This window comes from Nomascus leucogenys, chromosome 14 (assembly GCF_006542625.1).
Source record: "Nomascus leucogenys isolate Asia chromosome 14, Asia_NLE_v1, whole genome shotgun sequence".
NCBI lineage: Eukaryota > Metazoa > Chordata > Mammalia > Primates > Hylobatidae > Nomascus > Nomascus leucogenys.
Genome location: NC_044394.1, coordinates 53,899,503 through 53,959,846, shown reverse-complemented (window position 1 = coordinate 53,959,846; position 60,344 = coordinate 53,899,503). Strand labels below are relative to the sequence as shown.

General features: G+C 38.3%; 1 protein-coding gene across 1 annotated transcript; it reads left to right on the top strand.

Moving 5' to 3' along the window:
* The first annotated feature begins 28,444 nt into the window (after positions 1-28,444).
* Positions 28,445-38,946, top strand: KCNJ2 (potassium inwardly rectifying channel subfamily J member 2). The gene is made up of 2 exons (XM_003276086.3): positions 28,445-28,624; positions 33,725-38,946. The coding sequence occupies exon 2, from the start codon at positions 33,948-33,950 to the stop codon at positions 35,229-35,231; it is 1,284 nt and encodes a 427-aa protein (XP_003276134.1). The 5' UTR covers positions 28,445-28,624; positions 33,725-33,947; the 3' UTR covers positions 35,232-38,946.
* Positions 38,947-60,344: the final 21,398 nt, after the last annotated feature.

Here is a 60,344-nt window from a genome sequence, read left to right as displayed (position 1 = left end):
AATTATTATTATTATTATTATTTTTGAGATGGAGTCTCCCTCTGTCACCCAGTCTGGAGTGCAGTGGCACGATCTTGGCTCACTGCAACCTCCACCTCCCAGGTTCAAGCAATTCTACCCCCACAGCCTCCAAAGTAGCTGGGATTACAAGCGCGCACCACCACACTCAGCTAATTTTTTTGTATTTTTGGTAGAGATGGAGTTTTGCCATGTTGGCCAGGGTGGTCTCGAACTCCTGACCTCAGGTGATCCACCTGCCTCGGCCTCCCAAAGTGCTGGGATTACAGGCGTGAGCCACCACGCCCAGCCTAGTTCTACTACTTTCGTACTGTGTGACTTTGGGCAATTTACTTAACCTCTCTGGGCCCAAGTTTTCTCAACTGTGAAGTAAAGAAAATAACAGCACCCACCTTACGATTGTTAAAAGGGTTAGTGAGAAAATATTTATAAGGTCCTTAGAAGAATGCCTAGCACTTAGTGAATGCTAATACAGTGTAGGCAATTAATACTGCCACCAGCAAACTCATCTTTTTTGGTGTTTCATAATTTACATTCCTTAACTTTTAACATTGACCTAATCAAAAAAAAAAACAAAAACAAAAAATTAAAAAGGAGAAATCATGCAATGATTTAATAGAAGAAATATAAATTATTCCCAATCCAAGTGTAAATTGTTTCTGTACTATCTGACCAAAATTACTTTGGATGATTTATATCATACATCCTTTCCATCGTGGGAGGCACGAGCATTCAGTAAAATACAGTTTTGAGAATAAAATACTACTCTACTCAGATACACCTAAGGCTTAGTGAATAGCAACAAACAGAGGAAAAATCAAACTGCATATAATACAGGATAATCCTCCCGCATTATCTACTTACTGGGCATTAAATTAAAGCCATTTCCAAAAGTACTTAACTGCTTCATATCGTAATAACGTGTTATTTTCAAACTGTTCAACATGTTCCTGTTAAATTGGAGGGGTCCTGAGAGGAGTAGGCTTATCATCCCAAAATAACATATCACTACTCAACTAAGCTGCTGCTCATTGAACTTGAAGAACCTCACCGGCCTATGATGTGCTGGTGGACCCCACAGAACTAAAAACTGCTCACAAGACAGAACCACACCTCGTGATGGGAAAGAAGAGGTGTGTTGAGCACATTTGAGATGGGAGAAGAACAATTCATCTTTTTCTCTAATGTATGACATACTTTTGTAGGAAGATCATGGCTAAATCAGGCAGAAGTGGATTCAAATTCCTTTTTTAAAGGCGTGCCCCTTGGCAGCTGTATGAACTTGGGTAATTTTCTAATTGTCATTGAGCCTTAGTTTCTTCATGAGTGTAAATGGAGCTAATCATATGTACCTGTAGGCTCTCTCAGTCCATGTTGTGCTGCTTATAACAAAATACGACCAACCAATTAACTTGTAATGAACAGAAATTTTTTGGCTCACGGTTCTGGAGGCTGGGAAGTCTAAGATTGAGGGACGGCCTCCTAGCTGTGTCATCCCATGGTAGAAGGTGGAAAGACAAGAAAGGGCAAGAGAGAGAGGGGAAAGGTGACAAAGTCTCCCTTTTACAACGAATCCACTCCTATGATAAAGGCGTTAGTCCACTCATGAAGGCAGAGCCTCCATGGCCTCATCACCTCTTAAAGGTTTCACCTCTTAATACTGTTACAATGGCAACTCAATTTCTACATGAGTTTTTTTTTTTTTTTTTGAAACGGAGTCTCACTCTGTCGCCCAGGCTGGAGTGCAGTGGCCCGCTCTCGGCTTACTGCAAGCTCCGCCTCCCGGGTTCACGCCATTCTCCTGCCTCAGCCTCTCCGAGTAGCTGGGACTACAGGCGCCCGCCACCACGCCCGGCTAATTTTTTTGTGTTTTTAGTAGAGACGGGGTTTCACCGTGGTCTCAATCTCCTGACCTCGTGATCCGCCCCCCTCGGCCTCCCAAAGTGCTGGGATTACAAGCGTGAGCCACCACGCCTGGCCTCTACATGAGTTTTAGGAGGAACAAACATTCAAACTATAGTATGGGCTAATTGCAAAGAGTATGTTAGGATATCTTTACACACAAACACATATGTATGAACATACCTATATATGTGTGTATGTATGCTTATATACATGTATATATATGTGTGTATAGACAGACACACATCTAACTATCTGGCAGATAGGAGTTATTCAGTAAATGAATATTCTCTGTTTTCTTCCATATATATTAGTAATAGCAAGGTATTTCAGTGGAATTTGAAAGCAAAAGCACTATTAGCAGTAGGATAGTAATGCTCTACTGATGATCACAATTTTAAAAAATATCTTATGTTTTCATCTTGATATGGTGGTTGACGTATGAGATCATAGTCTCCTCCTGCTCCCAAGGGAAATTGATTTCCATCTCAGGGCTGCCATTAATGAGCATGGGTTTGGGGGGAGTTAACCTCCTTGGCCCACTATTTCTGAACATTGATGACATGGGTGTTCTTTAAATTACTTTATGGTTCTTTACAGCCACAAACTGTGCTGAGTTTTCCTCGCTCTACTTCCAGCCCTGATTTTTTTGTTGTTAGCTTACAATGCTTTTATTTCATTGGCATATTGCTGTGGTCTAAATATTTCTGTCCCCTCCAAATTCCCATGTTGAAATCCTAAGCCCCCAAGGCCATGGTATCCAGAGGTGTGGCCTTTGGAAGGTGATTAGCTCATGGGGGTGGAGGTGTCATGAGCAAAATTAGTGCCCTTTCAGAAGAGGTCTGAGAGAGGCCACTCACCCCTTCTACCCTGTGGAAACACAGTGAGAGGGTGCTGCTGCCTCTGACCCAGAAAGTAGACTCTCACCAGACAATGAATCTGCCTTGATCTTGGACTGTCAAGTATCCAGAACTCTAAGAATTAAATTTCTGTTGTTGATAAGCCATCCAGTTTATGGCATTCTGTTATAGCAGTCTGAACAGAGTTAGGTACATACGTATTTCAGTGCAGTATTTTCTATTCTCATAATTACTGTACCATCTGAATTCAGCTGGAAAGTTCCAATTTTACAATACTTCGTGCTACTTTAAAAATCTTTCTTTAATGTACAACTCACTGTGATGTACATTTTATACATCCCATGATAATAATTTGGCAATTCAGTTAAAGTCATATTTGTTGAATTTAGTTTTCAGTTCTGCTATTACTGCCCTTTTCTAAAATTGGGTCTATTTTAAACAGGAAAATTGAAGCCATTTAAAAACACCACAAAATTTGATTTCAAAAAAGATGAAATATTGCTTTTACAGTTGTAATGGCAGGAAGCAAGTAGCGTCATGAAAAATGTAATAACTGTAGTAGAACACTAAAATTCCAGTGGGGACACCTTACGCTCATGACATAAACTAATAAGAGGCATCACCATACGTGTTATTTTGTAAAATGCCAGAATTCTTAATCTAGGGAATTTGGGGGAAAATGCTCATTTATATAACGCTGCTAACCGTTCATGTTATTATAAAGGAGTGCATCAGGCCTGCACGCAGTGGCTCACACCTGTAATCCCAGCACTCTGGGAGGCCTAGGTGGGCAGATCACAAGGTCAGGAGATCGAGACCATCCTGGCTAACACCGTGAAACCCCGTTTCTACTAAAAATACAAAAAAGTTAGCCGGGCATGGTGGCAGGCGCCTGTAGCCCCAGCTACTGGGGAGGCTGAGGCAGGAGAGTGGGGTGAACCCAGGAGGTAGAGCTTGCAGTGAGCCGAAATCGCGCCACTGCACTCCAGCCTGGGCGACAGTGAGAGTCTCTGTCTCAAAATAGATAAATAAATAAAAAATAAAAAGGAGTACATCTTCAGGTGGATGATTTGTTTGATGAATGGCAAACTGTACCTGGCTAGCCTGTATTTCATTTTAACTTGGGGAAAAGGTAGTTTATCTTGTACACCTTTCCAATGAGTGTAGCTCACCATCATTGCAACACCTAGATTCCCAGGCAACAGTGGTCTCCCAGTCTCCTGAACATGCTGAGAGATGGCCTGTTCTCAACACAAAGCCATCATGAAATAAATGCAAGGCACACTGGGCTATTCTGGGTTCTCTTCCCAATATTGTGCCTGGCATGAAATGCAGAAAAACAGCAACTTTCAGTGGACAAATCTGAACCTGTAGTGTAAGCCGAAGTTTCTGGAATGGTATTTTTATTCTTATATTATAAATAAATGTTAGCATGGTCATGAAATAACTAAGACTGAATGGAGAGCAGCATTAGATCCATTGAACAATATAAAGTTGTGTTTATCCTTCTTCAAAAGTGTAACTTATTATTTAAGTTATTACTCTTTGTTTTAAACCTTTGAATAATAAATAAAATGATAGCTCTGTGGACCTGCTTGTCCTGGTGGGGCTGGAGATTGGAGGAAAAAAAATATTAATGATGTTGCAGGCAGAAAGAAGACAAAAAATAAACAGAAGCACTTCGCCTTTTCCCCAAATGTTGGGGTGATATTTAACTATGAAATGTCATAATTGTAGTGATAACAATATTAATAATAACAATTACGTAAATGCCTCTGGTAATTGCAATTCTATTAGGAGGCTAAGTATTTTTGGTCACTATTGTGCCACCTTGTGGTCACAAGAGAACACATGTTTTTTCCATGAAGTAAATCCATTAAGTTTTAATTTATCCCCGACTGCTATGGAATGATATTTGGAAAAATAACTTGGAATGCTCGGTGTCAAGAATACCGATAAACAAAATATAATGGACACCATTCAAGTCAGAAAATAGCAGGCACTGAAAAGCAACAAATAACATTGTTCTAAGTATAGATTCCATGTGCTAGATTTCCCCCAGCTACCTCAACATGGATTACATATTTAGAAGATAAAATTGTAGTTTCTTTAGACTGCCATTCTCAATCTACAAATATAGACATGAAACTCTGGATGACAGCCGTTGAGCATCTAATAAATAATTCAACACTCTATTTATTGCAAGGGAAGGCAGACAAAATTTAGGTATCGATTACCAATATTGTGTTAAAATAATCATGCTAATGCATATACAGGTATAGTTTAATAAACATGATTTTAATGGCATGAGTGAATATTTGCTTTATAAATATGTATATTATAATCTCATAATTTGTATGCATTTCAAAGAATTGTGATATTTGTTTAAAGGATTTTTCTGTTTCTAAATCCTGCTTATGTCAGTATCCAGATGTGATCAACAGAGAGAGGTAGGATTAGCCACCTTCCCATAAAGTACTGTCTGCTAGGAACTAAATAATATATTTTGTAACAAATGCAGACATTTAATGGCCACCATCTTATACCATCAGTGCTTACCTGATTAAGGCTGTGGTTTTTCTTTTTAATTAAAGATAAAAATATTAGAAACAACAAAGTCTCAATAATTCTGTCATTATAAGTAGTGTCTGTGGGTGTATGTTGGGGTGTGTGTGTGTAGAATGGGGGTGGAAGAAGGGGAGAGAGAGAGAGAGAGAAAGAAGTAGTTTATAAGATAATTTAATGTATTCTCACAGATATACTGCCATGCTGGTATTGGTTTTAAGTATCTCCATCCATCTCTCTGTCTCTTTGTCTCTGTTTCTTTGTTTCTTGACCTTATATGTATCGATTTCTCTCTTTTCTCTGATTTTTTTCTACTTCTTATTCTTACTCTCTACGTATTAGTCTCTCTTTCTCTGTTTCTTTCTGTGTCTGTTTCACTCTCTCATTTAATTTAGATTGAAATCTAGGTGGTCAGGTAATCTAGATTTGATTCCTAGCCCCATGGATTACTAATGGCGTGGCCTTAGGAAAACTCCTCAAGCATCTAAGCCTCAGTTTCTTGTTAAATAGGGGTTAAAGTACTTACCTCGTAAAATTGTTCTGACAAATGAAACATGACATATTGTAAAAGCCCTTAAGACAAAATCTAGGACAGAGTAAATGGCCAATATATGGGGTTTATTTTTATTTTTGTTGTCTGTGAAATGTATACATTTTTAGTATTCCAATCTGTACCATCATAAGATGCTCTAATACTGCCTTATTTATAGGTATAATAAGTGACAGATGTAGCTCACAGAATTTTAAAAATGAATCTCCCATGTACCTCTTCTAACCAGTTTATCAATGAAATGCTCAGAAGAAGGTGTCTTACTTACAGTCACATAATTGTTAAGTAGCAGATCTGATACAAGATTCATATCTTCTCTATCCTTACACGCAGTTCATTGCAAAGAACAATAATTCTCAATGTAAATCATGCCTTTTTTAGTAGTCTGTCTTTCTTTTCTCTTTCTCTTCTTTCTTTCCTTCCTTCTTTATTCCTTTCTTTCTTTTTTCTTTCTTTGTCTTCCTTCCTTCCTTTTATATTTCTTTCTCTCTTTCTTTCTTAAATTAATGCAGTCAGTGAGATAACAACTTTCAACAAGTACTCGATTTTTATAAAATTCATTAATTCATGCCTTCATATATACCATGTGTCAGATCATTTATAGACATTTTGAAGGTAATAATGAACTAAATAGAAAAAAAGATATTTCCCTCATGAAACTTAAAATACAGTGGGAGAGCGGCTGGGCGTGGTGGCTCACACCTATAATCCCAGCACTTTGGGAAGCGAAGGCGGGTAGATCACCTGAGGTCAGGAGTTCGAGACCAGCCTGGCCAACATGGCAAAACCCCACCTCTACTAAAAAGTACAAAAAAATTAGCTTGGCATGGTGGTGCACACCTGTAATCCCAGCTACTCGGGAGGCTGAAACAGGAGAATCGCTTGAACCTGGGAGGTGGAGGTTGCAATGAGCTGAGATTGTGCCACTGCACTCCAGCCAGGGCAACAGAGTGAGACTTTGCCTCAAATATATATATATATAAAATATATATAATATAAAATATACATATATATTATATATAATATAAAATATGCATATATTATATATAATATAAAATATACATATATTATATATATAATATAAAATATACATATATTATATATAATATAAAATATACATATATAGTATATATAATATAAAATATACATATATAGTATATATAATATAAAATATACATATATATTTCTATATACATAGCGGGAGAGACAGAAATTAAAGAAACAAATATATTTACTCATGTTAAGCCTAATGATATTTCATTATAAATGGACCACATATACAATGGTAGTCCCATAAGATTATAAAACCATATTTTTAATGTGTTTTTTTCTGTATTGAGATGCACAAATACTTACCATTGTGTTGCAAACTCCTACAGTATTCAGTACAGTAACATGCTGTATAGGTTTGTAGCCTAGAAGCAACAGGCCATATCACAGAGTATGTAGTATGCTATATCATCTATTAATAGCTTGGAGCAAGTACACTCTATGAGGTTCTCACAATGACAAAAATCACCTAATGATGCATTTCTGAGAACATATCACCATTGCTCAGCAATGCTTGACTGCAATTTAATGTCAGGTACCATTAAGGGGAGTGAAATAAAAAAAAGGAACATACCGGTGCAAAGATAAGTTGCCATTTTAGGTAGGGTAGTCAATGGAGGCCTCTCAGTAATGTTTACCCAGATAACCAGAATAGAGAAAGCAAGCCATGTGGATTCCTGAAGAAACAGAATTCTAAACCAGTGCAAAGGCCCTGAAGAAGAATTTGAGAATCCTGGGGGGGGCAGTAAAAATTAAGATTCAGTTTTGGCCAGGTTATGTGTCAGGTACCCATTTTATATTCAAATGGGGACAAAGAGTAGAAGGCTGTATATGTGAATTTAGAGTTGTGAAAGAAAGATCCATAAGATGCACATTCGGAAACCATCTGTATAGGTAGGTAGGTGATAGATAGATAGATAGATAATAACACAGGCTTGAATGACACCTCCTAGGAATCAAATGGAGATAGGGAATTAGGTTGTGAGGTAGAGCTAGAATCACTATAACACTGTGAGGCTGAGGCATGTCTTAGTTCATTTAGTGCTGCTATAAAGAAATACCTGAGGCTAGGCAATTTACAAGGAAAAGAGGTTCATTTGGCTCATGGTTTTGCAGGCTGTAGAAGAAGCATAGTGCCGCCATCTGCATTTGGTGAGGACCTCAGATTGTTTCCACTCATAGCAGAAGGTGGAAGAGACTTGGCATATGCAGAGATCTCATGGTGTGAGAGAAAGCAAGAGAGCAAGAAGGAGGTGCCAGGCTCTTTTTAACAACCAGCTCTCATAGGAACTTAGTGAGAACGCACTCCCCATAGGGCCAATTCCTTATGAATAGGTAAATAGAAGGGCATTATTTGATTCATGAGGAATCTGCCCCCATCACCCAAATACCAGGCATTAGGCCGTGCCACTAACATTGGTGATCAAGTGTCAACGTAAGATTTGGAGGGGACAATATTCAAATGATCACAAGACATAAGGGAAAAGGCAGAGAAGAATGGTTACTTAAAAGCCAAATAAAGAATATGATCCAAGGAAGAGAGAGGTGATGGATTGTCAGTGACAGAACCAAGCATCAAATACTTTGGAAAGAATGTCTGGGGTAAGTGCTTAACTGAAGAGGGTTCAATAGAGAATGAAAGGTGAGAAAGTAGAGAAAACATTTGAAAAGCCTTGATGCTAAGGAGGGAAGACAAATGAAGTAATAGCTGGAGGGAGACACAGGGTCATTAGAAGCTTTCTTTTTTCTTTCTTTCTTTGTATTTTGCTTTCTTTTGTTAGTGGGAGGTAGTTCAGTATGTTTATGAACAGATGGGAACGATCCCTCTCTAAGGAAAAAATAGATAATGTAGGAGAGAAAGGATAATTAAAGATGCAGAGTCCTTGAATACATGAGAAGGGATCTCGTCTACAAGTAGAGGGAGTGGTGAGAGCTCATCTGAGCTACAGACACAGAAAGGGAAAAGCATGCACAGGTAGAGACGCAGAGGTGGATTTCATGTTGGGTGAGAGAGAACAGAACTGAAGGTTGAAGTTGTTCTCTCTGCTTCCATTTTTTTTCAGTGTAATGAGAAGCAAGGTAATCAGATGAGAGTGAAGGATATCGTTAGAGGTTTGAATGCAGGCAGGAAAGGTTCAAATACTTACGTCAGAGACTAAGAGATTAAATAGACTATGGCAACTAAATAGGATTGTCAGGCAATATAATAGGATTGTATTTTTAATTTTTTTAAAAAATTGAAACAGGACATCACTCTGTCACCCAGGGTAGAGTGCAGTGGCGTAATCTTGGCTCACTGCAGCCTCGACCTCCCAGGCTCAAGTGACCTCCCACCTCAGCCTCCCAGGTAGCTGGGACTACAGGTGTGCGCCACCACGCCCAGCTAATTTTTATATTTTTTTTAGTGACAGTGTTTCGCCATGTTGCCCAGACTGGTCTCTAACTCCTGAGCTCAAGCGATCCACCCACCTCAGCCTCCCAAAGTGCTAGGACTGCAGGCATGCATCACTATGCCTAGCTAATTTTTGTATTTTTTGCAGAGACAGGGTCCACTACGTTGCCCAGACTGGTGTTGATCTTCTGGGCTCGAGTGATCTGCCTGTCTCGGCCTCCCAAAGTGCTGGGACTACAGGAGTGAGCCACCGGCCAAGATTGTACTTTTAAAGTAACACAAGACTGAGCATGGCTGTATGTTTTTCTTCATCTATAACATTTATTATAAACTTTAGTTTCCAAGTACTGATCCGTTGAAAAAAATCCAGCTTTCCAATATAACATGTTTCATTTTTGTGAATGACACATGCACTCACAATTCAATAAAAGAGATGACTAATTTTATCTGTCATTGACACGTTAATTGTGAGGATCTGGAAATACGTGACTAGATCACCATTACAGCTCAAGAAGAACCTCTTGCTACTTAAGTATAACAAAGAGCAGGATCCACTGTCTCTGCAACATGCCGGCTCTTCATCCTTTTTTCTATTTGGTCACATATTACAACAACTGTTGAAGGGAAATAGGTAAAGTGGTTGGGACTCTATCAAAAACACTTATCCTAGCCCATGGGTCTGTGTACTGCTTCCCAACCTTTCTGGGATATCACATTAAGACATAATAGAAGGTACTAAGTGCTGAATACATGAGCTAGAGAACCAAGAGCTGTTTAAACTAAAATTGTCCTAGAACAGCAGCCACCTGGCTATGTGGGTTGATGCTGGAGCTAAATAGCAATCAATTGAGAAATGAAGATTTCAGTCAAATATTTGTTCATCTTCATAATAATTTTACTTACTTTTTTCCATCCATGGATTTGCTTTGCTTTTTCTTACACACTCATGTACAATGTCAAAACTGGTTCTTTCCCTTAAAGCCAGCCCCCCACTTTTGGCAGTGAGAGTAGAAGCAATTTTTCTTTTTTTTTTTTAAATAGAGACAAGGTCTCCCTACGTTGTCAAATTCACAAGGCCAAGCGATCCTCCCACCTTGGCCTCCTAAAGTGCTGGGATTACAGGCTTCCCAAAGTGCTGGGATTACAGCTACCATGCCAGGCCTCCTCAATGGATTTAGTGCTGCCTTCGTTTGGGATATATTCTTGGATATCCCTTTAGAACAAAAATTTGATTTTAAAATTTACTTTTCATGCTTTCAAAATTCACTATTATGGGACATGTAGTTAAGTAATACTGAAATCTAATAGGGCTATTTGCAATCAATCAAAACATAAATAATAAAGATGTTCATTTTTCTCTAAAAGTAAGAATGAGAGAAAGGGATGGAATGGATTCCAGTCTGACAATAGCTTTTTAGTGAACAAATGAGGCATTCATAAAGGGGAGTGTGGGTGTATGTTAGAGCATGCATTGTAGCTACTGTCCCAATGAACAGTGTTCAATATATTTTTAAAGTATTGAAAAAAAGGCATTTATAATGAAACAAATCTCTACCTTAATATACTTTTTATGACTGCCATAAACTCAATTGCTATATGTGAATGAGGGATGTTTGATACAATATGTGAATGAAGGATATTTAGTTTTCAGTAAAGCTGATGTTTATCAGGTGGCTACAGTAAATCATTGATTTTGATTTTTGTTAGCTATCATAGCGTATAAGCAAGACAGAGGCTCACAAAAACTTGTTGGTATGCCTGTTTACAAATACTTACAGAGGAAACAGTCTTGAAAATACACAATGCACTATCTTCTTATTTCCTGGTTATTTGCAATGACAGCTGCCAGTCTACTAAGTTTTTCCAGGAGCCTGTATGAAGGAAATCCATATCTATGTTAAGAACATTGTATTGAAAAGATAGAAACGCGGTTTTTAAATTCATATGCAGTTACTGGCCATGAAGAAAGTAAGTAGTTGTCTTGAGTTTGGCATACTCTACTGAAAACTATGATGATACTGACAATAGTAACAGCATCTTTGGGTGGCTCCTAAGAGATATCAGATTAAAGTCACTGTGTAAAAAACAAACAGAAGAAATAATGATGTCATGTTGAATGTTATAGGATAGGGATCCCCAACCCCCCAGTACAGGTCGATGGCCTGTGGCCTGTTACAAACTGGGCCACAAAGCAGAATGTGAGTGGCAGGTGAGCGAGCATTACCGCCTGAGCTCCACCTCCTGTCAGATCGGGGCAGCATTCGATTCTCGTAGGAGTGTAAACCCCATCGTGAACTGTGCAGGTGAGGGATCTAGGTTACATGCTCCTTATGATAATTTAGGGATAAGTGTAATGTGCTTGAATCATCCCGAAACCATCACCCACAACCACCCCTCTCCTGTCTGTGGAAAAATGGTCTTCCAAGAAACCAGTCCCTGGTGCCAAAATGTTGGGGACCATTGTTATATGACTAGAAACACCAGGTCAGGGAAAATTAAGTTAATAACTTATATTTAACTGTGCTTGTATCATAATCATTCACATTGTATAACTCCCAGGGGATTATATTCATGCAGAAGTGCTTAAAATTGATTCTAGCAATTATATTTCTAGTAGATCAAATTATTAAGATGGCCAAATGACATAAGGTAAAACTTCTGCCATTTTAGTTATACCGAAAAGATCACAGAGAAAAGTAACAAGGGAACCTTAAGGAAAGTCTTGTTCAACTGCCTCTTTTGTTTGGAGAATAAAATCAGGATAAGAGAAATGAATTAACTTGTCCATGGAGTTTTTATAAGTATTTAATCTCAATAATCACTAAATCCCTTTTTATTTTATATTTTATTTTATTTTATTATTTTGAGATGGGATCTCGTTGTGTTGCCAAGGCTGGACTGCAGTGGGGCATGATCACTGTTCACTGCAGCCTTGATCTCCCAGGCTCAAGCAATCCTCCTGCCTCAGCCTCTTAAGCAGCTAATACTGCAGGAACATGCCATCAAACCCTGCTACATTTTAAAAATTATTTTTAGTAGAGATGAGATCTCACTGCGTGGTTCAGGTTGTTCTCAAACTCCTGGGCTCAAGTGATCCACCTGTCTCAGCTTCCCAAAGTGCTGTGAATACAGGTATGAGCTACCATGATGCCTGGCCACTAAATCTTTTTTTAAATAAAAATCTTTAGTCCTAAAATATAAAGGATTCAGAAGAATCCCATTTTGTTTGAGGTAATTAGCATAACTGTTTCTGTGTCATTGGAATAGATTCTGAAAATCAAGATTTCACCAAAATTTATGGGTTGGTTTTATTTATGTTTAATGTTTGATAAATTTTCTTCCTAGAATTTCTCATGAAATGCAATCATTTATTATTTTTTAATCCCATTCATCTTCATATCTGATTTTCCCCCTCTGTTGCGTTTTACTTTAATTGATTCCTCAAAGCTGTTCTGAAATTTTTACCCACATCTGCCACCAGATTCGATTGGCTAATTGTCCTCTATGGAAGCACACCCATTATGCAACTGTTACGAAAACTTTTACAAAAAATCAATGTCAGGTCAACAAACACATCAGCCATGATCTCACTGAAAACTAATATTTTCAGGAAGCTTTTCACTTATTTTCAGGGGCTGTCTGTGGGTTTAGCATTTCATATTATTAACAGTGCAATGACAAACCTAGGGCAGGAGAGTTAATAATGGGATGTGCTTTTTCCTCTTGCTTTTAAAGAAAATATTCAAATGAGCAGAAGTTTTAAAAGCCCTGTTCAATACTGAGCTTTCTATACTAAAATAAACTGACGACTTGACTCTGACAGAATTAGATTCAATTAGGCTTAAAGGTAGGTCTAAAGGGGCTCAGGGAGAAATAAACAAACTTCTACTAATTTTTAGAAATATCTAGTAAGAACAAGTCATTTATGACTTTGTAGTTAAGTTCCTAGAGAAAGTTTACCAAGAATTGCTTTCTATGAGGCATGGTGGTAAAAGCTGCAAAATGAATTATGGTGAAAATATGCATTCTACTTTTTATTTTTCCTTATTAAATCCAGCAAGGGAATTTTGCCGAGCCTCTCCCACTAGTGAATTTATGTCAGTTTAGAACTATTTCTGCTTTCACTCATTTAATAGCTAAAGATCAAAATATTATATGAATGATTTAGTTATTTCTAGACAGACAACAGGTTTTCTTCTCCTAATGAGTAGAGAAATATGACTTCGGCATGTCCTGAAAGAGCATTTACCCAGTATTCTTTGTAGCCACCTAAACAAATTAAAGATCAAAACTGCATCATGGTCTTAATAAGAAAAACAAACATAAGAGGTAATGAAAATGGAATCATATCTCTTTTGTATTTGTAAAGTAATAGAGTGTATCAGGTTTTGTGCCTTATTATGAAATAACAAATTTTTAGAGAAAATAGAAAACTAACATAAGAAAATAAAAACAAATTGTAATCACATCAACTAGGTCACTTGTTAAATTATATATACACGTGTGTATGCCTGTGTGTATGTGTGTGTGTGTGTGTGTATGTGTGTGTGTGTGTGTGTAATACTGCGGTGAAGATATGGGAGCCTGACCTTCACAAAATGCTGTGGGGCCCCCATCCGGCCATGGAATACCCATCTCTAAATGTTTTTTCATGAGAGAAAAATATGTCTATTTGGTTAATATATTGTTATTTTGAATTCTTCTATTGTAGACAACTCCAACTAATCTATATACACACATACACATGATCTATTTTGCTTATTACTTTGCATAATTTTTTTATTTAAAAAATAGTGCATTACGGTATTATTTATCTTGATTACTGGTGGTTTTTTTTTTTTTTGGTGCCTCTTAAATTTTACACCTGAGGAGAGTAGTGCCTTACTTACCTCATCCTAATTCTGGCCCTGAGGTCAAACATAGGAAAATATAAAAATATAGACATTGATATAAACAGATATATTTTTAATCAAAGAAATAAAATCAAACAATAGTACAATATGCATTCAAAATTAAGTGAAGTTCTTAAACACTTTTCAGGATATAATTTTTTGTTGCAAAATAATCCAATTTATTCAATTATTGTTTTTGCACTAAGTACTCTTAAGTGCAACATTTAATGATCACTAATGAGATCATATTCAAGGTGTTTTGAGTTCTTAAATGCAGCATTTAATGATCTCCAATGAGATCAAATTCATGATGTGTTTAGTTGAAACAACCCAAAGTTAAACATTTTCCTGAAAACTTCACAGACTCCTATATCTCTCTATGGAACAGCAGGCTTACAACAGTCTAGTGATAGATTTGCAAAAATCAAGAAAATATACAGTGTCAAAAAATAGATCAAAAGTTTATCTTCATGGAATCATTCACATTCATTGATTTTATTGACTGATGTTAATAATATTTCTAATTCTATTTTATGAATCCATTTGGAAGCCACTTAATATGCAACGGTATTTGATCAGAGCATGTCAATTACAATCAGTTTGAACAGAAAATAACATGTATTAGGTTTTCGTTCTGTTTGGTTTTGCTTTTGAGACAGGGCCTCGCTCTGTCACCCTGGCTGGCATGACCACAGCTCACTGCGGCCTTGACCTTCCAGGCTCAAGAGATCCTCCTGTCTCATCCTCTAGAGTAGCTGGGACTACAGGTACGTGCCACCAAACATGGCCAGTTTTTCTATTTTTTGTAGAGATGGGGTTGCTGTATGATGCCCAGGCTGGCCTCGAACTCGTGGGCTCAAGTGATCCTTCTACCTTGGCCTCCCAAAGTACTGAGATTACAGGCATGAGTCACCGTAGTCAGATACATTTATTGTTTGTGTACATATTTACAATCATTATTTAGTTCATCCTAAAAAAAATCTATCTAAATTGTTTTTTTTTTTTTGAGACGGAGTCTTACTCTGTCACCCAAGCTGGAGTGCAGTGGCGTGATCTCGGCTCACTGCAACCTCTGCCTCCCAGGTTCAAGCAATTCTCTGCCTCAGCCTCCCCAGTAGCTGGGATTACAGGTGCCCTATACCACACCCAGCTAATTTTTGTATTTTTAGTAGAGATGGGGTTTCACCATCTTGGCCAGGCTGGTCTTGAACTGCTGACCTCGTGATCCACCTGCCTCGGCCTCCCAAAGTGCTGGGATTACAGGCGTGAGCCACTGTGCCTGGCCCTGAATTTTATCTCCACTTTAATGAGGAAGCACCAACATTTAAGTAACTTAGTCAAATTTTCTCAGCCTCCAAGAATCAAAATGAGAGACAGTTCTCACAACCTTTTTACTCAATTCAGCCTGATAACTTCATAGCATTACTCTAGGTCAGCAATCAGCAAACTTTTTTTTAAATAAAGGATCAGATAGTGAGTGTTTTAGATTGTTTGGGCCCACATACAGCCCCTATGTCACCCACTCAACTCTGCTGTTGCAGCTGGGAAGCAGAGACAATCTGTAACTGAATGAACATAGCTGTGTCCCAATAAAACTTTATTCATGAATACACATATTTGTATTTCATAAAATGTTTAAATGTCACAAAATAGTATTCCTCTCTTGGTTTTTTGCTACCTTACAAGGGTAAAAACATTCTTAGTTCACAAGCTGAAAGTTGTGAGCTTGATTTGGCCTGTGGACACAGTTTGCACACCCTATAATTCTTTCCAGAAGGGAACATGTGGTGCCCTTACTTAAAAATATCAGAGGCCGGGCGCGGTGGCTCACGCCTGTAATCCCAGCACTTTGGGAGGCCGAGGCGGGCGGATCACGAGGTCAGGAGATCGAGACCATCCTGGCTAACATGGTGAAACCTCCTCTCTACTAAAAATACAAAAAATTAGCCAGGCGAGGTGGTGGGCACCTGTAGTCCCAGCTACGCGGGAGGCTGAGGCAGGAGAATGGCGGGAACCCCGGGGGGGGGCGGAGCCTGCAGTGAGCCGAGATCGCGCCACTGCACTCCAGCCTGGGCGACAGAGCGAGACTCCGTCCAAAAAAAAAATCAGAAAACTGCAGAGTTTTCTTTTCTACTGGTCTAGTTACATAAGGATATTCTCTGGTAAAGCATAAATCTCGGTTCTGGGTCATTTTCCTGACCCAGATACTTTTCCATCAATAATTCTCTTCCTCATATTGTTTTTCATGAATAAAAGGAGCGAGATACATTTTAGAATAGCCCATATATATGGTGTAAGGAAAGTCACTCCACACAGAAGAATTGAGGCTGTCTTTTTTAAGAATGGATTATTATTATTATTATTATATTATTATTATTAGTTTTGAGATGGAGTGTTGCTCTATCCCCCAGGCTGGAGTGCAGTGGTGCGATTTCAGCTAGCTGCAAGCTCCGCCTTCTGGGGTTTACGCCATTCTCCTGCCTCAGCCTCCCGAGTAGCTGGGACCACAGGCACCCGCCACCACGCCTGGCTAATTTTTTGTATTTTTAGTAGAGAGGAGGTTTCACCGTGTTAGCCAGGATGGTCTCGATCTCCTGACCTCGTGATCTGCCCGTCTCAGCCTCCCAAAGTGCTGCGTTTACAGGCGTGAGCCACCACGCCCGGCTTTAAGAATGGATTTTTAAAATAAAAATCTTCCAATTATGCTATCTCTAAATGTTTACTTTTTTCTGGATGTCTACCTTTTCCATTTAAGTTAGTTCTTCATCAGCACTTCTAATACCATCAATTGCATTCAGAAGTCTCCAAGATAGCCCTTCTAAGGTATCTGCTACTCCAGATATTTCAGCTCTGTTGTCAGGAAGCATCGTAGAGGTTTTCCTTGAAGAATTTATGTGTGGATAGCAGGAAGGAGGAGGAGAGGGGAGAAAGAGAACAGAGTACCATTGATGGACTATTGTCAGAGCAGCTGCTGTGTCAGTGGCATCTGTGGGCTCTCCAGGCGAATACACGGCCACCCTGATACATCCATGGCCAAAGGCAAAAGAGCAACTTCTCCTTTCTGTGGCAGCAGATGCCCCTGTTCTTCAGCTGATGAAAAATTCCTAGAGGAGGAAAAGGAAAGACAAAGAGGAAAGGAGATTGTTGGGTTGTTAAGAGATACGAGTAGGAGGGAGAGGTTGTAACCCACTTCTCTGCCCCCTTTCTGCTGGCCCCAGAGGACCCTATACTGAGAGCTCTGTTTGTAACTAGCTTATTCACCTAGGGATGCCTCTATTGCAGGGCTAGGACAGAGAGGACTGAGGCACTGGCTTCGTTTAGTCTTTGGTGCATTTGATCTCACCTATAAAAGGAAACAAATGTGTGTCCTTTATTTGTTCCCAACTACTTTTCACTTGCTTAAGACAATCCTCTTCTGATATTTTGCAAAGAAAAAGGCAGAGCACTCTGCCTCATGGAAGGCAATGGTATCAGGGCCAGCTTTTTTTTTTTTTAACTGAAGCCACTGCAGTAGCTTTTATCTACTCACAGTTCTTTCTGGAGTCAAGGCCTCTGGCTATTCAAGCCATCTCCCTTCTTAGCAAGTTAAGATTGGGACAAAACAATTATAATTCTAGAACTTGTCAGCTTGAATCGAACCATCACAAAGCAATCACACAAGGCTGCTCCCTGCAGCCCAATCGTTGAGATGATTTTCCCACGACCTGGAATGGACTTTTTAGATCCTTTGGAAAGCAAACTCACCGGCAAGTACATCTCTCTGTCTATAGGTCCTTTCTATCCAGAAATTTGTGGAGATCATCAGTAGTGGGTGAAAACGTGTCCTTTAGGGGGAAGGTTTTTTAGACCAGAAGCATTAGTTATGGAGGTTGTCATTGTTGTTGTTTCTTGCAAGGAAGAGAATAAAAGTGTAATCACACTAGGTCATGTGTAAATTTATGCTGTTTTTACTGGCTCTTAACCCTTTTCCTTCCAGGAATTGTTAAGTTCCTTTGCAGTCATATATCAGCCCTTGGGTATGTTCTCACCAAGGGTGACTGTTTGACGGTAAGGTCCCCTCAGTAGACCAACAGAATACAAGTCAGGTCATGGAACTGATTCCCTGGAAATTACGTAAGAGAAATAAATACCCTGGTTTTTGTACAGAGAGGAAATTATGAAATTGAGCATGAATCCATAGACTCTCTTAAATTCTCCTGTGAGAAAATTTTTGCTGGGTTTGAGGGGGTCTTCAGTGGAATTAGGGGTAAAACCTTTTGTATGAGAGATCTCCAGTTCCTAAGTTGCTTGAAAGGGGCTGCAGGTCAGGCTGCCTTCTGATGGAGACTCGGAGGGGTTCAGCAGACAGGAGCAAGCACAGAACATCTGTCAATGCTTAGAGTTATTTCTTTTTTTCTTTGGTTTTATGTCATGACCTGTAAGTCAACTCACAGAGAATTGCTTTCCATTATGGAGAAATAATTCCAACAATGATTTTTTTTTTTCTTGCTGACTGGATTGTCTCACCCTGTGGGGGTATGGCTTGGTTTCATATTATCAAGCGTGTTTGGTGCTTTTTCTGTGTGTTGCTTTGATAGGCAATGCTTTTCAGCGGACGCTGTGGAGTTCCAATCATGCAGGTCTTGAGCTGTATTTTCAGAGATGAACCCAGTGCTAAATCGTGGTAGTAATATAATTCAGAGCATTCCGCGTGGATCACCGGCTATTTTGGGGTCCCAATCCCCTTTATGTAGGACTTGAAATAATGTATGGACTATGGAGAGAAAAAAAAAGGAACAAAGGCAAGCAATGCTTAAGGAAAGAAGATAGAATACAGGGAGGAGTAAACTCATTTCTGTGTTTAATTCATTTAGAGAAGAGCATTGATTCATTCTGAACCCAGGATTAAAGAGACTTTTATACACTTCCATTATACTGTCTGGATTTTGAAACTATGGATACGGCATTGGGGACTAAGCCTGTTGGGCTAAATGATACTTTGACCAGGTAGATGTTCAGATTGCTTCTCAAAAAAAAATTAAATAATATGTGCATTGTCTTTTAGTCTAAGGGAACTGCTTAAATTATGTGTACTTAGCTCATGCTTTACTGACATGTTGAAGCTGTTTAGCCTTACAGCTTTACAGATTGTTCTACCTTTCAAAAATACTGAGAGTTGCCAGTATCTATTTTGAATGTTTCGTATTTTAGTGCATAATAAATATGTGTGTAATGAGTGAATAGGTGACTTTTTAAATTGCAAAATGTAACTGGACTCTAAATACCATAAAATCAAGATCATGAAGGCAGGTTACGAGAAAGAGTCTTAGAACTGACCACAGCTCTTCTGTTAGAACTAAGCAACTGCAAATCAAATCTTAGCCCTCTTCATCTTTTTATGAGGTTTTTGGATGTGTCATCATTGGGTCAACAGATATAATTGTATATGTGCATGTGTCTGTATGTGTGTGCCTGCATGTTCATATACTTTTTGAATTTTCTTTCTGCCAACTGAACTATTACGTATATACCTTCCTTAACTTAACTGTGCAAAGAAGGCATTGTATTTTTATATAAAAATAATATACAGTAAAAGCAATAGCTTTGGACTTTGATAGGTAGGACATATTATTTTTCAAGGTTTTTTTAAAGCATTCTTACACGTGCTAACACATAAAAGAGGTTTAATCTCAGTAAATGGGAAAGCTGGCTTTCCTAATTAATTTTTTCCCAAGTTGACATAACAGGCAAAATGTGAGTATTCACGTATTTCTGTTTACATGCAGGGAAATGGCAATCAGATTACAAAAAAAAAAAAAGCATTATTTATGCTGTCAGTTCCTGCCTTGCTAAAACTTGGTGACTCAGTTTTGCAAACTATACAAAAGAATAGACTTTTGTATTACTACACGTTTTGAAATGAGATCTTTGCTGATAAAAAGATCAGAAGCTGAAACACTGGTGATATAATTTAAGTCTATGATATAAATTCAGAGTTGCTCTATCGCTAATCCTAGAAACAATTTCTAAAAACATTTGCTTATAATAGTAATTCATTTAAATTTCTTTAACACTTAAAATGAGTTGTATGTAGCTCAAATCCAAATGATGCAGATGAAATGTCTGGATTTGAGCCTAATAACTACATTAAAAAATCTAATTAAGCACCTATTTTTTTCAACCTTATAATTTCTGCTTTAATGGCAATCAAGTTAAAAAAAAGTACAGTTCCACTTATTCATCCCATTCCTTTATAAAAGGCAGATTTCAAGTAAACTTCTAAATGCATATAGAATGTAGAAACTAATATTTTCTGACAGTCCTTGGTTCCCAAAAGTTGAACTTCATCATATGTGTTTTAAACTTTTGTCAAAATAGTTATGAAAGATATGTTACTTTTGCATTACAAGGTAATTTATTAGGGGCAGGAACTCATATGACAGTATAAATCCACTTGTCTAAACTTGCATGAGGCTGTGTGCATTGTAAAATGTCACAAAGAGTTTTGGGCCAGTGAATATTTTGCTGAAGGAACAACACTTACTTTTAACTGAGCACTTTTCTGCAATAAATAGCAAAGTAAGTTTTTGTACCTGTAAACTGTGTACACAAATAACTACAGGCTGGTCTGTCATGGAGCTGAAAGTTTCACCTGAAAACTTGCATTTTCTTTTAATAGTCATATAATGCTATGAATATTATTGTGCTATCATAAATCACTAATGTTATTGGTAGTAGTTGGGTACAGCATTTTATTTTTGCATAGTTGCAATACAAGTTTTACTTATTTGTAACTTATACAGTAGGACTTTGAATATTAAAACATAAATTTATTGGAACACTGAAATTAAATCTCAATTGAGGATAAGTGCCTACAGAATGGAAGCTGGTCAATGATAAAGGAAACATTCAATTAAACCTGTAGATGCTGATCAAATTTATTTTTAAAATGGAAGAAACTCTTACACAGGCAAGCATGAAAATTGAGCCAAGCATTTGGAATTGGGTCCTGCAAAAGGAGCAAAAATTCAAATTTCATATATTTTAGAGTTAGGAAAGAAATAATATGGAGGATATGTAGGGGAGAATTAGAAAGTGGCTTTGAAAAATAGAGGTCTTATTTTAGGTTTCTAGATTTGTCTGAGCAGAGATGCTAGGAAAAGTTATACTCTGAGAAAACAGAGGAATAAACATTGAATTTGGTATCAGCAGGCTAGGAGTCCACATGTATAGGTCCCATTCACATGAAGAGATGGAATATAATTTCTATATCTCTATTTCCTTTTAAATAAACATTGGAATGTTGGAAATCATATTAAGAAAACAAAAATGGAAGCAAAGATAAGATGGTAGGGCTGCAGCCAGAGGCAATGGATGGAGAAATGACAGTCTGATTAATGTTCCAACAGCCCGGTTTACACATCTTATCCTTCTGCTCAGTCATCTGTAGATCTCTCCCTGTGTGAAGAATCAAGTGCCAACTCAAGATCTTTGTCTTGAAAGACTAAAATCTGGTCCAAGTTTAATGTTCAATCTTAATATTTCTTTAAATACCTTTATGAATTTATTCAAATTCTGATCATCAATTGTGAAATCCATTTTACTTTTTTCTCTGTTTCATGCCAACCTGTACTATCAAATATAGAACTAATATGTTGCTAAGTTCCTCAGATGCTTACCTCTTCATTTATGACTTTAGCACTTACTCAAGCACTACATAAACTTCTGTTACTTATTTATAGACTTATTGTATGCATGCCTTATTATCCTAGCTAACATGTTTGATTTATTCACTTTATCATTCTCATCTTCATTAGTGGCAGTAGCAGTAGTGACAGAATAAAAAGATACCTTTGATTAGTTGATCACAAAGTGTTAGGCATTTTACATATATTATTTCTAATTCCTATTACAATCTTTCGCAACTAGTAAGTGGCAGATTGCAAACACACGTCAAGTTGACCCAAAGCTCAACCTCTCCCCACTGGGCAATACTGCCACTATGCAAAGTCACATAATTTAGAACATCCTTGAGATTCAATCCATTGGGATTTCATTAGAAAGAACTGAATTAAAAAAAAAAACCTTTAAGAGTTCATAAGCTTTGACCTAGTAATTGTACATCTAGAAATCTATAATGAAAAGAGAGAGATATGAAGATAAAAAATCTCCAAGGCCAGGCAAATGCATACTTATAAGGGTAAAAAACAAAAAAAAATGAATATAAAGGTATAAGGATAGGTGACAATTAATTATAGTTCATAAAATATATGTGAGCATTAAAATATATACTTTCAAATAATTTTTAGTTGCATGACAGATGCTTGCATAACATAAAAAGTGTGATGCTCATGTATTAAAAATATGACACAATTGATCTTAAAATTATAGAGGCTAGGCACGGTGGCTCATGCCTATAATCCCAGCACTTTGGGAGGATGAGTTTGAGGATCGCTTGAGGCCAGGAGTTTGAGACCAGCCTGGTCAATACAGTGAGACCCCATCATTAAAAAAATTAACCCAATATGTTAATTTTTAAAAGTTATAAAACACAGACTTAAAAATAGAAACAGAAATATAGGAAAAGGAGAAAGATATATCAAAGTATTTATAATGGTTATCTTTCAATGGTGGGAATATGAATTTATATTATTTTCCACATTTATCTACATTCTTCTACATTTTAAAATGCTTATCTTTTACATTTTCCAAAATAGACATACACCATTTTAGCAATAATTTTTAAAAAATACCAAAAAATACTCTTAAAAAAACCCCACAAATTCTTAAAGCCCAAATCTGAAAATTTAGACATTCAAGTATGTACATTTTCTTTCAAGAGCATCATTACAGTGTTGTTGACGTTACTCAAAATATGTTTTGCATTTTCTTCGTAGCTTGTGGCATATTCCATAAATATCTACAATAGTGATTAGTTTTGGCTGTCTGAAGTTTGTGCTGTTTGTTTTAATTTTTTGTTTTGTTTTTTATAAGTTCTGGAAAAAGTCAAGTTGCATGACTCTTATGATCTTCCAAAGATGTATTACTAAAGCAAAGAGACATTCTTACAGGTGTTTTAAACATGAGATTCAGTTTGCTAGTGGTGACACCTCTCACTGGAAAGCATTTCTTACTGTACTGTAGAGGGGGACTATGGATGCTGGTGGCAGTCTCACTTTCCCTGGTGGCTACTGAACGTGTTTGTGTCTCCTTTAGAACCAAAAGTTTCTAATGAATATTTTCTTGTCTCTCTACTTCCTCCTTCCTTCCTATCTTCCCTCTCTTCATTATTTTCCCATGCAAATGTACGTGCAATACAAAACATCAGAATAGCACATCCTGTAAAGCACAAAAGCAGTGTTTGTTTCCTGGAAAACCCTCCATACAGGCTAGCTTATTATTAGCCTTCTTATTACTGCTTGATTGCTATGATTAAATGATGGTACTACACCCTTCCAGTTATAAGGCTTGCCTTTCTCCAGTGGCAATGATGAGTCTGTGCATAACGATTGATATTTTCTTGGCTGGCACCTCTTCTAACCGATGACCTGCTCTTACGGCAAGGCTACCTGATCTAAGGAACTGCCATCCGTGATTATAGAGGGTAAACCGAGGCTGTAAACTCATTACCTTTGGGAGACCTAATGTATCCCAGAAAACACAGATGAAATGATCATTGTAATCACTGAATCAAGGAACATAGTAATGTAGGGTCTGGCCCTAAAATGAATACGGTATTTTCAGAGTGTAATTGTCTCACTCATGTGAGATAAATGAAGTCTTTCAAAGCATGACAGAAGAGGTAATTTACTAAATAATAACATGGAGGCTCTGGAAGTGTGAGCTCCTTAAAGAACAGCCCCACTTATTGTTTTTGGTTTTAACATATTTGATGGAAAGTAAAGGTCATAATAATAAATGGATAAAGTAAGCACTGAAATATTTTCTCAATAAATGAGTATATGATTTTGTTTTATGTATACATATAAACATATGGATAGTTGCAAACACACGGGTATCTCACTTACTCAGAAGTTTGCCTCAGCTGTTTATAACAGCAAATACAAAGACTAAGCCATTTAAATGCTCTGAGAAGCAAAATAGATGCCATAAATCCAAATCCTGAAGCTTTTAATACCCAAAAAGGAGGTTGACCAAGCGAAGGTAACTCCAAATTCAGCATCTGCTCATACTATTTCAAAAATGCATCTTTAGATATGTTAAATCATATTTGCTTTTACATTACTTTAGCAACCTTGGTTACATAATTTATCAGCCCAGCACAGATTAGAATCAACAAATTAGGCAGAGCATGGTGACAGCCTGACAGATTCAAGGCACATTATCAGAAGCAAAAATGAGAACGGAAGGCTCACATTGATGGTGAAGGAAAAACAAGCAGAAAGGCTTAAATAAGCTTAGTCTAGGGTCATTTAATGCAGGAGAAAAGGCTCTACTGTACCCTGGTAGGCCTAATGTATTACAGGTAAAAAATGAAATAGCTTATGTTTATTATAATCATATTGAGTAACTATCAAAAGTTATGCTAAAACATACTGTTCCTTTCATTCATTTCCATGTAACTGACATTTATCCTTAGAAACAACTTATAATTTATGTGCTTGATTACCTGTATATAGAAAGGTCTGGGGCATAGTGGGCATTTAGGAAATTAATTGAATGAGGAGCCACTCCTATCTTCTGATGTGTTCTCAGCATCCTTAATACCACTACACATAGTAATATGTCATATTTATTAAATCTTCCATTACAAAGTCTTACCCTGCTTCATTCCATTCTTCAAAATCTCTCTAAGATTGTTTTGTTGCTTGATCCATTTTAATGCATAATCATAAGCTGCCTTATATTGTCGTTTGATCATTTAAATGTTTCACTTCTGCCTTGTTTGTCTTCTCAGTTGGACATTTTGAACTCCTAAGAACAGGAACTTCTCCCCCTAGGACCCTTCTGTCTTTCATCTCACCTAGCATATAGCCAAAGTACAAAGTAGTTATTTCAACAAATACATTCACTGAATTTAAAAATATGAAGATTACATATTACCAATGCAGTAAGTGAAACTAAAGGCCAAAACTGTTTTCCAATAAATAAGATTACATACAGTGCCTTAAAATACCACAGTAAGTGGCTTGTTCTCACAGCAGCAGATTGCAAACTCAGCCTGTCTACATTTCCGGGCAATCTGACAATGATTTATTTACTATTTATTGCTAATGATGATTACTTTGAAGATTAGAAAGTGGTTTTTAATATCCAGTGGATACAAACGCCAGGAGCGTTTCATCTTTTATCATTGTGAAATTGAACTGTATATACATGGTTAATGGAAGTCTGAAAGTATGTCTAATTGTTGGGGATCTTTATATAAATGCAAAGGAAAGATTTGTGCTTCTAGTGAAACAATCACCTTCTGCGTCACACAGCTATTCACAATCTGACTGCAGATCCAGATTGTGACTAATATTTGGCTCTAATATGATAGGTGGTTACCGTGGAGAGAATCAGTAAGAGCATAATTGTCATTTCCTTGGAAAAATTTAATCTACAGATGGACCCCAACACCCAATTGCATTCGTGTCCAAGACTAATGGGGATTTTTGCTAAGTAAGGCCTGATTCAGCCAAAAAAGAGAGACTCTGAATACAGGAATCTGTATCACGCATCACTTCAAAAGATGTATTAAATCAAACACTGAAAGCATTGGCACACAGAATTTTCCTAATAGGGACATGATGAAAAGTCATTTATTAATTAAAATGCATTTATATTTTCTTTTTTTAAAATGAAGCAATGGGGGTATTCTATGCTACCATGCATTTACAAAATTTCATTCTTCATACTTCCTTATTTAGCTAATTAAGGTAATGATTCTACTTAGATTGGAACGTTCTAATTAAAATCATTAATTTTTCCCGAACCTTCTCTTTCAAGATATAAGCTTTGCTGCACATCCTTCAGTCTTTGGGAGGGGAGAATGTTGGGGGATGTGATGCTGATAATTGATGAGAGAGAGCAGGATACATTTATTATTACCTTCCTCCCCCTGCCCAGCTAAATTTATACAGCCAACCATAATCTAAGAACTCTGTTATCTTTCTTTAAAGATTTTCCTATCATATGAAACTATTTCGGCCTGTGGTGTATTCTTTCTAATTAGAGTAGAATACTAAAGCAAAACCATTTCAATCCAAGTTGCATAAAAATGGCATCCCTTTCCGAGTGACTGGTTTTCAAAGAGAGCTCATTACCTGGAAAAACAACAACAACAAAAGTGTCGCCTCTCTGAATTCACATGGTTTGGAAAATTCCTAGCCATCTACAGATGCACCAACTGAATCATAGTAAAGAAGAGAAAATCTATAAATGATTCATTTCCTTTTTCTATTTAGGCATAACATGTTTTAAGGGATAATTAAACTTTTGGCCTGTTTCTTAGAAGTCCAGGAGGAAGCATATTTCAGAAGAAGCTTATTGAACTGAGCAGTGAACTCATTCATTATCCTTTGGTTAATATAGAGTTAACTTGTCTATCCTCAGTTTCTTTTAGCTTTAGGCTACAGCCTAGGTTCTTAGACATCCATCTATTTTACAGTATTAATTCAAGCTGTTTATAAATAACACATGACTAAATAGATGTTAAAGAAGACCTCCCTTGGGGCAGGCATTAATCCCACGTGCACGGACGGCAACAGAGTTGGTAACAGGGCTTGGTGAACAGTATAATCTCAACACATTAACTGGAACCACATCGCCATTTGGCTATCAGAGCAGCCACACTGAGTGCATCATCTCTTGCACATCCTTTTAAGTACCTTGCTCAGTGCTAAGAAAAAAGGCACACTTGGTAAGGCAGGAGTAAGTGCGTATCTGCAAAACATAAGCAAGCATATTTCACCAGCACCTCCTAGGGGCCACGTGTGGATATGAGGATGGGAGGTGGGGACTCGCACAGAACCTTTCCTTGAATTGTCAGTTTCACCTCTCCTACACACAAAAATCCACCCCGACTGCGCCGTCCACAATACCAGCTAGTTTGCCAAATTAGTTTAGCGACTCAAGGAGGCCTTACGAGGTTTAAATAAACTGCACAAAAGACACATTTGATCGCTTGAGAAAATAAACATTTAAAAAACTCGGTGGAAAGAAAGACTCCTAAAATATACCCTGTCCTTTAGGAGCAAAGCTTCGTTAGGACACCGAAGTACTCAGAAATAATAGGCATTTACTCTTCGGTTTACACACACACACACACACACACACACACACACACACACGGATTATAAAGTTCCAGGATCCAGACCCGGTTAACACTGAAGTTGCTTTTTAGGGGTCTGCGCGCTTTCGCCTGGCTGCTGGGAATGAGGGCTGGGAGGCGCTGAAGCGAGGGCAGATCTGAGTGTCTGTAGGAGTTGCTATTCCAGAAAAAATCATTACTCTCTAATTGTTCTGATTTTAGATCAGCAAAGCGTGCCGGGCGGTGGTGGAGAGACTGAGGGCGGACAAGGCGAGAGGGAACGAGCCGTCCACCCTTCAGAGAAGCCTAGGCGCCTTGTAAGTAATTCGCGAACAGTCGGGAGAAGAAACAGCCAAGCGGCGCTGCAGTGGCCGCACTTGCGCGCGTCTCAATCCTGGGGGCTCCGCGCGCCCGCCCCAGTCCCTCGCCCCATTGACTCGGTGGCTTCTCCGGGCGCTGCAGCCTCCGCGGGGGGCTTCCAAGGGCCGAGGGGCTCCGGCAAAGAGGGAGGGGAGAGGGAGACGCGCCGGGACCGACGAACAATCCTGCCCCGGCGGCAAAGGTCTCTACCCGGCGCTGGCACCTCGCAGGCCCCTCGAGGAGCACGCAGGGCAAGCGGCCCAAGAGCGGGGGAACCGGGAAGTGTGTGGGGCTCCAGACGGAGTAGGAAGCTTTGCTCAAGGCCAGGCTGCAATCAGGCAGCCGCAACAGCCGGGCGCGGAGCTTCCCACCTGCTGCTGTCCCAGCTGGGCCGCAACTTCCTCCTCCCCGGCCGGGGCCCGACTCCCCGGCCGGGCTCCGAGGGTGGAGGGGGAGGAGGAGGCGGCAGGTTCCCTCCGCTGGCAACGCCTCGCAGCATCCTCCCCTCCCCGCCGCGGTTCCCGGGGCCGGTCGCGCGGCCAGGCGCGCTGCGATTGGCCGGCAGCGGCCGGGGGCGGGGCCAGGAGAGCCGGTGTCGCACGGACCGCCTCAAAAGAGCCCAGGATATTGCAGAGCGCACTGAAGCCCTGGCCAGCGCGCAGCCTTCGCGGCGCCGGCAGGCTGGGTCTTGGGAATTCTGGTTTGCTTTGGCTCACTCGCTTTTTACAAACCACTGGATCTTACATGCCTCTGTACCCCCCACTTCCACTCCATGTCCCCATGCTCCTGCGCCAGCAACAGGTAAGGGCTGCTGTGTTTTCTTCCTTTTCGCTCCTGCCGGTGTGTCCTGGGGAATGGACTCTGGCCGCCGTCCCCTACCCTACCCTGCCCCGCTGCTCCAGAGGTGCCCAGCTGTCACACTGCTGTAGCGCTCACCCACACTCCGGAGTCCCAGATCATGCCTCTATAGTTTGTGTGCGCACCAGAACATCCCCAGAGCTAAAAATACTGAGACATGCTTGGAACAGTTGAGCAATAGAAACAGATTTCTCTGCAGCATCTGTTTGTGCTCATAACTTCCAATGCACCAGCTGTAGCTAGATACTGGGTTTGGAGGCAAGGGCGAGAGCGTCCGTGTTCGGTTCTCACTCTAAGGGGGGAAAAAAAGAAGAAAGAAAGAAAGAAAACGTGGTTGCGGGTTTGGGGGTGCGTCTTGAGCCCTGGTCTTAAACCTTGGCAAACCTTGGGACTCAGCACTATTCTTGATCCTTGGCTTTTTTTTGTTTTTTTCGTCATTGCTTCGAGTATAGCTGTGAGTTTCAAACAGAGTGTCTCAAAGTTGCCTTCCTGAAAGAAGAGCGGGAGCCCGAGTTGGATTTGAGCCTGAGGATCGCAAAACTTTCACATTACATATCACTCTCCCCTAACCAATTTGTTATTTTCAGTAATAATGGTATTAATACCTGGCTTGAAGACAGTGTGGTTTTAGGGAAGCAAAATAGTCAAAACGACTTGATTCTGCAAAAAGATTGCATCATAGCATGGATTCATCATGACAATTGGAAAAAAATAGGGATAGGAAATGGGCAGTTTAATGTCTGTGTCTGGGCAAGGATATCATAGGATGATCACTAGGATAAGGCTGTCAATTCTGACGATTTTCATAAATTCAGATTTTACCTGTTAGGAAATCAGGTGTTATTTGAAAACCTTGGATATGCAAAGAATCCATATTGCGTTTTACCATTTGTTTTCTTTTCACATTAATAATCAATAGGCTGCCAGCTTTCCTCTCGCTAACCACTGTTGTGTGTCTGCTGTACATTATCTGTACACTTGTTAGCGTTTTCCTGCTCACTTCCAAATGTTTCATTTCTATTTGCGATTATCTGGAAAAATCCTGGTGCTCAGAAGGGGTAAGAGATGTTAATTGAAGCATGGTGGAAAGGGTGAGGATAAGGTCAAGGCCATTTTACTTAGCTTCCTCCTCTCTTATATTTTAATGACACTTTATTTTTTAATGTTCTTGGTCTCCATAAGAAATATTTGACCTAAACTCTTGTGAATTTTGCTTTTTAAAAAAGTAAAAGAACACAGTCTTTCTACATCCTTTGGACTCCTGAGTTGTAGAATCTCTGGTTAGCTGTAGCGTCCTTGTATGACTTTCGCGTAGCCTGAAAGATTGAAAACAACTACCTGCACAGATTGAGTGTTTCAGATTTTTTAAGTGTATATTTTTGTTTACCAAACATGTGTGTTTTTCAGCGTATGCAAATGCTGAGCAGTGCTACAAGCCAAGTGTCGTTGAGTATAAATGTTAGACATGGGGCTCACATAGATAGATGGGTATCCCCCCTCCCCTCCCCACTTCCCCCTCCTCCTCCCTCATGTTTGTTGAGCTTCTAAGAGGTTGCTTTCCTAGCAGTTGTGCTCACATAGCAACATGTGCCCAGAGCACACTCAGGCTGTTCTATATGGCGTCAGCTGGGGAATAGCTGCTCTAAACACTCATTAGCAGACCTCTCTCTCAGCCCAGTACGTTTTCTTGTGCTATCTTTATTTCCTATCCTTAGAAACGTTCTTATTCATTGCACACCATGACCATATTACAGGACACATTTACTCTCATTTGATTTTTTTTAGTTATTTATAAGCCATATTGGAAGTATTACCTATATAGTGAAAGCAATTTAGATCCCCCATTTGTACCATGTGATCTCCTTGACCTTACATTTATCCATAGCTCTTTCTCCTTTAACATCTACCTAAGTTTAAAGCGCTGAACTATTTTTTTCCATTGCTTATGCTTAATTTTGGCTCAGCCTATAAATAGTCTTAACATGAACAGCACCACATGTAACCTCTCAATTTCCCAAAAATACTTTCTACATCATGGGTTATGGCCTGGATAAAAATGATTATTTGTGTCCATGAAATTTACATCTAGGCCTTTAAATATTTTGGCTGGAAGGGAAATTTACACATTGTTCATCAAATCAAATTTCAGTTCTCTGGGTTTGTATCACTTAGCGTTCTCATCTACTCCTAATTGATTGCATCTCAAACATTATTTTGAATATATGCTTCAAATAAAGTTGCATGTAGGCCCTGTTTTTTAATGATAGCTTTTCTCAGCTGCTCACGAATTGGTAATTGCTAGTGAGAGGACCGGACAAGGAAGTTTTCTGCTTGCTTAAAGTCGCTCAGGCATGTGGGCAGGTTAACAGTGAAAGCAATTTTTACCATGAAACATTAAGACCGTTACCCCATCAAACCCTGACAGGTTCTAGACTTTAGCTATGTAATCAGCTCCACAAAATGTCTGAATACATATTATATGTGTGTGAACATGCATACACACATAAATCTGTTTTGGGGCATATCTATTTGAAGTGGCAAAAGTTTTCATTTTGCCAAAAAAAAAAAAAAAAAGCCCAAAACTCCTCTTTTTCTCTTTCCAGGAAGAAATGGTAAAATTTCTAAATGATGCTCCACATGTGGAACAAATTCTGTTATTAGCAATGGAAATAAGACAATAATAGTCTCTCAATACAGGCTACTTTCAAGATTCTAAATGTGGAAAGCTATTCATAGGAAGCTGGTATTGTGTGATTTGTGGAATTCAAACAAATGTCCTGGGGTCAAGATTTTTGGAAAGTCATAATTCAGTCTTTAGATTTCATATGGTTGTTATGTTTTAATCTGGAAGGAGTACAGAAATAAGTCAGAAGAAATTTGAGACTGTCTACTCGTGGCCCCTAATGGTAACTCACTTGGAAGGATTGTTTTGAATCATGAAAAGGGAATTTCTTGGTGTCAGCTTATAATACAAAGTTCTGAAGTCAATCAGAACTCAAGAATACAAAGCATTCATTAAATGAAGTTCTCCTTTTTTTTGAAACGTACACCTGCGTTTGGTGTTGTTGCTGTCTCTGTCTGTTTAGAAATGTGAGAAAACTAAGATGAAATAATTGCTTAAAAAGTGCTGTCCATGTACAGGATCTAGAACTTTGAGGGGCAGGATTCTTGTTTCTTTGGTCCAAGTGCAAACTTCACAGGGAAGCAGACAAAACATTGAAGCAGGTGGAAGGTTAAGAAAGCACAGTAACTTCTTTTTATAAAGTAATTCAAAGGCACTTTCAAACTGAGCATCATTTAGGTGTCAAAAGCTGCCAAAATGTAACACACATTGCAATTTTCATAGATGACTAATCTCAGGAAAAATGTGTTGGGGCACATTCTTGCATAATAACTTGGATAAAGAAGAAGTCAAAAGACAGTAACAAGGCATTTTCAAAGGCAATGCACCTTACCTCTTTTTAAGGGAACGCACAAAAAAACCATAAATGGATTGCTTTATTTGTTTGCGGCTGGCTTGGCTGAAATCGGTTCAGTTAACTGTTTAATCTTAATGGAGTTAGAGAAGAAAAAAGCGGAGTCTTCATTATCAGGCGTCAACAAATTTCTGACTCTTTTCATGAGTAATTCATTGCCCCCCTTTAATATAGCGGAAGGATTTGGTTGTATGAAAAGTTGAAGATGGGCTTTATTTTTCAGTTCTGACTCTTATTGGTTTTGTTATTACACATTTGGTAAAGAAAACACCTTAGACTTTCTCTTAGCTTTTTGTTAGTTAGTCAAGGGAAATAGTTTCTTAGGAGTGAAGATGGAAAGTTAAAGTACATAGATAGTTCTTACCCAGGGAAGACTGAGGCAATAGGAGAAAACTGAGAACTACTATTTGCACATATTAAGTAAAGGTGAGTGCCTTCTCCATAGGAACCTATACCAAATAACAGCGCTGGAAGTGAAAGTAAGCGGACTGGCATTTATGATCTGTCCTTACACAGTTGTCTCTGTCTGAGAGAACACAGCATTGAACTCACATGAAATGAGTTCCTGCCTTATCTCAATCCGCTAAAGAGCTGGTCCTTTGGCACAACGGTGCTTACTTCTTAGCCTGTCATTACACATGACAGCCCCATCTCAGGAGAATTTCAGGACTCTTATTGCTAGGTAACAGAATTGCTGTCTGTCCCCCAGAGCAAACCTGCGTCTTCAAAGTCTTCAAGCCAGAATTACCTGTACTAATAGAGACTTAGCAGGCATTTCTGCATAGTGGTTGCTTAAAGTGGGAGAAGTGATGAAGCAAGCCCAAACAGTATCCAGAAACTGGGATCCATTTCAGACTATTATAAGCAATAGGGGCAGTATTCACCATCGTAGGAGGTTTTGTCCACTAGTTCCCTCTGTTTTCAGGATACACACTCAGTCAAGCCTACTCCAAAATCCACTTCACTATTATATTTATAGGTGGGAATCTGACTTTCTTCCTGTAGCATTTCGTCAGCCTATCCGGTCTGCTCAGTTATATCATTTAAACAAAATAATCTGTCTTCCGATTTCAACTTTGCCATCAGGGGCTCTAATATTCTCCCGTAATGCATATGCAACTCAGGGAATATCAATGCTGCATCCACGTGAAGTGTCCTAAACATGTCCCTTTTCCAAAAATGTTATGACAAACCTTGGAATCAGACAGTCTTTCATCTGCTTAACAGGGATCCTAGCAAGTGGGGCAGGCAGAAAAAGAGAATAAGAGAAGGGAGAGGTAGACCTGAAAAATAGAATATTCTAGATCCCTGGCCAAAATGACCTGACCTGACATTTTGGTTGAACAGCTGTCACAGACAACTCTTCTATGTTTAACGACTTTATGCTTTTAAATAAAAGTTTTACAAAGCATGCTTAGGATACAAAGAAATTTAAAACCTTATAATTTAATGTAAAGTATACTTATCTTTACCTGATTATGTGTTTTTGTTAGGATATATTGTCTTAGACAGTAGAATTCTTTAAGAGTGGCTTATTTTGTAATGCACACTCTGTCTTTTCTTGCAGGACATGTTCTCTGGATGTCAGCTGAGTTATTAAAGTAACTCTGCATGTCAGTAGACAGACCTTGGTAGAACCGCAAGGCTCCCAGAGACACCCATCTCTCCTCATTTTTTTTTTTTTTTGTGTGTGTGTCTTCACCGAACATTCAAAACTGTTTCTCCAAAGCGTTTTGCAAAAACTCAGACTGTTTTCCAAAGCAGAAGCACTGGAGTCCCCAGCAGAAGCGATGGGCAGTGTGCGAACCAACCGCTACAGCATCGTCTCTTCAGAAGAAGACGGTATGAAGCTGGCCACCATGGCAGTTGCAAATGGCTTTGGGAACGGGAAGAGTAAAGTCCACACCCGACAACAGTGCAGGAGCCGCTTTGTGAAGAAAGATGGCCACTGTAATGTTCAGTTCATCAATGTGGGTGAGAAGGGGCAACGGTACCTCGCAGACATCTTCACCACGTGTGTGGACATTCGCTGGCGGTGGATGCTGGTTATCTTCTGCCTGGCTTTCGTCCTGTCATGGCTGTTTTTTGGCTGTGTGTTTTGGTTGATAGCTCTGCTCCATGGGGACCTGGATGCATCCAAAGAGGGCAAAGCTTGTGTGTCCGAGGTCAACAGCTTCACGGCTGCCTTCCTCTTCTCTATTGAGACCCAGACAACCATAGGCTATGGTTTCAGGTGTGTCACGGATGAATGCCCAATTGCTGTTTTCATGGTGGTGTTCCAGTCAATCGTGGGCTGCATCATCGATGCGTTCATCATTGGCGCAGTCATGGCCAAGATGGCAAAGCCAAAGAAGAGAAATGAGACTCTTGTCTTCAGTCACAATGCTGTGATTGCCATGAGAGACGGCAAGCTGTGTTTGATGTGGCGAGTGGGCAATCTTCGGAAAAGCCACTTGGTGGAAGCTCATGTTCGAGCACAGCTCCTCAAATCCAGAATTACTTCTGAAGGGGAGTATATCCCTCTGGATCAAATAGACATCAATGTTGGATTTGACAGTGGAATCGATCGTATATTTCTGGTGTCCCCAATCACTATAGTCCATGAAATAGACGAAGACAGTCCTTTATATGATTTGAGTAAACAGGACATTGACAACGCAGACTTTGAAATCGTGGTCATACTGGAAGGCATGGTGGAAGCCACTGCCATGACAACACAGTGCCGTAGCTCTTATCTAGCAAATGAAATCCTGTGGGGCCACCGCTATGAGCCTGTGCTCTTTGAAGAGAAGCACTACTACAAAGTGGACTATTCCAGGTTCCACAAAACTTACGAAGTCCCCAACACTCCCCTTTGTAGTGCCAGAGACTTAGCAGAAAAGAAATATATCCTCTCAAATGCGAATTCATTTTGCTATGAAAATGAAGTTGCCCTCACAAGCAAAGAGGAAGATGACAGTGAAAATGGAGTTCCAGAAAGCACTAGTACGGACACGCCCCCTGACATAGACCTTCACAACCAGGCAAGTGTACCTCTAGAGCCCAGGCCCTTACGGCGAGAGTCGGAGATATGACTGACTGATTCCTTCTCTGGAATAGTTACTTTACAACATGGTCTGTTGGTCAGAGGCCCAAAACAGTTATACAGATGACGGTACTGGTCAAGATGGGTCAAGCAAGCGGCCACAAGGGACTGAGGCAAGCACAATGGTTTCAAAGAAAGACTGTAAGCTCCATGATTAGCATAAAGCACTAACCATGTCTCCATGTGACCCGATGGCACATAGATGTTGTAGAATAAGTTATGGGTTTTTATGTTTTGTTTTGTGTTTTTCCAAAACTTGAACTTGCAGGCAAGCCTTGGTTGGGTATTTGATTTATCCAGAATGCTTCTCTTTAGGGAACAAGGATGTTTTTAATGGCATAACAAAGGCAAGACTCTGCCTTAATTTTTGAAAAGCTGCTAACTACATGAACACAAATGTGTATTTTTGTTGCAGTGTAGTTTTCCTTTTGTGTAGTTTTAAAGTCAGTGTTGAACTTTATTGAAAGCTCATGATGCGCTTCAAAGTGGCAAGTATTTGGCTATTAACTGCCAAAACGAGAGCCTGATTTTTTGAGGCCAGTAATTTGTTTGCTAGAATTGATTTTTTTTCTCTCTCTCTTTGTTACATAAGGGCATTATGTAACACTAGCCAAATGGTAGCCTCTGGGTTGTTGTTTTTTTTTTTTTTCCTCCATGATGTTAATGGGTTATCTCAAATTTTAAGTTAAACTACCTAAAATAAATACCAAAGATAATGCATATTTTTGCACAGTGGAGCTTACACTTAAAAGAAAACAAAGCCCCATGGGCTGCCTTGAAATCAAGAGACAATAACTTTGAACCTCAGCAAGACCTTGAACCGCCGGTTCATTTTGCACCTTATTCAGAAAATAGAGCATCATACTCACCGAGTCTAGTCAGTGTAGTGCTTTTTAAAATTTTGTCCTTTCATGTAACTTTTTTATTTTAAGAGGAAGAAGAAGAAAGGGGCACGCACACACAATACCAACATCCATCCTTTCCTGCTAGGCAGTGCTGGCCAGGCTCATGTGTAGTGTGCGAGATGGTGATGTACTCTTATATTTTTCTGGGCTTTTCCTTTTGCACATTCCAAAATTCATTTCATAAGATAAGATCTTCATAGGACCTCCTTGGCATCCTGGCATTCTCAAAACTGAGCCATCCAGCATGAAAAATAAATGGGTTTAAACCCTTGCTGCTGAATTTATTGCCTGGACTGTCAGGACATCACCAGCCCACCTTCACCTTAGAGAAGATGCCACACCTGGCCTCCATGCTTGCTCTTCTGATCAGTCTGTCTGGATTGAGTCCTGCAGTGTCAGATAGGGTGGCGAATGCCAAAGCGGGGAAACAGGGAGGTGTGGACAAGCCAGTTTGATGCAGCACTTCAGATCAAGTATTTAGGAGGGAGAGGAAACTTGCCTTTTTTATGGCAGAGGATAGTCATGAAAATGTCTCAGTATTTTAGGGTCAACGAGAGCCATAAAAATATAACATAATCACAAGTAAAGGAGATAATGGTCTAAAACGGCTATTTCCCTTTTCTGTGTGCATACTTATGACTGAATGTGAGCTACGCATTGTCTCCTGTGGAGCCCTAGAGCAGGTTACTAAGGAAGGACACATTGTTTTCCAGAAGCCTCCCCTGCCTGGCTGACTGCCTTGCTAGGAACGTTATTTTTTTTCTCACTGAAGCTCAATAATGGAACTCTTTTTTTTTTCTTTAATTTAAAGTTCCCTATTTGTGAATTCTGGGGTTACTGACTTTTCTTTTTAATTGGAGTCTCAAAATCAACTCTCTTATGGTATTATATCTCTGTATGCCATTAAAAAACAGCCTGTTCTAGAATCATGTATTTTGTAAACTGATGTTTGTGATGGTCTCTGGTTCTTGAACAGCCATATCTGAATGCCGTGCCTGCAAAACTATGACAATTTTTGCTGTTTTCAGCCTTCAGATTTGATGGCTTTGAAAACTGAGGTGTTATTTTCAATGAAACAAAGAAAGCGATGTTAAGCAAGTGGTTGTTTTAGATCCAAATGTAAAGGCAGGTGTGGGAAGGTGTTTAAAGAGTTGGAGGAATTAGGGATTGAGTGGACAAGAAAACTTACAGAAGAGGCAACAATTTGGTTCTTGACAGTGAGAGGATATTGAGGGCTTCAGCTGCTGCTATTATGACGTTTTGCAAAGGAAAATAATCAAACCAAAGAGTATTCAGTGATATGTAAATTAAATGAAGATACAGTGGAGAATGGGGGTGACCACAAAAGAGGTTCCCCCTAAACACACAGTGCTGCCACTTAAAAAGACTTGAGAAATTTGAAAGGGGGTGGGTATGGGGGGGGGCAAGAAAGAGGGAGGGAAATCTTTCAACTTATTTCTGAAAAAGAGAAAAAAATATAAAATTTCTGGTGCACAGGTTTGTTTTTTCAAGAAAATTTTGCAGAAGCTATGTTTTTAAAGTGTACATTTTATAAAGTTTATCAGATATTTTCATATTTAAAGCCAAATGTAAATAGAGGTCTGTAAAGAAAAATAATTGCCATAGAAAGTATAATTTCAGTGCAGTAATTTCTGAGAGCTAGTACCTATATGCTACCGGTTAGCATGGTTTTAGCAAATATATACCAGCCTTATAAGGTTCGTATTGCTATGTTCTTCTGTTATTTATTTCAGCATGGACTGTTCATTTGAAACCTTTTCCTAGTTATTAGCGTTTTAACAGTTACAAGCTTTAAACGGCAATTTTTTCTTTTTCTTTTTTTTTTTTTTTTGTCAAGAGCCAAGACACAGGTAATGCACGACATTGATTGCTGCATTTTACCTTCAAAATATTTGTCCTTACCGACTGGGTCTCCTTAATTAGTGTACACATGTCATTAGAATGCAGATGGAGGGGACTCACCATAAATATCTGGGGTCGATTCCCAGATGTGTGTTGCTTCTCTATTGCAAGCAGATTCCCTGTTGGATTTACTTCGGATTTATTCCCTTTTAAAGAATTTTTGCCCATATCTGGAAGGGCACTATATTTTTGGGGGGAGCCATAGATTCCTGGTTATCCTATTTTTAAATAAAATGTAGACAAAGTGAACTCTATTTTGATTATTGAGAAAGGAGTAGTTTTCTATCCCTCTAAGAGTATACTTGAATCAGACATTTTAAAGATGTCACTACAGCACTGTTGTCATTTCCAAATTCCTAGAAAAGTTTGTTTTACTTTGTTTTTATTCTGTTAATGCATTCTTTCTTCTCTTTACTTCCTTTCTCCCAGCACACTCCTATCCCAACTCTGGATGTTTATTTGATGAGTTCTGTCCCATAAATCTTATTTCCCTTACAATTAATAAATGTCACTTCATATTTTATAATAAACCACTCAGTAAAAGCAAAAGCTTGTCCTGAGAAGTACAGTGAGTTCTTTTTCACTCTGTGTCTAATAATGTTAAGGTGGAAAAAAAAAAATGTGGCATAGTTACCTGCCCATCCCCAACCCTCAGCAAAGTAGAATCTCTTTTCTAGCAATTTTGGGTTTCAGCTCTGGGCTCTGGCAAGTTGAACAATCCTAGCCATTGACAATCGTGATAGTTATTATTTTCCCATTTGCTGTCTTTTTGTATCTAAAGTCTTCCTATTGTACTGCACAAACCATGGATTGTACATATTTTTATATATTATGTCTTATTTTATTATTTCTAAATAAAAAATTAAAAATTGAAAACAAATTGGTGGAAGAATCTTTGGGCTTCCTGTATGATTACTCTAAAACACCATAAAGCAAATGTTCCCAAACAATAGAACATAAACCCTGATAGGTTAGATGAATAGAGCCATAGAAATGGCCTCAACAGACAGGTGCAGTGGGGTGGCAGATTAGTTTAATTCAACTTAGAGGAAGTCAAGCTCATATTTTGTTTTTGGATAGAATAGCCTAGGTAGAAAGGGAATACAAAAGACCAATAAACAAGCAAAAAAAAAAAAAAAAAACTAACAGAAATATTATCAAGTTTAGATTTTGATTCTCTGTTTAATGGGTGATAATGTGTAGTTGCTCTTTATTGAGTCTCAACTATGTATAGAGTTCTTGCATTACATACTATTTTTATCTCATTCCCACAGAAACCAAATCAGGATATTATTATTTCGTATTATAGATTAAGACTTGGCAAATAAGTTCTGTAAAGGGCCAGGCAGTAAGTATTTTTTGGCTTTATGTACCAGAGGGTCTTTGTCTCAACTATGCAAATTCAGCCTTGGAATGTGAAAGCCGTTACAGACAATATGAAAACAAATGGTATGGCTGTGTTGTTTCAAAAAAATTTTACTAACATCTACAGCCAGTGGGCTAGATTTGGTTCATGGCCGGTAGTGTGTTGACCCCTGTTTTAGGTGAAGAAAGTGAGTATGAATTTTAAAGCTAATGAATCAATGAGGTAGTATTTGGATTCCGGTTTTACCTGCATCTAAACCTAGTTTTATCCATTAAACTATATATCGTTTCAGGTCACAAAGCTACCAAGGATATGTAGTCCCTCCACTTTCTCTGGCAAATTGGAAATAAATAAATGTTTTTCAAGGTTGGAAATATGGAGAAAATTTGCATTCTAAAATATGGCTTGCACCTTGCTATTTTTTCTTTAATATGGCAATTATTATTTATGTTTCAAATATGACTCTAAATCCTTTCTAAGTACTAAATAATTTAGTCTTAACGCAAGTCTATGGAATAGGCTGTATTATTATCCTCATTCAAGAAATGAAGACAATAAGGCTCAGAGAGGTTAAGCACCTTGTCCAAGTACATACAGGAATCATTAGTGCTGAGACTCAAATTGAGGCCATTCAATACTAGGCTGTGCTTTTTGTGACTACTCTATGCGCTTTCTTTTCGTACATATTCTCAGTAAAAGCTTCACCATTTAAGACCTTTCTGCTTTTCAGTTTGTATCCTTTTCAGTAATGAAGATACATCCTTTTTGTTTGCACAGCATACGTTAGTGCAGAATTCTTGCCTCGTTCATAACCTGTTCCTAAATTCCTCATTTCATGTTTGGTGAGAGAGAACAACTTACAAGGAGTAGAATAATTACAAACACTGGTTGTGGGATTTGGGTAAATTTCAAACTTAAGATTAATTTCAATTAACGAGGAATTGTTTAGGTCTGTCTCCAGGCGAAACCACAAAGTTCTGTTACTAACCAAGCTGCAGGAACCCGACCACATCCACACTTTTGCGTTCTGCCCATGGTAGGCAGCCAAAGGTGTAACACAATCTCTGGGCAATTGAGATAATTAAGCAAGACCGGTTATGGTGACGCCAGGCAGTGAGTTGCATGCTATACAGGCCTCTATTTTTCATTTTATTAAATACGTACACAAAAAGAAAAGGCAGGGTTGGAATTTCAGAGTCCTTTTGCTTGGACTGTCTTTTGAGTGACAAGTGAGGCAAGACCTCCAAGGTCTAGCCTTCAGAAGCAGCAGCTTCCCAGGTCATACCTGCAAAGAAAAAACCAAATTTCCCTCTAGAAATGTTCATTTTCAAGCTAGCAAAACTGATTAAATGAATCGTATTTGTTTGCCCAAATTTGAGTGAGTGAATAAACGCATAACTAAATAAAGGATGGCTAGCTCTATGCCCTTTAAATGAAGTAAAGAACCAAGTCCGTGATCAGCTTATTTCAGGACCTCAGTGTTTCTTCAGAATATTTCAGACCATGGAGCTGAGTGACCTAATGATTAGTCACTATCTGAGAGTTGTTATAATGATTTTATAAAAAGAGAAACATCTAATTACAAGGTAGTACCTGCAAAGCACAAGTAGAATAACAGTATCAGAGTGCCTGACTTAGGAACTGGGTGTCCAGCTGTCCTGATTTGCCTGGGACTCAGGGGTTTTCTAGTGTGCAAGACTTTCAGTGCTGAAACTGGAAAAGCTCTGGGCAAACCAAGGGAGCTGGTCGTCCTCCTTTGGAAAGTAGAGAAGTAGAATGGCTGGGGGAAAGGGGAAGACCCGATAGATTAGAATTCGCAAGGGAGGAATTGAAGCAAGGTAAACCAGAGGCAGCACGTGAGTGTTACTAAACAGAATAATAATGGTGAATAATTACTTAGGAAGTGGCTCTCTCCAACTAACTGAAATTTGTCACCTCAAGGGCACTTTTTTTGTTTTGGAGGAATGGTTTTCTAAAATATTATACAATTATCTGCCTTATTCAAAAGATGGTATATATTATTTAACATTTCCTTAAGTGACTCAAGCTAATATGTGCACCTCTTTCTGGTGGGATATGCTTTTTAATCTTTTTTTATCGTGAAACCAGCAGCTAATATTTTGTCCAGTGCCAGAAGTCCCCTAGTACTAGTTTGTTTTCTGCTGCTTATTCTCTGTGTCAAATAAATCAGATCAACCCATTATGATATAGGTTATTGTATCATATATATATCATAGCATATATGATAAGTTTATCATATATCATCATATCATATATAACATAGATTATCAGAGAGGATATCACATAATCCTCTATGACTAATGTCATAGGTAATAGCAGGGAGGTTCGGAAGGCCCAGAGGAGACACAAATGACCTGGCTTCTGTGCAGGGGTTTTATATTCATTATACTGATTTTCAGAGATCTTTTTTATTTCAGGTTTGAGATTATATTCTGAGAGGTTGAGGCCATTAAAGAGTTTGACTTTAGAAAATTCTATTCAACTCAACCAAAAAATTGTTAAGCAATTATTATGTAGTACTGGGCACTCAGAGTTTTCTGTATGGACGTGGTCTCCAATCAATCACAACTTAGGAGATGGGTGGTATGGTTATATATTTATTTTGTCTTAAAAACTAAGAAAAGTAACTGGGTTTTAGAAATAAAAAGTTTGTATATAACACATAACTACCAATTACTGAGTACTTAGGATCTATTAGGCACTGTACAGACTCACTGTTCTTTTCCTCCATGTGTGGACGTCTTCATTTGGAAGATTAAATATCTTTGCAGGGAGGTCACTGTGGATTCAATTATTTTTGAAACACCCTATTGGGAATCATTTTCAGAGCACATCATTTGAATATTTTATTTGTGACAAAATTTTTTATAACTTTTTGGTTAAGGTTAAATTCTATGTTCAGAAAAATCCAGAACGCAATCAGAACCACATTTAAGTGACAAAGTTGGATAATTAAGATCACAAATATCATGTCCTACAAAACAACCAATGAATGACTATAAAGAACATGGAATTAGTGAGATGGTTTGGTTGTTTAATTGTCAATGGTTCTGATTTGGCTCAAATGACCCAGGAGGCTTTACAAAATATGCCGCACCAAGAGAGTGGACTTGGATTAAGTAAGCAAACTTCTGCTATGATAACTTGGAAGGACATCTCAAATGTCTATAAATAATCTTACCTGGCTTAAAAAAACTGCTTTCTCTCTCTCTCTCTCTCGCTTTCTTTCCCTCTCACTTTGTTTTCTAATTCATGATGGTAACTTCTACCTTTTGTTTTGATTTTTACCCTTGAATTCTAGATAAACTATCTGTAAACATTCACATTAATGTGTAAGTTTGGTGAGACAAACCTATTTTCTCAACTTCATAATATCTTAAAATTAAAATATGTAAGACCTTTAAAATATAATACATACCATTTTCTTCCCCTCCTAGCCTCCTTCTAGCCACTTCTCTTGAAACCATTTGCCATGTATCAGTAACAATAACCTTAAAATCAACTTAGTTAAAAAACAACTATTTACAAACATAATACTTGTATAGACACACAGTCATAATCAGAAGACATTACTTTACAATCTATATTTTTTTTTACTCTTACAATGGAAATTCTATAGGTCAAACAGTCCTTCAAGGAAAAACTAAATGTTTGTGTATATTTGGTTTGATTTTGATAGACTGCTTTCTGACAACAAACACACACACACCCAAACAAGCTTCTACTGCTATAAAAGTTATGGAATTGTGAGGTAAAAACGTTATGACAATTTCTTGGTTTAGGGAAATGTAAGAAAATTAAGCATAGAGAAACTCCAATGCCAGAGACATTTCAAAAATAGCATGTATGTTCTCCTTCCTCCATCCTTTCCTTCCTTCCTTCCTTCCTTCCTTCCTTCCTTCCTTCCTTCCTTCCTCCCTCTCTCCCTCCTTCCCTCCCTTCTTCCTTCCTTCCCTGTTTCCTTGTTTCCCTTCCTTCTCTTCCTTCCCTCCCCTCCCCTACCCCCTCTCTCTTCCCTCCCCTCCCCTCCCTCCCTCCCTTCCTTCTTCCTTCCTTCCTTCTTTTCTCCTCCCTTGCTTCTTCTTTCCTCCTTCCTTCCCTCCTTCTCTTCCTACTTTCCTCTTCACTTCTCTCCTCTTTTCTTCCTTCTTCCCACACATTTTTAATTCTCTATCATTTGCCTGCCACTCTGTTTGTTGTTGCTGTAATTAGTAGTGCTCAAAAGTGACTCTTAATAAAGTTACAATAATAAAGCATGGTTACCTAATGCAATGTTTAACCTAAAATTTGAAAGTGTTTCTTCTTAAAGTTTAAGTTAGTTTTGTAAGGACTTTGCTCCTGTGAACCCTGTTCTTTCCCTCCCTCCTGCTAAATGACTGCTCTGACCCTATATTCTGCTGCGATTAGTTCTGTGAATCATCTTCACCTCAGCACTTCCCCAGTCCTGACACATGGACAGAAAGACATCCCTTGGCACACATTCAATCTAGTACAACAAACAAATGAATCAAGTCTCAGACTTTGTCATTTTACTTGGATTTTGTTTTTTTACATTTTTGCTAATACAGTTTTACATCTAAAGTCCCCAGTTAAGCAACTCTTCATTTGGTCCTGCAAACAAAGAGAGCGTCTCGTCGAATAGTATATAGGAGGTTCCTTTACATTATATAGATGGCTGCATTAGGAACTTTCTCATAAAAACAGATTATTTACCAATAGAGAAATTTCAAAGGCAAGTATACACACATTTCTAACAAAACATTCTCGGCAAAAGCACTGTCAGATGGCAACCATATATGACAAAATGAGGAAAAGTTGAATTAACATGTCAGAGGTTTTCTTCAGTCCTATCATGAGTTCTTTTTGTGGCCATAAGGTCAACAAAGCATTCCTCCCTGCCTTTTCCAGGGAGGAGCTAAAGTTGCAGCCAGCATCACTTGGGCACACTCAGTCAATGAGGCAGCTGAATAAGATGCCCCTGAGTTGCCATAGAAACTGGAAGAAGCATAGAAGCACCTTCTCCTGCACACTCTTTAATTTCATCTGAGTGACTTTGTTTAAGAACCAAAAATAAAAAGTGCACAAGGATGTAATTATATAAAAAGCTGTGTTCGATTATAAATACAGTATGTACTTTTGCCTCAGTCTACAGCTCACTTCTCCCTTCCATTTCGAGGCATTTGAACCATTCAAGGAGGAGTCTTCACTTCAGCTTTAATTGAAATGAGGCCCAGATTTACCAAGACAGGGGAGCGAGACTTTCTGCATTTCTATCTTTCCCTGGTTCACATTTGACGTCTGCATGTGGAGTCTTTTATAACAAAGTCTGTTTCCAGGGGATCTTCATATCGGGCCATCTGGGTTCACCAGGGCTTACTGAAATTGCTCTGCCTTTTGGCATTTGTAGTCTAAAACATTCTATAGGTTTATGATCATTTTGCAGGATAAGAAAAAGAGGTGGACAGGAGAATGCCAAAAAAGCAATTAGTGGAGAAGGGCAACAAAATCCTTTTTAAAAGAAATCCTGTTGCTACTTGCAATAAACAGCTTCTTTCACAATAGAGGAGGGTGGGAGGAGAGTACCTCAACAGTGGTCCCATTGCAGTATTCACCTGGGGGAAATTGTTCAGAATTTAGAGGGTCTGCCTCTGGTCTTTATGCCTTCTGAAGGGCTGATGGGTTAAATTTGCTGGAAGAAAATGACACATCTTCTTTCTAGTATCCTTTAGTGAAACAGGGCAATCCTGAACCTGCATGAATCCTGGCATGATTTGAAATGTACTTGCTCTTAGGTTCCTACTTCCTGCTAGTGATTTGCATGAAGTTGAGTGCAATGTAGAATTTACTTAAAAAGGAAAATGCAAAGGTACAAGGTGTGTCCAATGAGCAAAAATATAATCCTGTGTGTTCTTCGTGAATATGCCTTGTCTGTTCTCTTGATTTGGAGGACTACACGTGAGAACCCGAGACTGAGACTTTCTGCAAGGCAAATAAGTCTTTTGTATAAGTAAAATATGAAAGGATTTTTCCTCTTTTGGAAAGCTGGCAGCCTGCAGGTAAAAAATGTGGCTGGTTCAGCTAGTGCTGTTTGTAAAACTAGACTGGCCATGTTTCTTAAATGCCTACTGAAACCAGTTACATGCTTGCAAGAAAAAAAAGAAAGAAAAATAATGGAACTGAAGAACGTCCTTGGCTGTTTAAGGTTGGAAAATTTTACTTAAATGAATCTAGAATTTCCAGATCTTTTTACCTAGAGGTACATAACAACTACAAAAGGAATTTCCTCAAACATAGCTTTAAATGTCAGCCGTGTCCTCTTCCTGGCTTTGAGTTCAGATGTATTGTTTCTGGTGTTTTGTTTTGTTTTGTTTTATTGTTGATTGTTTTTGGTTTTTGCCTCGCATCAACCCACAATGAGAACTCAACTCCTCTTAGAGTTTTTCCAAAATAACATGAAAATGCATTATTAAGAAATGTTGGTTTTATAGAAAATTTTATATGGAAGACAGAAGAGGGGTTCTCTGCACACACTCCGCACAAAACATCAAACTTATCTTGCAAGTTGGATTTCTATGGGGATTTCATTCTTTTATCTCTCACCACCAAGAGCGAGATTTACTCTTTTTACCTTTCGAAATCCAATAAGGTGCTGGGCAAAACAAGGGACCCTGTGGTTAGCAAGACCCTTGTTGTTGGAGATGGTCAGCTTTAAAACGCCACACATTAAAAGAAAAATTATACAATAGCTGTGTCACTAAGATGCATAAAGTAATAAAGTTTAATTAACACAGTCCAGCATCTGCCTCCAGTCTCAAAAGCTCAAAATTCTGATTCCATCAGCACATCTGGCCCTAGGAGCCAGATGTATGGACTTAAAATATTTATTTACAATGAGAAGTATGAATGCTAAGGGAACCACACCCTTGAAGACTACAGTCAGTGTATGTTCACTCTCTGTGAATTTTTCATGGTGCTTGGGAATAGAGCAAGGAGAAGTCACGTGAATTAATCGTAGGATTGTAGGATGTTAGCAAACAAAGACAGCATCTTTCATCTAACTCAACTGGGAATCAGACTAAAGAACTGGTCATGTTGAATCATCAAATGGAACTCTCTTGCCCTGAACAATGCTTGGATCAGCACTATTCATTTTAGCTTGTGGGATTCTTCTTTCAGATACTTCCAAGGCCGACTAGTATCATCATTCTCTGTTCCCTTTTAATTAAAACATTCTTTACTTACATAAGTGAATATACACAGTCCATTTGAAGTTACATTTCAGAGGTCTGGAAATCTTTCTCTTGTTTCATCTGTGATTTTTTTATATAATTATCTCTTTATGGTATATTTTACATGCAATAAAATGCACTTATTTAAGTGTACATTTCTATGCTTTGGATAAATGTATATATTCTTGTAACTATTACCACAGTCATTACCATCATCTTCCAAATTTATTTTGTACCCTAATTCAGAGACTCCTCCCATCTCAGCCCCACCCTTGGCCCCAGGAAACCACTGACAAAGTAAGTTTACCTTTTCCAGAGTTTCATCCAATCTTTTTGTTTTTTGATTCCTTGATCTTTATTTTTTTCATTGTTAAATCGATACATTGTCATTGTACATAATTATGGAGTACAATTTGGTGTTTCAATAAATATTTACGTTGTATAATGATCAAAACAGGGTAATTAGCTTATACATCACCTCGTGTATTTAATATTTCTTTGCGATGAGAACATTTAAAAGCCTAGCCCTAAAACTGTCCTCATAAAATTAATAAAACTAAATTGTCAGTTTTCTTACCAAAAGCATAAGCTTTGAGTAGAAGCAGGGCTAAGCATTAATCAGGTTTCCCTAGAGCCTACTTCTTTCTCGCTTCCTACTACTTGAAATTCACGTAGCCCCATCACAAGCTCCTGACTTCTACAGACAACATCTTTAGTGTTAAGAAACCTCAAATTTTCCATTAAGAGCTGTTTTCCAGATCTTGCATTCTAAGGATCCACTGACACCAGACAGTCTGAAGAACGCTCTGAGGAACCAAGTGCAGCAAGGCAGTTTCTACTATTTATGATTTTATCTCCCATGCCCTAATCAGTGACCTCCTGCTTCTCAGCCCCATACGTGCCAAACTTTTCTTAAAAAACACAGTCCGAACCTCCTCAGGGAGGCAGAGTTGAGGTTCTCTCCTATTTCCTCATTTGGATGCCCCCGTGATTGTTAAATTCTTTCTCTGCAGCAACTCCTGCTGTTTCGGCGTATTGAATTGTTACTGCTCGATGAGCGCTTGAACATGGCAGCCCTGTAACACCTTCTAGCTATGTTGCAATATACAATACTTTACTCTTAACCCTACTGGGCAATGGACACCAGAACTTATTTCTCCTAATTGTAACTTTGTACCCATTGATCAATCTCTCCCTATCCTCCCCTACCCCTGCTACCCCTCCCTAGTCTCTGGTAAACACTCTTCTACTTGCTGCTTCTATGATGTTAACTTTTAATTTAGATTCCACACATATGTGAAACTATTATTTTAGATTCCACATATATGTGAAATCATGCAGTATTTGTATTTCCATGTCTGGCTTATTTCGCTAAACATGATGCCCTCCAGGTCCATCCATGCAGCCACAAATGACAAGATTTCATTTTTTTTTAATGGCTGAATAGTATTACATGGTGTGTGCGTGTGTCTGTGTGTGAACATTTTCTTTATCCATTCATCTGTTGTTGGACACTCAGGTTGATTTCATATCTCGACTATTGTAAATAGTTGTGCGATAAACACAGGAATGCACATATCTCTTAGACACACTGATTTTATTTCTTTTGAATACATACCCAGTAGTGGAATTCCTGGGTCATATAGTCGTTCTATCTTTAATTTTTTGAGGAAATTCTGTACCATTTATGTAGTGATTGTACTAATTTTACAATCCCATTACCAATGTGTAAGTGTTTGCTTTTCTTCACATACTCGCCAACACTTGTTTTCTTTTGTTTTTTTCATAATAGCAATTCTAACTGGCGTGAGGTGGTATCTCATCGTGGTCTTGGTTTGCCTTTCCCTGATGATTAGTGATGTTGAGTATTTTTCATATACCTGGTGGCCACTTGTATGTCTTCTTCTGTGAAAAGTCTATTAAGATCTTTTGCCCATTTTTTAATTGGTATATATATATGTATCCCATTTTTTTATCTCCCATGCCCTAATCAGTGACCTCCTGCTTCTCAGCCCCACACCTGCCAAAGATTTTTTAAAACACACGGTCCAAAACTCCTCAGGGAGGGAGAGTTGAGATTCTCAACTTGAGTACATATATATTTGCTGTCAAGTTTCTTACACAAGTGAATATTAATCCCTTGTCAGATGTAAAGTTTGCCAATATTTTCTCCCATTCTGTAGGTTGTCTCTTCATTCTATTAATTGTTTTCTTTGCTGTGCAAAAGCTTTTTAGTTAGATGTAATTCCATTTGTCTATTTTTGCTTCTGTTGCCTGTGCTTTGAGATCTTATTGTTAAAAATTATACCAAGATCAATATTATGAAGCATTTCCCCTGCATTTTCTTCTAGTAGTTTCATAGCTTTGAGTTTTACATTTAAATCTTTAATTCATTTTGGGTTAATTTTTTAAATGTTTGAGTTGATTTTTATATATTTATGTATACTCCAATTTCTCTTTAGATTGCATACATCTTTTGTCTTTGTTATTGTGTCTTTCAAAGGACCTGCCTATCTCTGTTTTGATGCAGCATGCCTTGATTTTGCTAACTCTTAGAGAAGAATTTTACTAATTTTCAAGATTTTGGAAATTGAGTGCTCAATATACATTACTTCTGTCCAGCTCCCTACCTACTTCCTGGTCCAGCCCTCTGGACCACTGACACCTTTTTTTGTTTGGTAGCACAACTTTTGAAAATATATAATTTTGATTATATATGTTAAATATAATCATATATATACATATATGTACATATGTATGTCTATATACATGTGCACACACACGTGTATGCATGTGATTTAACATATATTCTTCCTAAGGAAATCTACAATTCTAAGAAATTCTCAGATGAACTTCTACAGGTATTGTGCAACAGGTTCGATGTCTCCCCTTTTTATTTTGTAGTAAATATATTTAGTTCCACTCAGTAAAATGTTATATGCAAGCTCATTCATTTTGTACAGAGAAATGGCTGTGAAAAAAAGTGGCCATCCACAAGTTCCTTAAAAATTTTGAGCCTTGTTTGGCTCAAACTAGAAAATAAAAATAAAAATGGAATTTGTGAGATTTAAAAGAAAATGGTTTATGTAAAAGTGCTTTACAAATGATATAGTACTATATATATTATTTTATACTTGAAGTAGCAATTTTTTATTTTCTGATATAGACAGTTTTTACCCTAAATTCCAAATACTTAAGTCCATCAAACAACAACAACAACAACAACAAAGGGCTTTTCTCATTTTGAAAAATGCTTACCAGCCATCAAATGCCTAGAACTATGATAGGTGTTGGAGATTCAAAGGTAGGCTTGTCAAAGAGCTCTCAGTGGCATGAGAGAATGAGAATTACAGTAACCTAATTTTGAGTTTCTATGTTTGTCCTCTGACCTTAGCAATCAAGCCAAAAGACCTCCAGTAAAGTGTTTGTGCAATACATGTAAGCACACTCTTCTCCATCCTTGCTGAGAAAATCCATAGTCACATTATATCAAATGTCAAGAGGTTTCACTCTTTTTTTTTTTTGTGCTTGAGTTTATAAGGCTGGAGTTTATGCACCTGGACCCTGGCACTAAGCGAAGGGAAGGTGTTGTTCTTGGCAAAATGCTCAGTAACAAGCCTATCGGATTACAGAGTGGATTTCCTTTATCTTGGGGCATTGGATTCTATTCAGGGGGCAGGAGGGATAAGATTTCACAGCTTGTTTGGACATGCTAGGCACTTCTTATTCTCATTCTTCTGAAAAGAAGAGTGTAGTCTTCTGGCCTACATCCTAGTAGAATCAATGTCCAGACAAGAAATGCCTTCAATGTTTTAGATGCTCTCTGCTGAATCAAATGACTTTATTTACCAAAAACAAAACTACTGCCTTCCAAGAGGAAGGAGGTGGCCTTTCCCAGAACTTCTAGCCGAACTAGAGTGTCCTGCTGTTTGACAGAGGTTTACTAGTGTTCCTATCAGGATTCCTTATATAAGAAAACCTCCTTTCTTACATTGTGTCCAAGGTGGGTTTTTCCTCAATGGACTTCAGGGATTCTTTTCCTACTACTTCTTTAGGTATATTTTTTCCCTTGCTGTTTTCATCACTTCATTTTGCAGGCTAAATCTTTACCAAATATTCATGTCACTGAAATCTTTCTGGCAAATCTGCTAAAATGAATCATTTATTTTCCTTTGCAAAAATCTTTTAAAAAGAAAGCAGTATTCCTGAAAAGAGGTTTGAGGAGGTTCAATTTTCCCATCACTTCACCATAACACATGCAGACACAGACACAGACACACACACACACACACACACACAACTTGTATGTGTACATGCATGAAACTAAAGGCACTCCATGGCGATTGTCACAGTCCTCATTCTTGAGTCTCTCTTGTGACTTTGGTAAGATCAAAGGAGAAATTCAGCCCTGAAACTGTAGAGACATCACACAATTTGGGGCATTTGTCCTGATTTATTTATTGTCCATTATATGTGTTATAATTACAGGGAAGGAAAAAAATAATGTCCATTATATGTGTTATAATTACAGGGGAAGAAAAAAATAATTGTAGGTGATTCTTATTTTCTTCTCCAATAACTTATTATAATTTTAGTATTTTCTACAATGAAAATATATAACTTGTTTCTTATCCATGATTGTTGAGTTAAACACATAGTTGATATTTCCTATACTCTTTTTTGTTCAATAATAAATGCACTAAAGTCTCTAAAATATCATCTGAGTACCATTTGAACTAAAATCAAAGGTGTTGGCACGTTGCATTCTCATGGTTTTCAAAAATTTCTAAGTAGTTTAATAGCCCAAAGATTATTTAAAAGAGCATTTTAATACATCCAGTTGGATATTTATTTATTGTTTTATTTTTGTGAAAGGAGGCTATCTCTTTCCTTTTTGTTATCTAGTTTTATTGAACTGTGTCAGAAAATATGAAATATATTATTGTATTTAAAATCTAATGGCCAACTTTAATAAATATGTCATGGCTATTTGAAATTAAAGTACATTTCCTTTTGTTAGGTACACATTTTAAATATCTATATGGCTCTTAACTATATAATTCAAATATTCAAAATATAAAATACTTTTTATCTGTTTAATCCCTTGAGTATTGAGGTAAGTGTGTTTAAGTCTCTCCCATGATGGTTAAATATTCTATTTTTACTTGTATTTCTCATGGCACTTGCTTCCTGTATATTTTATTGATATTTTATTAGGTACATCCATGTTCATGATTGTTAAATCTTATTAGAGTATTGTAACTTTAACAAATAAAATAACCCTCTAGGCCGGGCGCGGTGGCTCACGCCTGTAATCCCAGCACTTTGGGAGGCCGAAGCGGGTGGATCACGAGGTCAGGAGATCGAGACCATCCTGGCTAACATGGTGAAACCCCGTCTCTACTAAAAATACAAAAAATTAGCCAGGCGAGGTGGTGGGCGCCTGTAGTCCCAGCTACGCGGGAGGCTGAGGCAGGAGAATGGTGTGAACCCCAGAGGGCAGAGCCTGCAGTGAGCCGAGATCGCGCCACTGCACTCCAGCCTGGGTGAAAGAGTGAGACTCCATCTCAAAAAAAAACAAACAAAAAACATAACAAAAACAAAAACAAAACAAAACCAAACCCTCTTTTTAGTTTTTGTCTCAGATTATTTTTTGTCAGACGTTAATACAGTAATGCTATTTCAGTTTTCTTGGTATTGGTCCAGTATAACTTTTTTTGTCTTCCTTCATTTTTCTACCTTTCTATGTCATTTTTATGTGTTAGTACAAAATTGAGAAGAATATTTACAATTATTATAAACATTGACGTATTTTATATTTTCTTTTCTTCTTTCTTTCCTTCCTATTCATTACTGTATTGACATATTTGCCTTTATTTTTTTTACTGGCTTATAAAAACACATTTTTTTATTTTAGTGGCTGTTTTATATTTACATTGTATTAAAACAAATCATTCTGAAGATGCCTATGACTTGTTAGCATTTATATCTATTTTCTTCACTAAGACAAAAGCTTAACAGGCTTTCAACTCTCTCTCCTGACTTCATATTCCTAATCTTAGAATTTCTGCTCCCTGTGGTACATGATAAAAATCAACATCAAATAAATTTTAGATCTTTATTTTAAACTTGATGCAAACTTATTATGCTATCTTAAGATGAAACAGAAACTACCATATTACAGTAAAAATTTTTATTGTATAAACAGAGGATCTCTGGATTAAGTTTGACATTTCAAGAAATAGGTCAGGTTGTTAATTTGATGTTGAGTGCAGCTGCCTTTCACAATCTGGTCTTGAGAATCCACAACAATTTAACTTTCACTAAATATGGCACATGGTAAATAACCAATCTATATGAATAGATCCTCCAAATTTTCCTGATAAGCTCAGATTCGAGGACCCTGCACTATACCAAACCCAGATAGATGGGCCCCATCCCCAGAGGTTTTTAGTGTTTTTTGTTTTGTTTTGTTTTGTTTTCTGAGATGGAGTCTCGCTCTGTTGCCCAGGCTGGAGTGCAGTGGCGCAATGTTGGCTCACTGCAAGATCTACCTCCCGGGTTCACGCCATTCTCCTGCCTCAGCCTCCTGAGTAGCTGGGACTACAGGTGCCCACTACCATGCCCAGGTAATTTTTTGTATTTTTAGTAGAGACAGGGTTTCACCGTGTTAGCCAGGGTGGTCTCGAGATCCTGACCTTGTGATCCACCTGTCTCAGCCTCCCAAAGCGCTGGGATTACTCAGTACATTGGGGATGGGCCTGAGAATTTGTATTTCGAATAAGTTTCTAAGCTGTGCATATGATGCTGGTCTGAAGACCCCACATGAGGAACAACTAGTCTAAAGCAACAAATTCTGAGCAGGCCCTGTGGGTAAGAGACTGGATCTACCACCTGGGGAAAGCCATTTGTCCTTCCAATATTCCTATTCCCGTTACCTCAAGTAAAAGGGAAGATGAAGGACCAGATGGCTCCTAAGATCCAGCCAGCTCTAGTTTTTGTGTATGTTCTTTTCTCTCTCTAAAGAGGCTGTAGTTTATTTTCTATCACATTTGATAAAAGAGAGCATCATATAATTGCATTTATCAGTGAGATAACTTTGAGATAATTATATAAGGACTATTACTTTAGTACTTATATACCCATAAAAATTTCATACAAGAAGATACAATAGGCTTGTTAGGGGCAAAAAAAATGAGAAAGTAAAGTTCAAGCAGAATATAGAGTAGCTTACATAAGTCAGGCTATAAATATTTATACATTTAAATAAAGGCCAGAACTTTGCTTCTGTGTTTAATTTTTTAGCAGCCAAATTAAAAGAAAAATGTAAAAATTAAGATAAATGTTTTAAGAACTATGTAAAGTGTTGGGCATAAAGATGGGAACAACAGACACAGGGGAATACAAGAGGGGAGGAAGGGAGGAGGGCAAAGGTTGAAAAACTACCTATTGGATATTAGGCTCACTACATAAGTGACAGATCCATTCCTATACCAAACCCCAGCATCATGCAATATACCTTTGTAACAAACCTGCACACGTACCCCAATTCTAAAATAAAAGATGAAAAACAAAAAACCAGAAAACCCCAAAGTAAATACAGAAGTAAATAAATAAAAAGAAATATGTAAAATGTTATGTCATTCCAAAGGAAACCACTTGTATTAAGGGACAGTGGTTAAAACAATGAGAGGACTTTGGTAATAAGGAGCCTTGTGTTAAACCACAAATGATGGATATGACTTTAATAGGTAGATGTGGTAGGGAAGACCTTCCAAGCAAATGGCCCACTACAAACACACATGTAGACATAAGAAACCTAAAGCATATCTTGATAACCACAAGAGACCCATTTTGTCTAGGGCAGGAATTTTGCCCCCTGGGAACATTTCACAATGTTTGAAAATAATTTTGGTTGTCACAACTGGGCAGTTGGTGCTATTGGCATCTAGTGGCTAGAGACCAGAGATACTGCTAAACATTCTGCAACGCACAGAACAGACCCCAACAACAAAGAATTGTCTAGCCCAATATGGAAATAGTGCCTCCTTGAGAAACCCTGTTCCAGGGAAGCTAAATTTAGACACTAATAGGGAATGCAACTGGAAAAGTAGCTTGCAGATTTTAAATGGTAGGCCAAGGAAAAGTTACCAGAAATAGAAGTTTCTGAGCAATGACTGAAGATTTTTTTTTTTTTAATAACCATAGTGCCTTGTGGGAAACTTAAGTGTCAAATACATAGAGTTGGCTGGGCACAGTGGCTCACACCTGTAATTCTAGCACTTTGGGAGGCTGAAGTGGGTGGATCACTTGAGCCCAGGTGTTTGAGACTGGCGTAAGCAACATAGGAAAACTCCATCTCTACAAAAAAATACAAAAATTAGCCAGGAATAGTGGTGCACAACTGTGGTCCCAGCTACTTAGGAGGTTGAAGCAAGGGGATCACCTGAGCCCAGGAGTCAAGGCTGCAGTGAGCTAGGATTGCACCACTAGACTCCAACCTAGGCGACAGAGGGAGACCCTATATCAAAATAAAATAAAATAAAATAAAATAAACAACAAAAAACCTCACACAAAACAGAGCTGATTAAAGGAATAACAGTTGAAAACAGGAAACGGGATGATCAATTAGGAGCCTATGGCAATATTTCAGATGAGGGGTAAGAAGGACTTTAGAAAGGAAAGGCAATGATCAATTCCAGAGACATGGTAGAAGGGAAATGTTTATGACTTAGCAACTGTTTAAATCATGGGAAGAGAGAAGGTGGCTGGAAAAATCACAGCATGGTTGAATTAAGAAACAGAGTCAGGAGAGAAGAATGAACTGAAGAGGAACAAATACACTTTGAATTTTGAGGTGCGGGCAGGTCATTTATAGGTGGACACACCAAATAGGCTTCTAGAAGGCAGATTGATTTAACTTGCTGTTTCTGTCTACATTCCTGAACTCTTCCATTTGAGTTGAATCCAAGTTACCACCCTCATTTGCAACAACGTCATCTTTTCACTCTCAGGTAAGGGTGGGGGCACAGGCTTTGCCCTTCAGAGAAATTCAACTAGTGGGGCCAACTAATTCAAGTCTCATCCCAGCAGCACAGTATTGGAGTTCACTAAATATTTAACAGGGGTCGTTTTGTTTACTACCAGTTGTGTTTGCTTTTGTGTGCAGCTTCCATGATCCCAGGGTTGTAAACTTGCAAGTCACATCTGTGTTCTGGGCATGAGCTCACATTTATGTAAATCACCTTCACATGCTGCTACAAATCCACTCAAGTCAACGGTTCAGCACATCCCAACATGTACATTGGAGAGGTTTCCATGAATTACATTCTTTGTTTTAATCCGACATTGACTCATTCTCATGTATTTGCCATCACTCCTGCTGCGACTTGACACACGGTGCTTTGTTAGCCTTATTATATATGTATTACTTTATAGCTGGTAAAGATTCTTTCTCCCCTCCTCTTATGGCATGAGTGGAAGTAGAGGAGGCCAGGAGTTAATCACTGCCCACAGCTGATGTATACAGCAGCCAAAAGCAGGCATTTTCATATGTTTATTACAAGGAAGTGTAGCCAGTTGAATTCCCTCTGACTTATGCAAGGCATAAATCCTCCACTGTAGGATTTCCTCAACCTTCCAGCTCCATAGAATCATGCAATGCTGGCCAGGTGTGGTGGCTCACGCCTGTAATCCCAGCACTTTGGGAGGCCAAGGTGGGAGGATTACGAGGTCAGGAGTTCAAGACCAGCCTGGCCAGCATGGTGAAACCCTATATCTATTAAAAATACAAGAAATTAGCTGGGCATGGTGGTGCACGCCTATAATCCCAGCTACTCAGGAGGCTGAGGCAGGAGAATTGCTTGAACCTGGGAGGTGGAGGTTGCAGTGAGCCAAGATCGTGCCACTGCACTCCAGCCTGGGTGACAGAGTGAGATCCCATCTCAAAAAACAAACGAAACAAAACAAAACAAACAAACAAACAAAAAAATAAAGAATCCTGCAATGCTAAAATCCACGAATTCTACTCATTCCAACTACATTCTTGCCACACAATTTAAGTCTATGCTACAAAGAGTAAGCATGATACAAGGCAACTAAACTGGTCAATTGCAAAACTTCCTTTTGTCTGTTCTGTGGGTTTTCTGTCAACTGAGTTATTAAACTGCTATACCAGTTTCAGGAGTACATCTATTCCATGAGTTTTGTTGGCTGGGTGGGGTTCCATACTGAAGGTCTTTAAAGTACTCCTCCACATGCCCAACAGTCAAAAGTAAGAAGAAGAACATAAACCAGGGTGATCCACTGTTAAACCTGCTGAGAGAATGTTTTGATGTGAAGCCCTTCCCAGAAGTGAGAATGACCAAGGAGAAATTACCTCCTTCTAGTCTCTCACCTTCCATCTGCCGTGAATGAAACAACTGCCAAGCAGAGAGACTGGTCATTGCCATTGGTCTGCCATGCTTGGTATGGACATTTTTTTCTAGGGACACATCAATCCCTCGCCTGACCCCAGATCCTGAGAAACGTCTTGTGAAGTTATATCTCTTCCACACCATTGAAGAATCTATCTCTTCGATATTTTTGAATGGCTTCCAGACCATAAGTCCCTCCTTTGACACTTTCATTTTTGGCACAAACTGCATTATTTCCATATTCAGAGGTTTACAGTAACCAACAGCAAATGTTCTGCAAACAGAAGCAGAAGGTAACTTAGTAGGCAGCAGGAAAGACCAAGACAAGTTTTATCAACCCCACAATTCTCCAGAACCAGCCCTGATTCTCTGATTCATTTTAAGTTTGTTTGAAAATTCTGTTTGAAGAAGACAAAGAATTATTAAATACATAAAAAGTAGGATGTTTAAAAAGGAAAACAAAAAACCTTGGATTCTTGGAAAGCTATAGAAGAGATTGAGATTCTAGGTCTAAAAGGATTAAGAGAATACCTGGGTGCATGTTTTATTTAATATATAGACTTAGGTGCAGACAAAAGTTTCCCTGAGGCTCTGGGAGGAAGTTCCAGGATGGTAAATGTAACAGATTAATTCTATAGGGCCAAAAAAAAAAAAAAAAAAAAAAAACTTTAGAAATTCTTCTTTCTTTCACATAAGACCAATTCAGTCGTATTCTTTCTTCCTACTTGTTTCTGCAGTTGGAAACATGTTCAAACTCATTCCGCAAGAATGATACAATTTTCAAGAGATGAAATTAAAATTATGCCGTTAATAATATCTTAGATGTATGGCATGTATTCTCAGTGGTCTTCCTCACCCAGTGAGTGCTTCTATTCAGATTTTGTTGAAAATGACCACTAGGGCTGAGTTGGGAACTCTTGCCTATGGGTACCTAAAAAGCCTCCTAGTCTTATTGCTCCTGGGAAACACCAAATGTGTTTCCCAACTTTTCATGTGAATCACATGCTTTATGCACTCACATATACACAGAAACACAACTTAAAATTAGCTCTGTTAACATCTGTGTTATTTTCCATTCTGTCTTCAACAGTTTCCCTATCACGTTCTTCCCTATGACAGTCTTTGATGAAAAAGGTCTACTTGATGTTGTCACATATATTTTCACCTAAGAATGGAAAAGGAATTTGGTTTTTTAATTTCAACTTTTATTATAGATTGAAAGGTACACGTGCAGGTTTGTTACATGGGTAGATTGTGTGACTCTGAGGCTTGGGTCCCTACCAATCTCATCTCCTAGGCCATAAGCATAGAACTCAACAGGTGTTTCTTCAGCCCATACCCGCCTCCTACCATCCTCTGTCTAGTGACTCCCAGTGTCTATTGTTCCCATCTTTACAATCATGTGGGTCCAATATTTAGCTCCCACTTACAGGTGAGAATATGTGGTATTTGATTTTCTATTCTTGCGTTTTGTGGCTTAATCTCCTCCAGCTCCATCCATGTTGCTACCAAGGGCATGATTTCATTCTTTCTTATAGCTGCATAGTATTCTATGGTGTATATGTACCCCATTTTCTTTATCCAATCAACTGTTGATGGGCATTTAGGCTGATTCCATTTGTTTTTGCTATTGCTGTTGTGAAATGCACTGCAATGAACATGTAAGTCCATGTATTCCTTATGACAGAATGACTTATTTTCCTTCAGGTATCTACTCAGTGGTGGGATTGCAGGGTTGAATGGCAGTTCTATTTTAAGTTCCTTGAGGAACGAAGTGCTTTCCACAGTGGATGAAATAGTTAGCATTCCCACCAACAGTATACAAATGTTCAAAAAGGGATTTGTTAATCCTGTGATTTAATGAAATTACCTAAGGTTTCTACTAAACATGATTATCATTTAACATCCATAATTAGTAAGCAATGTACCCTAAGGACTTTAAAACAATTTTTAAATAACCTATAGTAATCTAGTAACTATTAGAAAGTGGGAGTCATTATTTCAGGCCCTATTTATAAGGACCCTGACTACCTTAATTAAACCAAATGAATCTAAACTGTCTCGTGTTACACAATTCATTGTATCTAGGATAAAGATAACGCATTAACTAAATAAACTTCATCTACTATATTCACCAGATAATGAGTTAGTGAAGTAATTAAACATAAATATTTGTAATGCCAAGGAAAACGAATACTCAAGGCCACCAACCCAGCATTCGGCAATCTTGTTAACTTTATGTCTTCCTTTTAAAGAATTACAGGAAAGGTTAAATTGTTCAGGATAATTCTGGATAATCTCTGAAGAAACTTTAATAAAAACATCACTTGTGAAAGGGGCCGCCATGATCTTTGAAAAAGTGTGGTCGATAACATGGTTATGAATTTTAAGCACTCCTGACCGTTTGCTCTGTAGTGAGTAGTACAATCACTGAGAACTAAATCATTTTGGCTATTTTACAAAAATAACTCAACAAATCCTAAATAAATACTGATTTCAGGGTAAAGACAAAGCTTTGTTACAGAAACTACAACTGGAATTTATATATGTGCAATGTCAGTTAAATTTTAACAGTGGCTTGAGTCTAGGTGATTTTAAAGTTCGAATATAAAATCATGAAGAAGGCCTCAAAAGTTAGGCCTTCCACAAATTTTAATAAATGGCTTCACCTTGTTTATTCCTGTCTTCGTATATACATACCTTTGTTTACAGTGCCCAGAATGGTTATCTCTCACGTGGATGTACATATAAATATAGATATATAATATTTTTACTTTTTGGTAACTATAATTTTTATTCTTTTCCTGTATTTAGTCAAATAACTTTTTTTTATTTTTTACATTTTTGAGATGGAGTCTCGCTCTGTCACCCAGGCTGGAGTGCTGTGGTGCCATCTCGGCTCACTGCAAGCTCCGCCTCCTGGGTTCACGCCATTCTCCTGCCTCAGCCTCCCAAGTAGCTGGGACTACAAGTGCCCGTCAGTACGCCGGGCTAATTTTTGGTATTTTTAGTAGAGACGGGGTTTCATCGTGTTAGCCAGGATGGTCTCGATATCCTGACCTCGTGATCCACCTGCCTCGGCCTCCCAAAATGCTGGGATTAAAAGCGTGAGCCACCGCGCCCGGCCTAGTCAAATAACTTTTATAACAGCAACAGCAATGAAATAAAAGGAACTTCGCTATGTGCCACACACTATTATGGACATTTTACATACAACATAGTCTCATTTAATCGTTAACAAAA

Coding starts and splice junctions, on each gene's coding strand:
- KCNJ2 (XM_003276086.3), top strand. CDS start 33,948: ATGGGCAGTGTGCGAACCAACCGCTACAGCATCGTCTCTTCAGAAGAA.